At 43.2% G+C, this 72,089-nt stretch overlaps 1 pseudogene and 2 gene segments (V, D, J or C); all 3 read left to right on the forward strand.

Moving 5' to 3' along the window:
- The first annotated feature begins 4,683 nt into the window (after window positions 1-4,683).
- On the forward strand, window positions 4,684-5,344 carry LOC125753695 (immunoglobulin lambda variable 1-40-like). The segment is given in 2 exon segments: window positions 4,684-4,831; window positions 4,944-5,344. Coding segments are annotated over 2 exon segments (444 nt in total).
- A 20,838-nt stretch (window positions 5,345-26,182) lies between these two features.
- Window positions 26,183-26,701, forward strand: LOC125753775 (immunoglobulin lambda variable 8-61-like; annotated as a pseudogene).
- Window positions 26,702-43,608: 16,907 nt separating this feature from the next.
- LOC125753776 (immunoglobulin lambda variable 1-40-like) lies at window positions 43,609-49,113 on the forward strand. The segment is given in 5 exon segments: window positions 43,609-43,761; window positions 43,874-44,208; window positions 48,792-48,876; window positions 48,938-48,984; window positions 49,039-49,113. Coding segments are annotated over 5 exon segments (600 nt in total).
- Window positions 49,114-72,089: the final 22,976 nt, after the last annotated feature.

A 72,089-nucleotide genomic window follows, 5' to 3' on the forward strand; every position in this document is an offset into this window, starting at 1 on the left:
GGATCCCTGCGTGGAGCCTGCTTCTCCCTCTGTCTGTGTCTCTGCCTCTGTGTGTGTGTGTCTCTCATGAATAAATAAATAGAATCAGAAAGAAAGAAAGAAAGAAAGAAAGAAAGAAAGAAAGAAAGAAAGAAAGAAAGAAAGAGAGAAAGAAAGAAAGAAAGAAAAAGGAAGGAAGGAAGGAAGGAAGGAAGGAAGGAAGGAAGGAAGGAAGGAAGGAAGAAAGAAAGAAAGAAAGAAAGAAAGAAAGAAAGAAAGAAAGAAAGAAAGAAAGAAAGAAAGAGAAAGATCTTGGAAACTAGCCGTTTATCTGATACGTCATTTGCAAATATCTTCTCCCATTCTGTAGGTTGTCTTTTAGTTTTGTTGACTGTATCCTTTGCTGTGCAAAAGCTTCTTATCTTGATGAAGTCCCAATAGTGCATTTTTGCTTTTGTTTCTTTTGCCTTCCTGGATGTATCTTGCAAGAAGTTACTGTGGCCAAGTTCAAAAAGGGTGTTGCCTGTGTTCTCCTCTAGGATTTTGATGGAATCTTGTCTCACATTTAGATCTTTCATCCATTTTGAGTTTATCTTTGTGTATGGTGCAAGAGAGTGGTCTAGTTTCATTCTTCTGCAGGTGGATGTCCAATTTTCCCAGCACCATTTATTGAATAGGCTGTCTTTCTTCCAGTGGATAGTCTTTCCTCCTTTATGGAATATTAGTTGACCATAAAGTTGAGGGTTCACTTCTGTGTTCTCTATTCTGTTCCATTCATCTATGTGTCTGTTTTTGTGCCAGTACCACACTGCCTTGATGACCACAGCTTTGTAGTACAACCTGGAATCTGGCATTGTGATGCCCCCAGCTATCTGCATCACTTGCCATCAGGGAAATACAAATCAAAACCACAATGAGATACCACCTCACACCAGTGAGAATGGGGAACATTAACAAGGCAGGAAACAACAAATGTTGGAGAGGATGCGGAGAAAAGGGAACCCTCTTACACTGTTGGTGGGAATGTGAACTGGTGCAGCCACTCTGGAAAACTGTGTGGAGGTTCCTCAAACAGTTAAAAATAGACCTACCCTACGACCCAGCAATTGGGGATTTACCCCAAAGAAACAGATGCAATGAAACGCCGGGACACCTGCACCCCAATGTTTCTAGCAGCAATGTCCACAATAGCCAAACTGTGGAAGGAGCCTCGGTGTCCATAGAAAGATGAATGGATAAAGATGTGGTTTATGTATACAATGGAATATTACTCAGCCATTAGAAATGACAAATACCTACCATTTGCTTCAACGTGGATGGAACTGGAGGGTATTATGCTGAGTGAAATGAGTCAATCAGAGAAGGACAAACATTGTATGTTCTCATTCATTTGGGAAATATAAATAATAGTGAAAGGGAATAGAAGGGAAGGGAGAAGAAATGGGTAGGAAATATCAGACAGGGAGACAGAACATAAAGACTCCTAACTCTGGGAAACGAACTAAGGGTGGTGGAAGGGGAGGAGGGCGGGAGGTGGGGGTGAATGGGTGACAGGCACTGAGGGGGAGACTTGACAGGATGAGCACTGAGTGTTATTCTGTATGTTGGCAAATTGAACACCAATAAAAAATAAATGTATTATTATAAAAAAATAAAAAGTAAATTTATTATAAAGAAAGAAAGAGAAAGAAAGAAAGAAAGAAAGAAAGAAAGAAAGAAAGAAAGAAAGAAAGAAAGAAAGAAAGAAAGAAAGAAAGAATTATTTGTGGAAAAAGAAAGAAACAAAATTGGTGGACAGAACACAGGAGGAATTCTGCATTGCCAGTTGCTGGGTATATCATAAAAAGTTGTAATCACAAACTGATCCAGAAGCTGGACCCAGGCACTCTGAGGTTATTAACCTCTGTCCTTTGTAGATGATGGGTTCTGCTTGACTTAGCTTCTTCCAGAGTGTGCTCCAAGAATGTATCCTTGAGATAGCAATGTGGTGTTGATGTGGTGTGTTTATGCCACAACCCTGTGAAGGCCTCTTCATAAATATAAGACTTAGTGGATGTGTGTGAGGATCTATTTTTCTTGCTGCTGACCAACACAAGCCTTGTATGCAGAACTCCTTTGCTTATTAGTCATCTACTGACCTGGAGTAGCCTTCCTCTTTCGCTTGTTTCCATTCCCTGTGAGGACAGGAGCCCATTTCCACTCACACCTGGGAGGCTCCCTAGAGTGTTGGAAACCAACACCAGGTGAGCAGGGCTGGACACCTACACTCAGGCACTTGGATGGAGCAGGGAGGTGTGACGGCCTAGGGCAGGCTCCAGAGAGAGCATGGAGGAAGACATTGTTGATGTTCTATATGAGGTGAGGGGTTCTCAGAAGTCAATGAGCTCCAGATACCCAGAATGATCAATGGTCAGGTAGTACCAGCCACATAGAGACATTTCTCTGACTGTCTTTGCTGTGTGTCCCACACTTGAATTTTTTTCCTTTTGTGTATATGTGTTATTACTGTATCCACAAAGCTCAAAACCTAGCCTGACACGAAGGACAAATTCAACACCAGTTTCTTGAATGAATGTGTGACTTAACCTTAATAGGATTCCCATGAAGAGGAATAGATCACTAGATGGGATGAGAGCGGGGTGTTATAAGTTGGCAAATTGAAATTCAATAAAAAAGAGGAAAATATCTAAGGCAAAAACGATAATTGCTGCTTGTGGAACATTTTACATTTGGAGGGCTGAATTGATCAGATAGGAGTTGAGAACTAAGCACTTGATATTAGGACAGAACAAGAGAAAAACACAGACTTCAATCTTGGTGAAGGTGACAGTCCCATGGACTGGATTCAATGGGTTCCTGCAGAGAACAAGAAAGGACATGATTAGCCTCCAGCTGCTGATTGAAGAAACCAGAGAGAGCAGCTGGATCATAGAGCATATTCTGAGCACAGAAGACAATGTCCTTGAGCAAATGAACTACAACATACAGGTCAGGTGTATGAACATCTGCTGACAATTCACCAAACCAAGTACCAGGAAAATTGTCATTTGCATACATAAGCATGGACTTGGTAAAAATACACCATATAATCAAGAAATTGTAATATTTACTTCCTCATCCAAAATTCTTTGGAAAGCCCCCATGGTGGCAAATCTATCGAACAATGTTGGTGCAGGAGTTCAGTGTTCAGAGAAAAGAAGTTTCTTCACATGAGGGAGGCAAAGATAGAAGCCCAGAAATAAATGTCTGAGAATTGGCTCCTCCACTTCTCTCTATTTTTTGACAGTGTGGCATGCTGTAAACATAGAATCTGCAAAATGACATACATCATGCTTCTGTCATGGTAGCTATTAGAGCAGTCTTTCTTTAAGCTTTCATTTATCTATTCATGAGAGACACAGTGAGAGGGACAGAGACATAGGGAGAGAGAGAAGCAGGCTCCCTGTGGGGAGGCCCATGTTGGACTCGATCCCAGGACCCCAGGATTACCCCCTGAGCCAAAAACAGACGCTCAACTGCTGAACTACCCAGGCGTTCCAGGCAATCTTTCTCTTATGACAACATGAAGTAGTGCAACACAACACAATTTATGGCACAGTAGGTAAAAACTCTTATCTGGAAACAAAACTGATGGAAAACTAACAATGAATGTTTAACCAAAATCAAAGACCAATGAAGTGGTTCAAAGAGTGCAGGGTCTTCTCTGGGGTGAAAATAGCTGCCATTGATGTACATTCCTGAAACTCCTGAGAATGAAACACCTCTCGAGAGTGAGATACAAAAGAATCAGGTACAATATACTGGAATCGCCCGTCTCTAGAAATCAGATGAGAGATGTGAGAATAGACAGGGACCTGGCAAGTTGCAGAAACCAGCTGGACTCAGGTCTTCAGGCCAGGGTGAGTGTGTGCTCTGCAACCAGCAGGGGGCGCGGTGGGACTGCCCTGTGGTCCCTACTCCACTGCTTACTGAGGATCATTGACACTAAGGAGCCTGTTCTTGGGGGCTGGGCCCTGTGCTCCCTGCTGGGGACTCAGGCCTGGCAGAGATTTCTGAGGTATGTCCAGTGTATAATCCTCTACAATGCACACGACAGCTTCTACCCACAGCCTGGAAAGAGTGCTCCCTGGTCCTCAGTGCTGAGGGAACTTCTGGGAGAAGAGGACTCTCCAAACAGAGAGGAATCAGGTAAGAGGAAAGATATCAGCCTCCTGCACAGAACTGGCCATGTGTCAATGTGGACTCATCACTGCTCTGGACGTGATCCTCATCTATGTAATTCTACAAAAGACATCACCTCAGTCTGTCCCATGAATAGCCCAGGGATCTGTGGACAGACTCACTATGTGGAGCATGAATAGGGTAAAAATGTGTCCTGTAGGGATGGGAGGCCACATAAGGGGACACCAGGCCTGGCCCTAAGGAACTTGACAGTGGACAGTATGGTGAGGAGGCAGGAGTTATCCCTAATGGACTCATGTCACCATGTTGTACAATGCTGTGTCTAGGTCTGGACCCAGGGAGCACCCTTCACATGTTTCTGAGGGACAAGGGTTGATCAGAGCAGAAAACCTGCCACCTGATACTGCCTGTGTCAGGGCTCATAGCTGGGACCTCTGCACCCCTGTCCCATGCAGCCCCTCCCAGCCTTACCCCCTTGTGTCCTCAGACAGAGGGACTAGGGTCTTATTTGCATGGATGGCCCCTCCCTCTCTCAGAGGATGAATAGGGGAAGGGAGAGATTAGAGGAGGTCTGCTCAGCTGTGGATCCCCAGAAGGCAGGATCAATCAGTGATGTCCTCCGACATGGCCTGGTCCCCTCTCCTCTTCACACTCCTCGCTCACTGCACAGGTGACTGGATATGGGGAAAGGGGAAGGGATCCTGGGAGGGCACATGGGCTCTGATTTTTCCCCTTTTCTGTAGAAGAGAGCATCACCCTCTCTGTGTCTCTCCCCCTTGCAGGGTCCTGGGCCCAGTCTGTGCTGAATCAGCCGGCCTCAGTGTCTGGGGCCCTGGGCCAGAAGGTCACCATCTCCTGCTCTGGAAGCACAAATGACTTTGGTAGATTTGGTGCGAGCTGGTACCAACAGCTCCCAGGAAAGGCCCCTAAACTCCTCGTGGACAGTGATGGGGATCGACCCTCAGGGGTCCCTGACAGATTTTCTGGCTCCAGCTCTGGCAACTCAGGCACCCTGACCATCACTGGGCTCCAGGCTGAGGACGAGGCTGATTATTACTGTCAGTCTGTTGATCCCACGCTTGGTGCTCACACAGTGCTCCGGGCCTGGGGGGAAGTGAGACACAAACCTGCCATCCCCACTGTGATGGGGCTGCCAGTGCAGTCCTGAAAGTTTGGCCAAGTCAGTGCTTCTTTGTTTGTTTGATATAAATGGACGTCTGAGACCCCCCCTAAAGGAATTTGTCTATAATTCTTTCCACATTCTCTTAAACTTCTCCTTGAAGCCTGTCCTTGGGAGCAAGATGCTGTATGATTTTCTTAAATTGAGCACATATTCCTGGGTGCCAGGGTCAGCTGCCCTGAGACAGAGTCCATGACAGGTCAGGGCAGAAACAGGGTCCCTGCATCCAGCTCTGAGTCAGGACACATCAGGCATGTGTCCAATATGTGACCTGTTACCAACCGCTCCATGAATGGGCAGTCAAATCCTCATCTATTATGATGTCAGGTCTTCTGTGGACCCTGATCCATTCTCTGGTTCCATATCTGGCAGCTCGTTCTCTCTGATCATCATTGGACTGATCCTGGATGGTGAGGTCACTCTTCACTGTCCCTCCTGTGACAGCATTTCAAGGCTCACACAGAATCCCAGGTCTTTGAGAACTGGGACCAGAACCCCTTTGTCATCTGCTGGGAGCACGAGGCCCCAGCAGCTGCTCAGGCTCAGCCGGTGGCTCCTCCATCTGCTGTTCCTTTTGCCAACACAGGTCCAGGTCCATGTAAAGCATAGAGCCACCACCTGGGGTCTCAATGCTATTCCTTCCCTTGTGTCCTCAAAGACACTCCTGCACCACCTTCCTAGAGAAAAGGTCTCAAAGGACACAGAAAGGTCATCTCCCCCATCAGGTTCTGACACAGGGTTTCTTTGTACTGAAGTATATGGACTGGGGGTGGCAGATCCAGAGTGCTCACCTCCCATCTGACCTCTGAGGAATCCAGGATCTCCATCCTTGGTCATTTACCTATTTCTAGATGTTTCCAGACCCATGTAATCCCCTTATTTGTCTTCATTAGGAATACCTGTTCTTTTTGCTCATTGGGTGATTTCTTCTGTCACTGAAGCACCAAACTCAGAGTATCCATGTCTGAATCATATATTTAGATCTTCTGACATAACTCCCTTTCAATTTCCATCAATGCTGAGGTTTAACCAGGTATTTTTTCTTGTTCACTCACATCATCTAATACTTGAAAAAAGCTGTTGAGTTTAATGGTGTTTACATCATATTTGCACATTCCTGAAATTGTAGAAATGTCTTCCCCCCACCATCCCATTAGCTATATTTCTGGATGTGAGACTGTGTTCTATGTCTGTGTGAGAGAGCATGTCATCATTGTATAAGTGTCTCTGTTTCTGTTTATTTGACTTTTATTAAGACATTGCTTTCACAATAGCCAAAAGTTTTTCCAAGATCTAATGAGATCCTTAATTTCTCTTTCTTCAGTCTCATTGTTAGTGTCTAGAAATGCCACTGACTTCTGGGCATTTATTGTGTATCCTGCCACACTGCCAAATTGCTGTATGAATTCTAGCAATCTTGGGGTGGAGTCTTTTGGGTTTTCTATGTAGAGTATCATGTCATCGGCGAAGAGGGAGAGTTTGACTTCTTTGCCAGTTTGAATGCCTTTTATTTCTTTTTGTTGTCTGATTGCTGATGCTAGGACTTCTAGTACTATGTTGAATAACAGTGGTGAGAGTGGGCATTCCTGTCTTGTTCCTGATCTTAGGGGAAAGGCTCCCAGTGTTTCCCCATTGAGAATGATATTTGCTGTGGGCTTTCCGTGGATGGCTTTTCAGATGTTGAGGAATGTTCCCTCTATCCCTACACTCTGAAGAGTTTTGATCAGGAATGGATGCTGTATTTTGTCAAATGCTTTCTCTGAATCTATTGAGAGGATCATATGGTTCTTGCTTTCTCTTATTGATGTGATGTATCAGGTTGATTGATTTACGAGTGTTGAACCAGCCTTGCAAACCAGGGATAAATCCCACTTGGTCATGATGAATAATCTTCTTAATGTACTTGTTGAGAATTTTTGCATCTCTGTTCATCAGGGATATTGGACTATAATTCGCCTTTTTGGTGGGGTTTTTGTCTGTTTTTGTAATTAGGGTGATGCCGGCCTCATAGAACAAGTTTGGAAGTACACCATCTCTTTCTATTTTTCCAAACAGCTTTAGTAGAATAGGTATGGTTTATTCTTTAAACGTTTGATAGAATTCCCCTGGGAAGCCATCTGGCCCTGGACTTCTATGTCTTAGGAGGTTTTTGATGGCTGCTTCAATTTCCTCCCTGGTTATTGGCCTGTTCAGGTTTTCTATTTCTTATTGTTCCAATTTTGGTAGTTTCTGGTTTTCTAGAAATGTGTCCATTCCTTCTAGATGGCCTAATTTATTGGCATATAGCTGCTCATAAAAATTTTTTAAAATCTTTTGTATTTCTTTGGTATTGGTGGTGATCTCTCCTTTTGCATTCGTGATTTTACTAATTTGAGTCTTTTTCTCTATTCTTTTTATTAAGGCTGGCTAATGGTTTATCTATCTTATTAATTCTTTCAAATAACCAACTCCTGGTTTTCTTGATCTGTTCCACAGTTCTTCTGGTCTCTATTTCATTGAGTTCTGGAACTTTATTAACTCTCTTCTTCTGCTGGGTGTAGGTTTTATTTGCTGTAATTTCTCCAGTTCCTTTAGGTGCAAAGTTAGCTTTTGTATTTGAAATTTTTCCAGTTTCTTGATGGCTGCTTGTATTGTGATGTATTTCCCCCTCAGGACTGCTTTTGCTGCATCCCAAAGATTTTGAATGGTTGTATCTTAATTTTCATTAGTTTCCATGAATCTTTTTAATTCTTCTCTAATTTCCTGGTTGACCCTTTCATCTTTTAGCAGGATGGTCTTTAAGCTCCATGTGTTTGAAATACTTCCAAACTTCTTGTGGTTTAGTTTTAGTTTCAAAGAATTATGGTCTGAAAATATGCAGGGGACGATCCCAATCTTTTGCTATCAGTTAAGACCTGATTTGTGACCCAGTATGTGGTCTATTCTGGAGAAAGTTCCATGTGCACTTGAAAGTAATGTGTATTTGGTTGCCTTTGGATGTAAAGTTCTATAAATATCTGTGAAATTAATCTGGCCCAGTGTATCATTTAAAGCTCCTGTTTCTTTGGACATGTTGTGTTAGAAAATCTGTCGTTTGTAGAGAATGCCATTTAAAGTCTCCCAATATAGAGGATCCCTGGGTGGCTCAGTGCTTTGGCGCCTGCCTTTGGCCCAGGATGTAATCCTGGGGTACCGGGATTGAGTCCTGCCTTAGAATCCCTCCATGGAGCCTGCTTCTCCCTCTGCCTTGTGTCTGCCTCTCTCTCTCTCTCTCTCTCTCCCTCTCTCTCTCTTTCTCTCTTTGTGTGTGTTTCCCATGGATAAATGAATAGAGTCTTTTAAAAAAAAGTCTCTGATATAAGGATGGCTACCCCTGCTTTCTTTTGAGGACCATTTGAATGGTGAATGGCTCTCCAGCCTTTCATTTTCAGGCTGTAGGTGTCCTTCTGTCTAAAATGAGTCTCTTGTAGACAGCAAGTAGATGGATCCTGCTTTTTTATCCAGTCTGAAACCCTGCGCCTTTTGATGGGGTCATTAAGCCTGTTCATGTTCAGAGTTACTATTGACAGATATGAGTTTAGTGTCATCGCGATATCTATTCAGTCCTTGTTTTTGTGGATTGTTCCACTGGACTTCTTCTTAAAGGGGAATTTTAAGAGTCCCCCTTAAAATTTCTTGCAGAGCTGGTTTGGAGGTCACATATTCTTTCAGTTCCTGCTTGTCTTGGAAGCTCTTTATCTCTCCTTCCATTCTGAATGAGAGCCTTGCTGGATAAAATATTCTTGGTTGCATGTTCTTCTCATTTAGGACCCTGAATATATCCTGCCAGCCCTTTCTGGCCTGCCAGGTCTCTGTGGAGAGGTCTTCTGTTTATCTAATATTTCTATCCATATAAGTTAGGGATCTCTTGTCTCTTGCTGCATTAAGTATTTTCTCTTTATCTTTGGAATTTGTAAGTTCACTATTAAATGTCAGGGTGTTGAACGGTGTTTATTGATTTTAGGGGTGGGATCTATCTCCTGGATCTGAATGCCTGTTTCCCTCCCCAAAATAGGGCAGTTCTCAGCTATGATTTGTTCAAATACACGTTCTGGTCCTCTGTCCCTTTTGGCATCCTCTGGAACCCCAATTAAATGTAGATATTTTCCTTCTGAGGCTGCCATTTATTTCTCTTAACATTTCCTCATGATCTTCTAATTGTTTTTCTCTTTTTTCCCTAGCTTCATTTCTTGCCATCAACTTGTCTTCTATGTCACTCATTTGTTCTTCTACTCGTTAACCTTCGTCTTTAGGTCCTCCAGTTTAGATTGCATCTCATTTAATTGATTTTTTAACTTCGGCCTGATAGATCTAAATTTTGCCGTCATGAAGTCCCTTGAATCCTTTTACTTTTTTCCAGAACCACCAGTAGCTTTATAATTGTGCTTCTGAATTGGGTTTCTGGCATTGAATTGTAATCCAAATTCTGTAACTCTGTGGCAGAAAGTACTGTTTCTGAGTCTTTCTTTTATGGTGAGTTCTTCTTTGTAGTCATTTTGCTCAGTGCAAAGTCGCTTAAAAGAAGTAGTACTGGAAAAAAGAAGAAGCAAAAGAAAAAAAAAAGGACAAAAGAAAAAACAAAACAAAAACAAAAACAAGGGGGAGTATCCTCCGGTTCTATATACTGTAAATCCCTTGACTTCCCCTGGAGCTTTCCAGCACTGTTTGGTCAAGAACTTGCTCTTCTCCTGTTTTTCCAGCTGGTCTTCTGGGGGAGAGGTCTGCTGTGCTGATTCTCAGGTGTGTGCACCTGGGGGAGCTGCCCAGGTCCCTGCCAGGTGCATGGCTCAGGGGGGCCTGTTTATCCTGTGAGGCCCCTGCTCAGTCCTAGGTACAAGATGACACCAGGAGGAACAACCACAGTGGCGGCGGCCAGCTCTCCAGCCCTGGAGTCAGCTCCCGCAGTTACTACTGCAGTACCCAGTCTGTACTGGCCTGGATGCTCTCTTGGCCGGCAGAGAGCGGGGAGGGGGGTGCTGATTTACACAGCTCAGGGCCGCCGGGTGGCAGAGCTTTCTCGCTGTCCTGTGCCCTCCCCGCCTCTGCCTGTCTTGAGTAGAGTACAGGATCCTGGGCTGTGTCCCCTGGCATCCTGTGATCCAGGGCCTGCGCAGCTGGAATTGTGTTCCTGGGGCACCCAGCCCCCTTCACCTGGAGCCACCACCTGAGCTTCTCCTGAGTCCCTGCTGGACATGCACTCCAGCCCTTACCGCTCATGGCCTGTGGTCTGTGGTGCACTCTCCACTGGGTGTACTTCCTCTGTTAGTGACCTCGGGAACCTGGGCACTCCACTGCCCCTCCTAGGATCCTGCCAGAGTTCCCTGCAAGCACCTTTCCCTCCGGGAAGAATCTGGTGTTGATTTTTTAAAGTTCCTCCTTCTCCAGGACTGGGATTTCCTGTCCTGGAGGCTTTCACCACAGCCCTTAGCCAGGCTCCTCATGGGGGCCCCTCCCCTATTTGATTCTTATTTATTTTTTTCCTACCTGCCTACCTTGTTAGAAGTGCAAACTCCTCTCTGTGACATTCAAGCTATTCTCTTTTTTTTAAATATTTTTATTTATTTATGATAGTCACACAGAGAGAGAGCGAGAGAGGCAGAGACACAGGCAGAGGGAGAAGCAGGCTCCATGCACCAGGAGCCCGATGTGGGACTCGATCCCGGGTCTCCAGGATCACGCCCTGGGCCAGAGGCAGGCGCCAAACTGCTGTACCACCCAGGGATCCCCTATTCTCTCTTTAAATATCAGGCCAAATTCTTTGGTTTTCAGGATGATTTGAAACTTATCTCTGTAAGTTGGTGAGGACAGGTGACTTGGGGACCCTACTCTTCCTCCATCTTACCCTGCCTCCTTAGTTTTTTTTTTTTTGAAGTTCACTGTATTTTATGCCTTTTTGAGGAATAGTTCCTAATAATATTGTTAATTTTTTTTAGGAAATTCCTCTATTTAAGCATTTTTTGACCATTTTTTCTTATTAATAAATTGTACCTGTTATTTATTATTAATCCAATTTTTTTTATTATTTCTTTTGTCCACATTTAATTAGTTAATTCCATATTTGTGTATAATACATTTTCATTTAAAAGTTTTCAAGGGGTTTATCTTATTCTGTCATTGAAATACTTGACTTTGAAGCACCATTTTGCTTTTTTTTTTTTTTTTTTGAAAGATTTAGAACCAAATTTTAATCTGGCTACTCATAGGTCCCAAGATCAGTTTTTTTTTTAATTTATTTTTTATTGGTGTTCAATTTTGCTTTAATACGGGTCACAATTTTGGGACAACAGGGTGGGCTCCTGGCAACTGACAAGAATGAAGGACTGATGTCATCATTCTTCACATGTGAGAGGGGCCTGAGCTTGCTCCAGTGGGACTTGGAGCAACGACTCCACCCATTTGAGGCTCTCCTCTGCTGTGACTCTATAACCCCCTGGTGAAACTGGATGGTGGCTTTCCCTCAACCCATATCTAAATATATATCATCTCTTCCTTTTTCCTGTGACAAAAGCCATCACCAGTCCAGAATGATGTAGGGAACACTCATGGGGAATGAGATCCCATATGTCATGAGTAGCCATTCACAAGAGCAAAAGGAAAGAAGGAGGGAAACTGTCCCAAGATACCATGGTGGTGCCCAAGAGGCTGTGCTGTCATATTTCCTTCATCGTTCAATGCCCAAATGCCACCTAAAATGCACATGAGAACACCACCTGCTACCCAAGTTTATCTCAGAGAGAATATCCTGCCCTCCCTTACAGGACGTGGTGCCCACCACGCGACCCCCAACCCACAATGTGGGATTCCACAATGCCCACCTGTTTGTACTCTGCACACATGAATACTAAGAATACAAAGTAAGCATGATTCAGGTCACTGTTCAGGTGACCAAATGTCAGAGAGGGTAACTGAGGACAGGACACTTGGGAGGAAGAACTGGGAGGTGTCCTGAGAGGAGTGAGTAGAAATCCCTCAAACTGGAAGACTAAGGTGAGAGGCAGATGACAAGTTGTTAAATTCACAGGGGCTTCTCTTACCTGACAGTAGCCTGAGCTTTGAAAAGACCAGTCTTCTCCCAGGTTCTCTGTATCCATTCAGCTTCCTCATGCCCTCATCCATTCACTCCAGCACATTCTGAAGGTTCCTCAGACAGCTCTCCTGTGGAGGGGCAGGGGCTCTGTGCCAGGTAACTTGCAATGGTCCAGGCAGAGGAGTTCCATTCCCTTTGCCTTTGATGGTCCTCCCTCACCCTGCACTTTTTGCTTAACCTTCTCTTCTCTCTTGGGCATCTTCAAACTTTTGAGCCCCTATCCCTCTGTATTGACTTGGTTCCCCAAACACTAATCACCTCCATTCTCAGAGGACATGGTGGACATCTCACTTTCATCTGGGATTCCATGAAGAACATGTCTCTCATTCCTCAACAGGCTCATATAGAGCCTTTCCCTGCACCACGTTTTTCTATGACAGAATTTCATAATTCTGTCTCCAACTTCTCCTTTTTATACTTGCCTTTGAGACCAGAAGCAGAGACAAGCAGACATGTGGAATATATGTATTGGAATAGGCCACTACCTCATATGGAGAAGATGCATCTTTGCAAGGGAATCTTAGTTGTGTTGAAGGTCCATATATCATCCCAAGAATCTTCATTCAGAGCCTTCCTCACTTGGAGAATTCAGAGTTGGGGCAGACCCATACATCTCAGGGGAGGACTGCTGGTCTTTGACAACCTCCTCCCCTAAGGACTCACTGAGATCATCCCCATCCTCCTCAACATGAATTACTCTTTTTTTTTTTTTTTTTTAATTTTTTTATTTATTTATGATAGTCACAGAGAGAGAGAGAGAGAGAGACAGAGACACAGGCAGAGGGAGAAGCAGGCTCCATGCACCGGGAGCCCGATGTGGGATTCGATCCCGGGTCCCCAGGATCACGCCCTGGGCCAAAGGCAGGCGCCAAACCGCTGCGCCACCCAGGGATCCCATGAATTACTCTTATTTTCACAATCTGACATTTTGTTACTCATGTATCATATCTCACCTATACCTATGTGTTTTAGATTTTATATACATTTCAGATACTACCATGTATTTGAAAATTATATACTTTATGAATATCTGGTTCTTACTCTAGACACTCAATACTGAATAATTTCTATAACTTCTTAATTTGAATCTGAAAAGTCTCAGTATTGGAACATATGAATCAATTAAGTAAGGTATAATTATCTGGGAAATAATTTATAACCAAAAACTTATAGGTTACTAACTGCATGATTCCAGCGTAATTAGAAAAAAGATACTTATTTGGAGTGAAATATACTTTTTTTCTCCACCTTCAAATAATCCAACAGTCCTTGGTGTGTGACAAATCTTGAGGGGTATTCCCTAGATATCATTGATCTCAGAAAAGGGGAATCGTGGTCCAGTGAGGAGATGGAGGAGATGTTAGAGCCTGGAGGAGGGAGTGGGAGCTGGAGAACCAGCAGAGAAAGGATGCTTGTAGAGAGGTCAGTGTCCTCTCCCAGGGGCCACATCCTGAGGAACTAAAGATCTGGAAGCATATTTCTCCTCTCCGTTCTGCCAAAATCACTGAGTCAGGAACAAAGAGGGAAGCTCCTTCCTCACCCAACCTATTACTCCTTCTTCTGCATCAATCAGAGAATTCTTGGTCCTTGTGAAATACATGTTTCACAAATGATTACATAGGTTTAGGAAAACATAAATTAGGTGTTTCTCAAACTGGAAAAGAAGAAAAGCTTTGGGGTTTTCTATTTTCCCCATAAGAGGTGGAGGCAACACCCATTCTATTTAGTCATCTACTTTCTCCTGTGCATACAATCATGTGAGATTGCTTATTTTAAGATCACAGATGCAGAGGTTCCTACTCATATGCTTTCCTGTTCCGTTACTTGTCCCTACTCTTCCAACCCTCAATGGGAATCTATCTAGTGTCTCCTACAGGAGTTCAAGTGGTTATGCCCTATAACAATCAGCTAGTTTTGTCTATATCAAAAATGAAGAAGCCCAAGAAAGATACTAATAAACAATTCCATTTAGGATATCATCAAAAAGAATAAAACATTTGGGAGGGAATATAACCAGTAGGAAAAAAAAAAAACATTGTAAACTTAAAACTACAAAGATTACCAAGAATTAAACAGATTTAAATAAGTGAGAGGACATGGTGGCAATGGATTGGATGACTTAATATAGTGAAGCTACAACCACCACCATCCAAATACATCTCCACATTCAGTGCCATCCTGCCATTTGGGCACTGCCTCCAGTTTAATCCCTCAATGTCTACTGCTCATCCCCTCTGGTTCCCTGTTAGGCAAGATGTTGGACAATAGCTGTTCATTGGACTCAGATCTTAGACACACAACCCCAGTGAATTCCATGGAAATCTGAACAAAACATCTAGGCTAGGATCCAATGTACGTAGATTGCGGGACCACGAGGGTTTGAGTGCAGGGGAGGTTGAAGAACACCTCAGAAGTGAGGAGAGGTCTATTTATAGTAATGTTCTCTTGATAGGAATCATCGTGCTGAGTAAGTAACAGAATGAGCCTAAAAATACTAAGTATATCAGAAGGACAAACAAATTAGAATTTCTGACTAACATTCAAGGGAAATTTTTATCTCAGACAAGTAAGGAGGAGTGGAAGACACATTTCCCCTGATGGCATTATATTGTCATAGCAAATATATGCTGCAAAGACTTAACACTGAGACCTGTGCCCTGACAGGAGAATATATAGGCAATAAAAAATGAAAACAACTTTCAAACAAAAGAAGAATTCACATAGAATTATTACAAGGTTTGAACCACCTTGGTACCCTGAGAACCTTATGACCTTTACTTGTTTCAAGATGACAATAGACTGGTAATGACCTCCAGCACCTGGAAGAAGCAAACTCAATGTCAGATAATTCTGTAATATCTGGTAATATGAGCTTCATGCAATACATCATTTATTTAATGTCTGGAGGCCATTAGTGATTTGAAAATAAGTGTCAGGACCAAAGGCGACAGGGGGCAACTCTTCATTCTCCTGTCCTGGGCAGTGATATTAAAATGATCCAGCTGCACAGTCTGGACACCATTCCAGGAGTATTGGGTCATGTCAGAGGGAATGGTGGGGTAAGCATGTTAGCGCAGCAGGGGGAGCTGTTGTATGGGTCCTGTGAGAACAGACTTCTGGGCCAGATGTCTAAGAAAATACACAAATTCTTTCAAACTGGGCAGGCAGTGTCCTCAGCTTAGTGTGATTGTGCTGCACAGGAGTCCCTGGAGTCTCAATGAGTTCTCAGTTCTGACTGACTTTCTCCAGTCACATTTCATCCTCAATCCTCATGGAGTCATTTTCAGAGCTGATGTTCAGGCAGGGGGAGATAATCCCATACCTGGTCAAATTTGCATGTTGAAAAACACACCAATACTGCTACCTGGATCGAGACTGAGAGACCTTTGAGGAGAGGGAGATGGGAATGCCAACAATGAGTCCTCCGGGAGCTGAGTTCTGGGGCTTCTCTGCCCTATCCTGATTCTTCCCTTTCCTTCCTCCTTCATCAACAAGGAGCTCCATTCAGTGATGAGGGAAAAGATGCAGAGGGGGGTCATTTGTATTCCCTTGCTCCCATTATTTACAGGATGGTCAGGATGACAGGATAGTCATCACCCCAGTCTTCCTTTTGCCTTACAGACTCAAACTCTTCTGGCATAAACTGGTATATGCTATTATTTCATCCGTGGTACTGATTTTCTCTTAGAGAAAAAAATATACATATTTGCATCTACTTTGTAATCAATATATAAATATTATATATTTGAGATTATATCTCAAAAATACATAAGCATTAAACACATATGCTTTTTTAAATATTTTACTTATTTATTCATGAGAGACACAAAGAGATAGAAAGAGACAGGCAGAGACACAGGCAGAAGGAGAAGCAGGCTCCATGCAGGGAGCCCAACATGAGACTGGATCCCAGATCTCCAGGATCACACCCTGGCCTGAAGTCGGCGCTAAACTACTGAGCCACCAGGGCTGCCCTAAACACATATGTTAAGGGATGCCTGGATGGCTCACCAGTTAAGCATTGCCTTTGGCCAAGGGTGAGATGCAGGAGTCCCCAAATCGAGTGCCACATCGGGCTCCCTGCATGGACCTGCATCTCTCTCTGCATATGTTTCTGCCTCCCTCTCTCTCTGTGTCTCGCATGAATAAATGAATAAAATCTTTAAAGAAATAAATACGTATGTTAAATATATAATAAACTATTTTATTTTATTTTTTGATTTTTGAAAATTTTTATAAGAAACTATTTTAAAATAAATAAGTAAATAAAACAACTTTGAAATCCAGATAAAGTCTGCAATTTTGCAAGATGATCAGACCACTGGTGTTTTAAATGCATCATAACAACACAAAATGTTATTACTAGAAAAAGCTGGGTGAAATGTAGAGATCTCTACATTGTATTTGCATTTTTTCTGAAATATAAAATTATTACAGAACAAAATTTCTACACTTAAACACATAAGGGAAAAAAGGAATAAAAATTTCTCCTTTCCACTCCTCTGCATTTAAGAACACAAAGACAAACATTTGTGCTACACTGGTTTCCAACCAGCCTGCAAAACTGCTCACATTGATTTCTTGGTTATGGAATGTATTTACTTTTTATTACCTTATAAAGAGTAATGTAAAAATAACAATCATGTTCTTTGTCTTTTATTATACATGTCTTTGTCTTTGTCTTATATTATTATCTTGAGAATCAAGATAAAGCACCTATATCGCAGCAGCTCAGCAGGATCCCAACCATCCTAGCAATGGAGGAAAGCATTCAGAGCAGGTACCATGAGGATCTCCAGTTCTGGACAGTAGGAAGTGCTCCCATTCATGCAGGTCCTTTCTCTTACAACTGATATGTCCTGACACACTACAACAAACAAGTATAGGAAGTCATTTGAAGGTAAAAAAAGAAGGAAAACTTCAAACAAACTGAAGAAAACACAACAGTACATACCCTGATTCCTTTTCTTGTATTAGGTCCCCCATGTGTAAAACAAGATGCTGTAGGTTTCTCCAACCAAGAATCATCCAGAGCCTGAGATCCAGAAAATCAAACCAAAAAGCACCAAAACTACAAAAGCAGCAACTCCTATGATGAGAGGATATGGAGATAAGTTGGCCTGAGTGGAGGAAATATTTGGACAAACCTGCCCACCACATGCACACACTAATGAATCCCCAAACTGTACCCTCGTGCAGGGGTCACATTATTGCTCAGCAGAGACATGGTGTCCATATCCTCCTGGCAGAAGCAGGCAGTGTCCCAACACCCACCAGCCATGGTGTAGGCTACTCAGGAGATAGCTGAGCCTCCATCCCACGGGAACATCAATAATTCTGGGCAAGGCAGGCCTACTTGGCAAGTTTGCCCTCCAGTTTTTCCCACCCATGATTTTAGCAGGTCCTGGGGAGCTCATCTGAACCCCATCGCTCAGCAGACAGAATGAATGCAGTGTACATGGCAAAACTGGTTTGTTGTCATATACCCAATGCTGGTGACTGTCTGAACCATGGGGAACTGAGTCTGGGATCTCCCTGGACATGAAAATACTGAATTTTGATGCATGAGGCAAGGGAGCTGGACATGCATTTGACCCTCTGCTCCCTGGTGTCAGTGAGGACATTGATTATTGAAACCAAAAATGGGCTCCATTCCTTCTGCAGTTCCCACCATCTTGACTGATCTGCTGAGGCTGTCACCAGGGGTCGCTGTGCACCTGCTCAGAGCTGGCAAGACCTGAAACCAACTGAAATGGTTCCACCTGCCTGGTCCCTGTGCTGGGGCTCACTGCCAGAGGGAGAGATGACAGCAGCTGTCTCCTCCCAAGGGAGAATCTCATAACTCTCACCCACCCCAGAACTCCTCCCTGGATGGAAGCTCCTAGATGGGCTGAGGATCCAGAAGTAGATGGCATTGTGGGATCCTTTATGCATAATATACCACCCAGCATGCCCTTCATCCCTGGAACTGAGGAGGAGATAAAGGAATCATCCCAAATACAAATCAAAGCAAAACTGAGATATGACCTCACACTAGTCATAACAACTAAGAGACACAACATAGGAAACAGCAGGTGTGGGCAAAGACGCAGAGAAAGGGGAACCCTCTTGCACTGATGATGGGTGTGCAAAGTTGTGTAGCTCGTTTGGAAAACAGTTTGGAGGATACTCAATATGTTAAAAATAGAAATACTCTATGATTCAGCAATACCTCCTAGTTACTTACACAAAGAATACAAAAATACTATTTAAAGGGATACATGCACCCTGAGGTTCATGGTAGCATTTCCAACAATACCCAGATTATAGTGTGAGCCCAACTTATAAATGGTTAAAGAAGTTATATATGTGTATATACACATATATATGATGGAATATTACTCAGCCATAAAAAAGAATGAAATATTATTATTTACAAAGTTGTGGATGGAGCTAAAGAGTATAATGCTAAGTGAAATAATTCAATCAGAGAAAGAAAAATATATAATTTCACTCATGTAGACTTTAAGAAATGAAACAAAGCATCATAGGGGAAAAAGAGAAGAAAACAAGAAATAAATCCTTAACTCTAGAGAACTAACTAATGCTTACCAAATGGAAGGTGGGTGGAGGGATGGGTTACAAAGGTGGTGGGGATTAAGGGGTGCACTTGTGATGAGCACTGGCTCATTTATTTAATTCTCGAATTACTAAATTGTACTCCTATTACACTTGTGTTAGATATTTGGAATATAAAAAAAAGAAACAAATAAAAAAAGACATCCCAGAGACCATGGCCAGTTTTAAGTCCAGGAAATCTGTGGAAATTCCACACTATGATCTTGAGTCCTTTCCTTCTTCTCCCCCTCCTCACACACTTCCCCTGTTCATGGAGATCTCAGAGGCATCCTTAGGAGGGATCCCTCTACTTCTCTTCTTCATTCCTAACAAGGGCCTATTTTCCTTTCAGGGACCAATTCTCAGATTGTGGTGACTCAGGAGCCTTCATGGTCGTGTCCCCAGGAGGGACAGTCACTCTCACTATGCCTCCAGCACAGAACACTATCCATACTGGATCCAGGAAAATATTGGCCAAGTCTAGAGCATTTATTTATAAAAGAAACAATAAATACTGATTTCTAGGCTCCCTTCTTGGGAATAAATCTGACTTGACAATCTGCTAGTGCGCAGCCTGAGGACGAGGCTGAGTACCCCTAGGGGTTACACTATAGTGGTGCTGGGTCCAGTGAGAGACCAAGATGAGGAAGGGACACATACACTTTGTTTCATTCAGTGTGGATACAAATATCATGTGATTACTGACGTCTCATGGCCAAACAGCTGAGCCCAGAGCACTATAAATGCTGACCCGCCAAGGAGAGATGGGGCTGGGAAGGATCTGGATGGATTTCTTTCCCTGTGTGAGTCCTAATTTCAAGTACGTGTATGAGTGACTCAGGAGGCATTAGTTCACAAAAAGCCAAGTTCACGTATTTCAGATTACAAAATGTCTGTTGCCACAAAGTGATGGAAAATATTCCATGCTCATGGATTGGCAGAATTAATATTGTGAAAATCTCAATGTTACCTAGGGCAATTTGCACGTTTAATGCAATCCATATCAAAATACCATGGACTTTCTTCAGAGAGTTAGAACAAATTATTTTAAGATTTGTGTGATCAGAAAAGACCCCGAATAGCCACGGGAATTTTAAAAAAGAAAACCATATCTGGGGGCATCACAATGCCAGATTTCAGGTTGTACTACAAAGCTGTGGTCATCAAGACAGGGTGGTACTGGCACAATAACAGACACATAGATCAATGGAACAGAATAGAGAACCCAGAAGTGGACCCTGAACTTCATGGTCAACTAATATTTGAAAGGAGGAAAGACTATCCACTGGAAGAAAGACAGTCTCTTCAATAAATGGTGCTGCGAAAATTGGACATCCACATGCAGAAGAACGAAACTAGACCACTCTCTTGCACCATACACAAAGATAAACTCAAAATGGATGAAACATCTAAATGTGAGACAAGATTCCATCAAAATCCTAGAGGAGAACACAGGCAACACCCTTTTTGAACTCGGCCACAGTAACTTCTTACAAGATACATCCACGAAGGCAAAAGAAACAAAAGCAAAAATGCACTATTGGGACTTCATCAAGATAAGAAGCTTTTGCACAGCAAAGGATACAGTCAACAAAACTAAAAGACAACCTACAGAATGGGAGAAGATATTTGCAAATGATGTATCAGATAAAGGGCTAGTTTCCAAGATCTATAAAGAACTTCTTAAACTCAACACCAAAGAAACAAACAATCCAATCATGAAATGGGCAAAAGACATGAAGAGAAATCTCACAGAGGAAGACATAGACATGGCCAACATGCACATGAGAAAATGTTCTGCATCACTTGCCATCAGGGAAATACAAATCCAAACCATGATGAGATACCACCTCACACCAGTGAGAATGGGGAAAATTAACAAGGCAGGAAACAATAAATATTGGAGAGGATTGGAGAAAAGGGAACCCTCTTACACTGTTGGTGGGAATGTGAACTGGTGCAGCCACTCTGGAAAACTGTGTGGAGGTTCCTCAAACAGTTAAAAATAGACCTACCCTACGACCCAGCAATTGTACTGTTGGGGATTTACCCCAAAGATTCAGATGCAATGAAACGCCGGGACACCTGCACCCCGATGTTTCTAGCAGCAATGTCCACAATAGCCAAACTGTGGAAGGAGCCTCGGTGTCCATCGAAAGATGAATGGATAAAGAAGATGTGGTTTATGTATACAATGGAATATTACTCAGCCATTATAAATGACAAATACCCACCATTTTCTTCGACGTGGATGGAACTGGAGGGTATTATGCTGAGTGAAGTAAGTCAATCGGAGAAGGACAAACAGTGTATGTTCTCATTCATTTGGGGAATATAAATAATAGTGAAAGGGAATATAAGGGAAGGGAGAAGAAATGTGTGGGAAATATCAGAAAGGGAGACAGAACATAAAGACTCCTAACTCTGGGAAATGAACTAGGAGCGGTCGAAGGGGAGGAGGGCGGGGGGTGGGGGTCAGTGGGTGACAGGCACTGAGGGGGACACTTGACAGGATGAGCACTGGGTGTTATTCTGTATGTTGGTAAATTGAACACCAATAAAAACTTATTTTATTAAAAAAATGCTTGTTGGATCAGAACTATAGATGGAGGCTAAATACATTTCCTCAAAAAAAAAAAGGAACATTAAAAGTCTTCTTTTACAGCTAAAAAACGAAAAATGGAAGAAATCCACACTTTGTATTTCCCTAATGTGTACTTTATTAGGTTTCATTTCAGAGCAATGGAACTGAGTTGCATATTTTAAAATATTAAGAATAATCTTTTTTTAAAAAATGACGGGACAGCCTGGGGCGCTCAGCAGTTTAGCGTTGCCTTCAGCCTGGGGCGTGATCATGGAGTCCTAGGATCAAGTCCCACGTCAGCTCCCTGCATAGAGTCTGCTTCTCCCTCTGCCTGTGTCCCTGCCACTCCATGTGTGTCTTTCATGAATGAATAAATAAAAATTTTTATTTTATTTTATTTTTTAATAAATTTATTTTTTATTGGTGTTAAATTTACCAACATACAGAATAACACCCAGTGCTCATCCCGTCAAGTGCCCCCCTCAGTGCCCGTCACCCATTCACCCCCACCCGCCGCCCTCCTCCCCTTCCACCACCGCTAGTTCATTTCCCAGAGTTAGGAATAATACTCAGCCATTAGAAACGACAAACACCCACCATTTGCTTCAATGTGCATGGAACTGGAGGGTATTATGCTGAGTGAAGTAAGTCAATCGGAGAAGGACAAACATTATATGGTCTCACTCATATGGGGAATATAAATAATAGTGAAAGGGAATATAAGGGAAGGGAGAAGAAATGTGTGGGAAATATCAGAAAGGGAGACAGAACATAAAAATTTTTAAATAAATAAATAAACAAACAAAATACTGACAATTATAATCCTTTATGGAAAGAATTCTTCTTTTCTAATATCCTGATTTTAATTGTATCCTACCAACGAATATATGTGGAAATTTTAGATCTCAGAACTTAAGAATGTGACCTTGTATGGAAAAGAGATGTTGCCGATGTAATTAGTACAGATGTGGTGATGAAGGGGGTGGGGTGACCTCCTAATTCAGTTAGTTCCTTTGCTTATATCATGACAGTCAGATGGAGATAAGGAGGGATCCGTGGGAGGGTGGAGACAGAGATTGTGGTTCTGCAGCTGCAGACAGGGAGCCCCAAAAATTGTCTTCAAATTTCTTACAGTTATGGAGAGGCAAGAAGGACCCTCTGTAGGTTCCAGACAGATCATGGCCCTCCCTACAGACTGTGAAGGTGTGTATGAGCAGTAGAAATGCATTTTTATTGCTTTGAACCACCGATTTTGTGGTGCTTTATTATGGCAGTCCTAGAAAAATAACATATCTAAAAACCAATATATAGATAGAGGAAATGTCACTAATAAGTGGATAAAAACTGAACAGTTGAATTATTTCTCAATTATAAAATTGGATGATATTAAATTTGACTTAATCCACTGAAATTGTCTGCTAAAACAGGAAATCTCATACTTTGATGATAAGAGTATAAATTGGTAAATCAATGTTGTAACATAAATTTTAAATACTTATCAAATATTAAATACATATATGATCTGCATGAGTGTTACAAATTTTTTAAATCAGTTCTAACAAAAATTATCTAACTAATACACTCCAAGATAAATATACAGGTACATCTACTTAAAACGTTATAATAACAAATATTTTTTTATTGGAGTTCAATTTGCCAACATATAGAATAACACCCAGTGCTCATCCCGCCAAGTCCCCCCCTCAGTGCCCATCACCCAGTCACCCCAACCACCTGTCCACCTCCCTTTCCACCACCCCTTGTTCGTTTCCCACAGTTAGGAGTCTCTCATCTTCTGTCTCCCTCTATGATATTTCCCACTATTTTTCTCCCCTTTCCCGTTTATTCCCTTTCACTATTTTTTATATTCCCCAAATGAATGAGACCATACAATGTTTGTCCTTCTCCAATTGTCTTATTTCACTCAGCATAATACCCTCTGGTTCCATCCACGTCGAAGCAAATGGTGGGTATTTGTCGTTTCTAATGGTTGAGGAATATTCCATTGTATACATAAATCACATCTTCTTTATCAATTCATCTTTCGATGGACACTAAGGCTCCTTCCACAGTTTGGCTTATAATAACAAATAATTGAAACCAACACGAATATTTTTCTGTAGAAAAGTTGAGAAATTATGGTAAATTATCCTATGAATTAATGATAACTATGAATCAAAATGAGACACCTCCTAATGCTTGTCAAAAATCAGTAATTATGTTTTATAAGGAGAAATGTAACTACAGAAAAAAACAAGATTATGTTATGTAATATATATATGTGTTGTGTATGTGTGTATATGTGTGGGAGTGTGTTTATATAAATTACTAGATGGGATCCCTGATGGCTCAGCAGTTTAATGCCTGACCTCGGCCCAGGGTGATCCCAGGGCCTTGATGCTGGGCCCAGGATAGGGTCCCACATCGAGCTCCCTGCATGGAGCCTGCTTCTCCCTCAGCCTGTGTCTCTGCGCTCTCCTCTCTCTCTCACATGAATAAATAAATAAGATCTTTAAAATAAATAAATAAATAAATAAATAAATAAATAAATAATAAATTACTAGAGCACATCCTCGAGAGTGTTATCAGTTATCCCTTGAGGAAGTATGTGACAGTGGAACTGAGGATGCGTTGGTAAAATATTAACTTTTGTAAAGGATTTTATTTCTTTATTTGAAATAATGAGTGAGTGAGAATGCATCAGCGGGGAGAGGATCAGAGGAAGAGGAAGAAGCAGACTCCCTACTGAGCAAAGAGCCCAATGCAGGGCTCTATCCCAGATTTCTGGGATCATGATCTGAGACGAAGGCAGACACTGAACCAACTGAGCCACCCAGCCTCCACATAACAATTTTTTAGATCATTTAGAGCAATGTTGTTTATTTATTATTTATTTATTTATTTATTTATTTATTTATTATTTTTTAATAAATTTATTTTTTATTGGTGTTCAATTTACCAACATACAGAATAACACCCAGTGTAGAGCAATGTCATTTAATATCAACCTTTGTACTGAGCAAAAATTTTAAAAGTCGAACAAAAATATCTTAAACGTATCAACAAGCCATTACAAAATAATTCATGTAAGGGTCATATCCAAGAATAAATAAAAATCCACAGAAGTAACCAAGGACCAAGGACACGTCATCCCTGAAAGCATGATATTCTCGATGCAAAGACAGATAAAAGCCAAGACATGCACATGGGGGATAGTGAACCTAACAGAACACCCTGACAACAGTAACAAAAACCAAGTAATTCAGCCTATAAGGGTAACCCAAGTAGACTTATCAAGGTTGAACCAATGTGTTTCTCTAGAGACTTTATATCTTGAGCTTACTAGAGACTTTATATCTTGAGCTTACTTCAAGCGCATTATGTCCCAGTAATGAAACCAGGGACAAGGGAGATGGAAACTCCAGTGTCAGAAAATCCTGATACCTACTGTGACATAAATATTCCAGTTAGCTGTCTAAATGACAGCATTGATGCCCTGGAAAAATGAATGGCTCAACCCCATAGAGCTGACCTCCTCATTCTACTGTCCTGGGTGGTGACATCAGAGGTCCACCTGCAAAGGTCAGAGGCCTTTCTGGGAAGGATAGCCCACATTGAGCTCCCTGCATGGAGCCTGAAGCCTGAAGGTTGATATGGACTGCAGGACATGGTGTCTGAGGTCAGCAAGGTGTGTGAGTGGGCTGCTCCAGGGAGTCAGGGTCTGGGTCAGGAAGACCAGAAAAATCTATCACTGGCCCCTGCACACTAGAGCAAGCAGGGTCCTCACTGTGGGTGATAAACCTGCATCTACAGCCCTGGAGCCAAAAGATATCTCAGCTCTGAATCACACAGGCCTCATAATTCATCCTCTACTACATCATGGAGTAACCTGTCCAGACATGATTTTCATAGAAATATAGATGGACAGAAGAATCATACAATACAATCAGCAGCAGAACACAAAGAGAAATGGCATTCAAAATGCTCCAAAAGCATCAATTGTTCACACAATGTCATGTTCATTTCTGATAAAGAGACATCCCTGTTCAACTCCCCGGGAATTACTGCAGACCAGGTCCATGATTAACTGAAAGGAGACCACTGTCCCTACCTCTGTCACAGGGGCTCTGAGATTCCCAGTGTCCTCACTGCTGGAAGAGGCACCACTAAGACCCTTCAAGGACAAAAGAGGGAATGTCACTGGGGAGGGAAGAAAATGTTGGAGGGATGGGTTAGCTTTGAGGTGAATTAGATGTGGGGCCAGGAGGTGAGAACACATCCAACTCCTCATTCAGCTCTCAGGCTTTCCAGAGAAGAACCCTGGGACAGAGGTCACTAGAGACAGTATGGCGGTAATTTGCTGACAGATGTCCTCCTGACACCTAGTGTCTCAGGTCACCCTGCAGTCAATTGTGTGTGTGAAGTCCCAGAATCTGGTCATTTCAAGGTCTCCCAGGGGACATGCTGGTAACTCTAGGGCAGGGAGAGAGAGGAAGCTGATTTGCATGAAGTGCTTTCTTAACCTCATAGGACAGGAGACATGAAAAAGTCCAGGGACACTTCATTCAAGCTGAGACTGAGGAGCCTGCAGTCTGTGAGGGTCCCCACCATGGCCTGGACGGTGCTACTTCTTGGGCTCCTTGCCTATGGCTCAGGTCAGGGAAAAGACTTTGCATCTGTGGGGAGCACATAAAACAGGGACTCATGTGACCCTTGTCTCCCATAACAACACCTTTCTCTCCTCTTGATTTTAGGAACAGATTCTCAGACTGTGGTAACCCAGGAACCATCACTCTCAGTGTCTCCATGAGGGACAGTCACACTCACATGTGGCCTCAGCTCTGGGTCAGTCTCTACAAGTAACTACCCCAACTGGTACCAGCAGACCCAAGGCCGGGCTCCTCACAGGGTTATCTACAACACAAACAACCGCCCCTCTGGGGTCCCTGATCGCTTCTCTGGATCCATCTCTGGGAACAAAGCCGCCCTCACCATCACAGCTGCCCAGCCTGAGGACGAGGCTGACTATTACTGTTCATTGTATATGGGTAGTAACATTTACACAGTGATTTAAATCTATGAGGAAGTGCAGCCAAAACCTCCTCATGGGCTCAGAAATGCTCAGCTTTCAAGAGAGGAGAGAAAGTAAGATGGGGAAAGAGTCAACACCACCATGGGAAGTGCAGCTCCCTGGTCACATTCTCCTGGTCAGTGGTTCATTGCAATGAACCTCATTTATCGCTCCCAAGGTGTATCTATCTCTCCAATATGACCTTCCAAGACTGTGCTTCCTTGTTCCCTCTCTGTCTAAAATGTTGAGGAGTGGGGCTTCCCTTCCATTATATGTAAACCAATACAGAGACCCAATCTACTGTTTCAATATGGTCTATTAAACATACAGCCTTGGTAGATCTCATTTTGTTCACTAATTTGATGATGAGTACCAAATTAATTTATACGTCATTGGAACTTGATAAACTGTAATCCTCCATGTTATGCTTCCAAATCTGAAACCAGTGTCGGTGTTCATAGATGAATATTTAACAAGCATTCCCGAGTTTGTATGGAAGATAGTGTTTAAGAAGCATCTATGGAAGAGGGGCAATATGGCTGAAGAGTAGGGTCCCCAAATCACCTGTCCCCACCAAATTACCTAAATAACCTTCAAATCATCCTGAAAATCTACGAATTCAGCCTGAGATTTAAAGAGATTTAAAGATTTTCAGTGGCCTGAAACGCTACAGTGAGAAGCGTTCATGCTTCTATCAAGGTAGGAAGGCTGGAAAAAAGAAATAAAGATACAAAAGGCCTCCAAGGGGGAGGGGCCCAAAGAGGAGCCGGGCTAAGTCCCGGGCAAGTGTCCCCAGGACAGGAGAGCCCCGTCCTGGAGAAGCAGGAGCTGCACCAATCTTCCTGGGCGGAAAGGCGCCTGCAGGGAGTTAGAGCAGGAGAGCGGGGATGCCCTCAGGCTCCCAGGGACTGTAACAGACACCTGCGTGCCCAGGAGAGTGCACCGAGCTCCCTAAGGGTTGCAGCGCCCACGGCTGGACCCAGAGCAGCTCGGAGGGGCTCCATCGGCTCCGCAGAGGGGCCTACCCAGCCAGGAGCGTGAATCCAACAACTCAGGTCCCGGAGCACAGGGCGCTGGGACACAGCCCAAGATCCGGCCTCCCCCCTGGACAGGCAGAGGCCGGGAGGGCCCAGGACAGCAATGACGCTCCTGCCCTGAGCTGAGCATATCAGCGTCCCCGCCCCAGAGCATCCAGGCCCTGCAGACAGAGAGCTCCGGAGTGAATGTGGGGCCTGAATCCAGGTTTCCAGAGCTGGCCCCGCCACAGCAGTTGTTCCTCCCGGGGCCTCACTGGGTAAAACCCCCCCACTGAGCCCTGCACCAGGCAGCGGGCAGAGCAGCTCCCCCAAGTGCTAACACCTGAAAATCAGCACAAAAGGCCCCTCCCCCAGAAGACCAGCTAGACGGACAAGTTCCAGGGGAAGTCAAGAGACTTAAAGTATACAGAATCAAAAGATACTCCCCCGTGATTTTTTTTCTCTTTGATTTCTGATTGCTTCCTCCACCCTTTTTTCCCCATTCTTTCTCTTTCTTTCTCTTTTTCTTCTCTTTTTTCCTCTTTTTCTTCCATTTTTGCTTCTTTTTCTCTTTTCTTTCCTTCTTTCTCTCTCTTTTTCTCCTTTTCCCAATAAAACTTATTTTTGGCCACTCTGCACTGAGCAAATGACAGGAAGGAAAACCTCACCCCAAAAGAAAGAATCAGAAACAGTCCTCTCTCCCACAGAGTTACAAAATCTGGATTACAATTCAATGTCAGAGAGCCAGTTCAGAAGCACTATTATACAGCTACTGGTGGCTCTAGAAAAAAGCATAAGGGACTCAAGAGACTTCATGACTGCAGAATTTAGATCCAATCAGGGAGAAATTAAAAATCAATTGAGACATGCAATCCAAACTAGAAGTCTTAACGACGAGGGTTAACGAGGTGGAAGAACGAGTGAGCGACATAGACACAAGTTGATGGAAAAGAGGGAAACTGAGGAAAAAAAGAGAGACAATTAAAAACTATGAAGACAGATTAAGTGAAATAAACGACAGCCTGAGGAAGAAAAACCTACATTTAATTGGGGTTCCCGAGGGCGCCAAAAGGGCCAGAGAGCCAGAATATGTATTTGAACAAATCCTAGCTGAAAACATTCCCAATCTGGGAAGGGAAACAGGCATTCAGATCCAGGAAAGAGAGAGATCCCCTCCTAAAATCAATAAAAACCATTAAACACCTTGACATTTAATAGTGAAGCTTGCAAATTCCAAAGATAAAGAGAAGATCCTTAAAGCAGCAAGAGACAAGAAATCACTCACTTTTATGGAGAGGAATATTAGGGTAACAGCAGACCTCTCCACAGAGACCTGGCAGGCCAGAAAGGGCTGGCAGGATATATTCAGGGTCCTAAATGAGAAGAACATGCAACCATGAATACTTTATCCAGCAAAGCTCTCATTCAAAATGGAAGGAGAGATAAAGATCTTCCAAGACAGGCAGGAACTGAAAGAATATGTGACCTCCAAACCAGCTCTGCAAGAAATTTTAAGGGGGACTCTTAAAATTCCCCTTTAAGAAGAAGGTCAGTGGAACAATCCACAAAAACAAGGACTGAATAGATATCATGATGACAGTAACCTCATATCTCTCAATAGTAACTCTGAACGTGAACGGGCTTAATGACCCCATCAAAAGGCGCAGGGTTTCAGACTGGATAAAAAAGCAGGACCAATCTACTTGCTGTCTACAAGAGACTCATTTTAGACAGAAGGAACCTACAACCTGAAAATAAAAGGTTGGAGAACCATTTACCATTCGAATGGTCCTCAAAAGAAAGCAGGGGTAGCCATCCTTCTCCAGATAAACTAAAATTTACCCCGAAGTCTGTAGTGAGAGATGAAGAGGGACACTATCTCATACTTAAAGGATCTATCCAACAAGAGGACTTAACAATCCTCAATATATATGCCCTGAATGTGGGAGCTGCCAAATATTTAAACCACTTAATAACCAAAGTGAAGAAATACTTAGATAATAATACACTTATACTTGGTGACTTCAATCTAGCTCTTTCTATACTTGATAGGTCTTCTAAACACAACATCTCCAAAGAAACGAGAGCTTTAAATGATACACTGGACCAGATGGATTTCACAGATATCTACAGAACTTTACATCCAAACTCAACTGAATACACATTCTTCTCAAGTGCACATGGAACTTTCTCCAGAATAGACCACATACTGGGTCACAAATTGGGCCTGAACTGATACCAAATGATTGGGATCGTCCCCTGTATATTCTCAGACCATAATGCCTTGAAATTAGAACTAAATCACAACAAGAAGTTTCGAAGGACCACAAACAAGTGGAGGTTAAGGACCATCCTGCTAAAAGATGAAAGGGTCAACCAGGAAATTAAGGAAGAATTAAAAAGATTCATGGAAACGAATGAGAATGAAGATACAACTGTTCAAAATCGTTGGGATGCAGCAAAAGCAGTCCTAAGGGGGAAATACATCGCAATACAAGCATCCATTCAAAAACTGGAAAGAACTCAAATACAAAAGCTAACCTTACACATAAATGAGCTAGAGAAAAAAAAGCAGATGGACCCTATGCCCAGCAGAAGAAGAGATTTAATTAAAATTCGAGCAGAACTCAATGAAATCTAGACCAGAAGAACTGTGGAACAGATCAACAGAACCAGGAGTTGGTTCTTTGAAAGAATTAAAAAGATAGAGAAACCATTAGCCAACCTTATTAAAAAGAAGAGAGAGAACACTCAAATTAATAAAATCATGAATGAGAAAGGAGAGATCACTACCAACACCAAGGAAATACACACGATTTTAAAAACAGATTATGGACAGCTATACGCCAATAAATTAGGCAATCTAGAAGAAATGGACGCATTCCTGGAAAGCCACAAACTACCAGAACTGGAACAGGAAGAAATAGAAAACATGAACAGGCCAATAACCAGGGAGGAAATTGAAGCAGTCATCAAAAACCTCCCAAGACACAAGAGTCCAGGGCCAGATGGCTTCCCAGAGGAATTCTATCAAACGTTTAAAGAAGAAATCATACCTATTCTACAAAAGCTGTTTGGAAGATAGAAAGAGATGGAGTGCTTCCAAATTCGTTCTATGAGGCCAGCATCACCTTAATTCCAAAACCAGACAAAGACCCCACCAAAAAGGAGAATTACAGACCAATATCCCTGATGAACATGGATGCAAAAATTCTCAACAAGATACTGGCCAATAGGATCCAACAGCATATTAAGAAAATTATTCACCACGACCAAGTAGAATTTACCCCGGGACACAAGGCTGGTTCAACACTCGTAAAACAATCAATGTGATTCATCATATCAGCAAGAGAAAAACCAAGAACCATATGATCCTCTCATTAGATGCTGAGAAAGCATTTGAAAAATACAGCATCCATTCCTGATCAAACTCTTCAGAGTGTAGGGATAGAGGGAACATTCCTTGACATGTTAAATGTCATCTACAAAAAGCCCACAGCAAATATCATTCTCAATGGGGAAGCACTGGGAGCCTTTCCCCTAAGATCAGGAACAATACAGGGGTATCCACTCTCACCACTGCTATTCAATATAGTACTGGAAGTCCTACCCTCAGCAATCAGACAACAAAAAGACATTAAAAGCATTCAAATGGCAAAGAAGAAGTGAAACTCTCCCTCTTGTCGATGACATGGTACTCTACATGGAAAACACAAAAGCCTCCACCCCAACATTGATAGAACTCATACAGCAATTTGGTAGCGTGGCAGGATACAAAATCAATGCCCAGAAATCAATGGCATTTCTAGACACTAACAATGAGACTGAAGAAAGAGAAATTAAGGAGTCAATCCCATTTACAATTGCACCCAAAAGCATAAGATACCTAGGAATAAACCTAACCAAAGAGGTAAAGGATCTATACCCTAAAAACTATAGAACACTTCTGAAGGAAATTGAGGAAGACATAAAGAGATGGAAAAATATTTCATGCTCATGGATTGGCAGAATTAATATTGTGAAAATGTCAATGTTACCTAGGGCAATTTACACGTTTAATGCAATCCATATCAAAACACCATGGACTTTCTTCAGAGAGTTAGAACAAATTATTTTAAGATTTGTGTGGAATCAGAAAAGACCCCAAATAGCCAGGGGAATTTTAAAAAAAGAAAACCATATCTGGGGACATCACAATGTCAGATTTCAGGTTGTACTACAAAGCTGTGGTCATCAAGACAGTGTGGTACTGGCACAATAACAGACACATAGATCAATGGAACAGAATAGAGAACCCAGAAGTGTGCCTTGAACTTTATGGTCAACTAATATTCGATAAAGGAGCAAAGACTATCTATTGGAAGAAAGACAGTCTCTTCAATAAATGGTCCTGGGAAAATTGGACATCCACATGCAGAAGAACGAAACTAGACCACTCTCTTGCACCATACACAAAGATAAACTCAAAATGGATGAAACATCTAAATGTGAGACAAGATTCCATCAAAATCCTAGAGGAGAACACAGGCAACACCCTTTTTGAACTCGGCCATAGTAACTTCTTGCAAGATACATCCACGAAGGCAAAAGAAACAAAAGCAAAAATGCACTATTGGGACTTCATCAAGATAAGAAGCTTTTGCACAGCAAAGGATACAGTCAACAAAACTAAAAGACAACCTACAAAATGGGAGAAGATATTGGCAAATGACGTATCAGATAAAGGGCTAGTTTCCAAGATCTATAAAGAACTTCTTAAACTCAACACCAAAGAAACAAACAATCCAATGATGAAATGGGCAAAAGACATGAAGAGAAATCTCACAGAGGAAGACATAGACATGGCCAACATGCACCTGAGAAAATGCTCTGCATCATTTGCCATCAGGGAAATACAAATGCAAACCACGATGAGATACCTCCTCACACCAGTGAGAATGGGGAAAATTAACAAAGCAGGAAACCACAAATGTTGGAGAGGATGCAGAGAAAAGGGAACCCTCTTACACTGTTGGTGGGAATGTGAACTGGTGCAGCCACTCTGGAAAACTGTGTGGTGGTTCCTCAAAGTGTTAAAAATAGACCTACCCTAAGACCCAGCAATTGTACTGTTGGGGATTTACCCCAAAGATTCAGATGCAATGAAATGCCGGGACATCTGCACCCCAATATTTCTAGCAGCAATGTCCACAATAGCCAAACTGTGGAAGGAGCCTTGGTGTCCATCGAAAGATGAATGGATAAAGATGTGGTTTATGTATACAATGGAATATTAGCCTTTAGAAACGACAAATACCCACCATTTGCTTCAACATGGATGGAACTGGAGGGTATTATGCTGAGTGAAGTAAGTCAGTCGGAGAAGGACAAACATTATATGTTCTCATTCATTTGGGGAATATAAATAATAGTGAAAGTGAATATGAGGGAAGGGAGAAGAAATGTGTGGGAAATATCAGAAAGGGAGACAGAACATGAAGACTCCTAACTCTGGGAAATGAACTAGGGGTGGTGGAAGGGGAGGAGGGTGGGGGGTTGGCATGAGTGGGTGACAGACACTGAGGGGGACACTTGACGGAATGAGCACTGGGTGTTATTCTGTATGTTGGTAAATTGAACTCCAATAAAAATTATTTCATTAAAAAATAAAATAATTAAAAAGAAATGACTAATACCCACCATTTGCTTCAACGTGGATGGAACTGGAGGGTATTATGCTGAGTGAAGTAAGTCAATCGGAGATGGACAAACAGTGTATGTTCTCATTTTTGGGGAATATAAATAATAATGAAAGGGAATATGAGGGAAGGGAGAAGAAATGTGTGGGAAATATCAGAAAGGGAGACAGAAGGTAAAGACTCCTAACTCTGGGAAATGAACTAGGGGTGGTCATAGGGGAGCAGGGCGGGGGGTCGGGGAGAATAGGTGACGGGCATTGAGGGGGGCACTTGATGGGATGAGCACTGGGTGTTATTCTGTATGTTGGTAAATTGAACACTAATAAAAATTAATTTATTAAAAAAGAAGCATCTATGATTGTATTAATATGAAATTAGTTCTGAAAATATCCCCTTCAAAGTAAATAGAGTAACATCTTCTAACATAATCATTCCCACATCCCATTAACCATCCAAGAACACTGAGAAACAGATTCAGAATTGCAATCCACTTGTGGTCACAACAGCCTCCTTTGGAGAAGTGCAGGCTGTGACATGAAGAGGTGAGGGACAATATGTGATTTGTAGATATCAATGTGTAATTCAGCCTGGAGACCGTACGATTTGAGCATCATGGTTCCTGACTACCATGGGCTCTCAGGGAAATATCAAGAGACATAAGATAGCATAATTATTACCTGTTTGGTGGCTCCTTCTAAATAATGTTGTGCAACACTTGACATTATACTTGGATGGTTTCTATTTATTTTTAAATGCATATATTTATTAAATATTAGTAAAATAATCTCAATTTTAATAAAATTAATATTTGAGTTCTTTTTACATCAACAATGATTAAGGGCACCTGGGTGGTTCAGTTGGTTAAGCATCTGTCTTCAGCTCAGATCATGATCTTGGTGTCCTGGGATTGAGCTCCTCATTTGTGCACTGTAGATTATGTTTAAGGAATGAGGAATCACTTTAACTCATGCTTGCCAGCACTACTCCAAATTATTTGTTCGTATCTGACATCCTTGCCACAAAGATAACTCCAGGTTCAAAGGCTTCTCTAGGGAACTCCTTCAAAAATTTAAGGAGAAAATAATGAGAATACTACAGAGAAGCAGGGAGGAATGAACAATTGTGAGTATAGATTATAAAGCTTATTTTCATTTATTATATACCCAGACCGAATTTTCGAAATAAAGAAATTAAAAATCCATAAGTTTCATGAAGATAGGAACTGAAATATAATGAAATATTTGCAAATACAATCTAACAGATTATCAAGAGTGGTCACCTTAGACATTTAATTTGTGTTACATTTAAAATCAATCAACTTGTCAGGCATCCTGCTCAGCAGAGAGCCTGCATCACCCTGCAGCCCCCACGCTCATCTCTCTCTCTCTCTCTCTCTCTCTCTCTCTCTCCCAATTCTTTCTCTCTAATAAACAAACAAATCTTTTAAGGATAAAAAAGAAAATCAGTTGATTTAATACATTCTATAAGAGAATAAATAAAAATATGGCCATCTAAATAAATGCACCAAGACTCATCTGAAACATTCATCCTAATGTTGTCTGAGGGAAGTGGGTGCTCATGGTCATAGATCTTTTACTTCAGGTCCCTATGAGTCTAGAGATTTGGTGACTATTTGCACATATACCAAATTAGTTTGGGGCCCAATGAGAACATGATTTCTGCACCCCCATCCCAGCATGTGGAAACAATGATAAAACATCACACTCATCTTCCAAATGAAGGAAAGCAAAGGGTAAGAAACTACAAGTGAAAATAATTGGGTACAATATAAACTGTGTGAAGTAACAAAGTATCCTGAGAGGAATTGGAAAACACAAATGCACAGAAACCATGCACTTAGGAGATATGTCTCACTTCCAAACCTAAAGAGCTATGTCTAATATTCACCAGTAAATGTTCCACTGGGCAAAGCTTTTTACTTTTCACAAATCACTCAGTCATATCTGATCCCAAACAAATTGTAACAGCACCGCTTGAACTTTGAAATCATTGCTGATCTAGTGTCTTCGAAATAAGCCATGGGTCTTACTTCCTGGATTGTATCCAACTCCAGCAATCCCTCAAAATCCCCTACAAGCCCCTCAAACCAGCCCCACTGTCCTCTATTCAGTATTGCTTGACAGGATATATACTTAACTTTCACCTTGTGGTAACTTCTCTGGTGACACATTAGTTGGCTATTTCTGTACATGTTTGTCCTTTCCATAGAGAAGCATCACTTCAGAGAATGAGGAAGCGGAGTAATCGTGTGCAGTGTATACGAATCATGGTATCTAGAGATCAGACATGGGAGTGTGAATAGACAGGGGCCTGGTGAGCTGTGAAAGCCCTTGGGCTCCCAGGGCTTTGGTCCCAGATGGGATGGGTGCCTCTGACCAGCAGGGGGAGGTGTGGGCCCCTGTGCCCTACATAATTGCTCAGTGAGGACCCTTCACTCAAGGGAGCTGGGACATGTGTGCTGGGCCCTCTGCTCACTGATGGGGACTCAGCAGCTGTGTCCTCTCAGGCCTGGAGGAGTCCCCTGAGCAGGGACTGCGTGTGGTCTCAGCAGGTGTTTCCTCCAGGGCTCTCCCCAGGAGGGAAGCCAACTCCCAAACTCCACAGTGTGGTGTGAGCTGAGCTACAGCACCAGGGCTCAGGGAGGGGCTGGGAAATCACTAGATGGACTTCATTTGCATGGACATCTTCTAGTAGAAAATAATGGGGGATAAAAGGAGGCTTCTCAGGAAGCCCACCTGATGTGAGGACAGTCACCACGGCCTGGAATCCTGTCTCCTGATGTACTTCTCTCAGCGCACAGGTAGAGACAGGCCTCACATACCAGGTCCCAGTACCTAGGCTCCGTCAGTCCCTCTGGCTCATATACTGGGAAGATTTCTCTGGTTGCTGCTCCATTACCCATCAATGTCTGTGTTTGCAGGTCCCTGTCCCAGCCTGTGCTGACCAAGTGCCCTCTCTTTCTGCATCTCCTGGAACAACAGTCAGACTCACTTGCACCTGGAGCAGTGGCTCCAGCACTGGCAGCTACTATATACACTGGTTCCAGAGCCACAGAGCCAGAGCCACAGAACTCTCCCTGGTATCTCCTGTACTACTACTCAGACTCAGATAAGCACCAGGGCTCTGGGGTTCTCAGCTCCGTCTCCTGATCCAAGGATGCCTCAGTTATTGGAGGGCTCTCTCATCTCTGGGCTGCAGCCTGAGGACTAGACTGACCTTCACTGTCTAATCAGAAACAATAATGCTTCTCACAGTGACACTGGCAGATGGAGACATGGGACAAAATCCTTCACCTGTTCAGATTCTTCTTCCATGAAAATACATAACGTGTAAAATAAGTTATATATTTAATAAGTAAAATATATATATAATGTGCACTTACAATAACACCCGGTTCATAATGAGCCTATTCTCAATTATCTCTTCATGTTCTATATGTCCTCAGAAATAACAAAACAAGCAAAACATTCCAATGTCATAACACTCATGTTACCTGGGTTTCCAAATGTCATAAAACCAGAGTCTATGCTGCTAAGTTTTTTCTCCTGAAATGAGGATAATGGGACTTTATTTGATTTTATTACCCTCAGAGGTCCAGGACCATATCAGCAGGGGGGCAGTCTTCCCCAGCAGGGATTCAGCACCTCCAGAACTCAGAGAAGAGCCCTCCCTTCCCTCCCAGGCTCCAGTGCTCAGGAGTGGCCAAGGTTCACTGTGTCTTAGGCCTGAACACTAGGATGTGGGATATTGTGTGAGGACACAGGTCCTGGGCAATTCCATTCTCAGAGCTGGCCAGCATCCCTCTCTCAGCACCTGAGGTTTGGGTTGTACAGTTGAGGAGAAGGGGTCAGCCAAAGTCAGAATTTTGGCCTCTGGCCATGAACCTTTTATGGGCTATGAGATTTGCGGGATGTTGCGTCTTTATTAGGAAAATGCTCAGCCTGCATCAGTGAATTTGGGTGATGTGGGTGAGTGAATGAGCCTCTGCTATACCTGCCACCAGGTTGATGGGGACTCCTGTGAGTGGGTGTCCTGAGCCCACAGGTACTGACTCTGTCACCTTCTTCCCTTATTCCCCATTGGAGATTTTCCATAATCCTGTGGCTGTAGGCACTGTGGACTCTTCCATGTGCACAAGTGTCACTCACCTAGGGAAACTCTTGATGACCCCAGAACCAAGGTCACCTTCTCTTGCACAAGAGCAGTAGAAACACACGGGTTACCATGGCAATGTTGCCACAGCTCCCAGGCAGAGATCCTATATTGTGACCCAGAACAGCATTGAGAGACCAGCCAGGGATTCAGGCCTAAATTCCAGAACCAGGTGTGTTGACAATAATGTCTTCAACCACCTTCGGCTGCCACCTGGGGAGAGATTGATCATCATTGTTGTAGAGCTGCATACAATCAATATCACACAGAGAACTTCTGTTTCCCGGGAACATGTGATAACTTCTACTCTTCACGTCTTTTTTTTTCATTTTATTTATTTATTCACAAGAGACACACAGAGAGAGAGGCAGAGACACAGGCAGAGAGGGAAGCAGGCTCCATGCAGAGAGACAAATGGGGGACTGGATCCCGGGTCTCCAGGATCATGCCCTAGGCTGAAGGCAGCGCTGAACCGCTGAGCCACCCGGGCTGCTGACTCTTCACCTCTTTTTCTTTTTTATAAATTTGTTTTTTAAAGGTGTTCAATTTGCCAACATATGGAATAACACCCAGTGCTCCTCCCGTCAAGTGCCCACCTCAGTACCTGTCACCCAGTCACCCCACCCCCAGCCCTCCTCCCCTTCCACCACCACTAGTTCATTTCCAAGAGTTAAGAGTCTCTCATGGTCTGTCTCCCTTTCTGATATTTCCGACTCATTTTTTCTCCTTTCCCCTTTATTCCCTTTCACTATTTTTTATATTCCCCAAATGAAGAAGACCATAGAATGATTGTCCTTCTCCAATTGACTTATTTTTTTTATTTTTTTAAATTTATTTATGATAGTTACAGAGAGAGAGAGAGGGAGGCAGAGACACAGGCAGAGGGAGAAGCAGGCTCCATGCACCAGGAGCCCGATGTGGGATTCGATCCCGGGTCTCCAGGATCGCGCCCTAGGCCAAAGGCAGGCGCCAAACCGCTGCGCCACCCAGGGATCCCCAATTGACTTATTTCACTCAGTATAAGAACCTCCAGTTCCATCCACCTTGAAGCAAATGGTGGGTATTTGTCCTTTCTAATGGCTGAGGAATATTCCATTGTATACATAGACCACAGCTTCTTTATCCATTCATCTTCTTCACCTCTTATTCCATCACTCCCCTGTCCCTGCCTATAAGCAACACAGGCTCAGAATCTAGTTTTAAATGCTTTGTATTGCACTAGAAACATAATGGTTTACGTTTAAATTCCAGACTTGCTTAAATATAAAAGATCAGTGAAAATACCTCCTTTTGAAGATATTCGTTTCCCAAAGAAAAAAGTTACATGGATTTCAGAAGTGATATGACCCTCACTGTTGCTGGGTTGTAATGAGAAGGGCAGTTGTGCAAGATGTGTGACCAAGGAGAACCTGGTGGCCCTCTGCCCAGCCCCTGCCTGTCCCTTGGTACCATCCTAGGGATTTAGCAAGAGTTCCCTGAGTTCTGGTATCTTGGTGATACTGATTTTCTCTCTTTCTTTTCAGATTGGGGTTTTGGGAGCTCCTGAATTCCTGGGTACTGAGTCGTCATCACAGTGAGCAGATCTGAACAGACCCCTTACCAAAAATGTACACAGAGAACTATTGCACCTGTGTAAAGATTTCCCACATGATACGTCCCTGGGGGATTACACACTGAAACAGTGAGGTAGCACCAGACTCCCAACAGCATGGCTAAAATTCAATACCATGTCAGCATCAGATGGTTCCCAGGATGTGGGTCAGCAGGAACTCTCCTTCACTGCTGGGGAGAAAGCCAAATGTCTCAGCCACTTGGGAACATACCTGGGTAGTTTCTTGCAGAGCTAAGCAAAACCTTAATGATACAATACAAAATTCATGCTCCTAGGTATTTCTATAAATGAATATCTTGTGTCCATCCAAAATATGCACCTAAATGTTTATTCATTTTATTGATGATTGCCAAGCCGTGAAAACAACAAATATGTCCTGCAAATGGTGAATGCGTAAAGAAATTCTAGTATGTCCATACATGGAATGTGATTCAACAATTCAAAGACATAAATTTTCAGGGCAGAGGAAGAAATGGAGTAAGCTTCCATGTATATTTCTAAGTAAAATAAGCCAATCTGGTATTTCATTGTGGTTTTGATTTGTATTTCCCTGATGGCAAGTGATGCAGAGCATTTCCTCATGTGCTTGTTAGCCATGTCTGTCTTCCTCTGTGAGATTTTTGTTCATGTCTTTGGCCCATTTCATGATTGGATTGTTTGTTTCTTTGCTGTTGAGTTTAATAAGTTCTTTATAGATCTTGGAAACTAGCCCTTTATCTGATAAGTCATTTGCAAATATCTTCTCCCATTCTGTAGGTTGTCTTTTAGTTTTGTTGACGGTTCTTTTGCTGTGCAAAGCTTCTTATCTTGATGAAGTCCCAATAGTTCATTTTTGTTTTGTTTTTTCTCTTGCCTTCATGGATGAATCTTGCAAGAAGTTACTGTGGCCAAGTTCAAAAACGGTGTTGCCTGTGTTTTCCTCTAGGATTTTGACGCAATCTTGTCTCACATTAAGGTCTTTCATCCATTTTGAGTTTATCTTTGTGTATGGTGCAAGAGAGTGGTCTAGTTTCATTCTTCTGCAAGTGGATGTCCAATTTTCCCAGCAGGAAACCACAAATGTTGGAGAGGGTGTGGAGAAAGGGTAACCCTCCTGCACTGTTGGTGGGAATGTGAACTGGTGCAGGCACTCTGGAAAACTGTGTGGAGGTTCCTCAAAGAGTTAAAAATAGACCTGCCCTATGACCCAACAATAGCACTGCTGGGGATTTACCCAAAAGATACAGATGCAATGAAACGCCAGGACACCTGCACCCCAATGTTTCTAGCAGCAATGTCCACAGTAGCCAAACTGTGGAAGGAGCCTCGGTGTCCACCAAAAGATGAATGGATAAAGAAGACGGGGTCTATGTATACAGTGGAATATTTCTCAGCCGTTAGAAATGACAAATACCCACCATTTGCTTCGACGTGGATGGAACTGAGTGAAATAAGTCAATCGGAGAAAGACAAACATTATATGGTCTCATTCATTTGGGGAATATAAAAAATAGTGAAACGGAATAAAGGGGAAAGGAGAAAAATTAATGGGAAATATCAGAAAGGGAGGCAGAACACGAGAGACTCTTAATTCTGGGAAACGAACCAGCGGTGGTGGAAGGGGAGGTGGGCGGGGGGTGGGGGTGACTCGGTGGCAGGCACTGGGTGGGTGTTTGACGGGATGAGCACTGGGTGTTATTCTATATGTTGGCAAATTGAACACCAATAAAAATAAATTTATAAAAAAGAAAAGGCAATCTGAAGAGATTAGAACAGTGAGCATTGAGGAATGGGGGCAGGAGCCCTGCGCACCAGCTCAGCCCAAGGTCCACATGTCTCTGCAACCACCAGACAGCAGCGGTGCTCCCTTGTACATCCCCTGGGAGTGTCTGACTCTTGGCCTTTTGCAGGTGCTCCTGTGTCACTCCTGGGTGAAGCACTACTCCCAACTACTATATTCTCTTTTGCTCAGCTGGAGCCCTGGCTTAAGCCAAAGGAGGAACTCGCATAACCTTAGGAAAGAGGAAAGTTTGCATGAGAAACCTCCCCCAAAACAAGACTATCAGGGGAGCACAGAAAATGGGTTACTGACTCAGACTTGAATGTGGGGCTCAGGATCCAGAGTCTGAGTTGTTTCTGCCCTCTTTCTCACCCCTCCCTCACTGCATAAGTAATTTCTGGATATTCTGGGTGACAAAATAATATCACCTGGAGATCTCCTGGGTCGAATAACAAAGTCTCCATTACTAGGATTTTGATCTAAGTCCTTATGGCATTCACTGGATTGAGGACAGATGAGATAAATGGACAGATTTATGTCACCCAACAAAACCTGGACTTTGGATTGTTGCAAGATCTCCTCTCATGTGAGTCCTCACTGCCAGAACCAAATCCACCTCCAGGAAACGATCTTTCAGACACATGCCTTTTATTTCTAGAATCTACTCCATGGAGAACCCTCCATCAGAAGTCACAAGTAGAAAAGGGGGCAAAGTGGCCTCTTCTCTCTCTTCTCTGTACAATATCCTTGACTCTGCAGTTTCTGGATTTCTCTGTACCTCCAGAAATCAGAGGATGTGAGCCTGTGCTCACCCACCATCTTCAGGGTCACAATATCTGGGAAGCAGAATCCCATCAGAGGAAACACCAGCAACATCCTCTATGACTGAGGTCCTGTCAGCAGGGCAGCCAGTACGTGCCCTGAACACCTGCTCTCTTGGGACAAGGCTGATTCTCAGGAATCCCAAAGGCATCCCTGTTCCTATGGGCAGATCATCCCCTGACCATCCCTGGGCTCAGTCAGCACCAGAGGCTGATCAGTATATTGATTCTGGGACCCCAGTGTCAGTACTATTGTATGGTTCTCAAAGGCCTTGGTGACGTGGAACACACCTTCCCTGTACTCTCAGGGCTGGACTGTCACTCCCTGAGTCACCCTCACCTCCAAAGAGGCTGGACTTCAGTGGAGAAGCCTTCTTTCCCAACTCAGGACCACATGGTCCCCCTTATCTCCATGTCTCTACCACTCACATGTGGAACCTTTGACAGAAACTTTGGGGTTCATCTGGCCTTGGGTATTAGAAATCCCTTCTTGTAGTCATGGGTGGCTGAAGGAGCAATAGATCTGTCCTGAACATGCTGGGTAGCAGCCAGAGGGACTACAGCTGTGTCTAAGCCAGAGTCAAGTCTGACCTCAGATTGCTCTGCCCTGGAAGTTCTGTGTGTGTTTGGTGACTCCATGGCTGACACAGCTCTGACCTTTGTAGCCATAGGCTCTCCTTGAGTTTCCTTAGCCATCACTTTGGACTTCTCTGCTTGTAGAAAAAAACACATGATATTAAGCTTATGACCAAAAATCAGAAAGATGATTTTATAAAAATGTTGCAGACTCCTTTTTAACCAAGAACAGAAGTCCTTCCTTTATAGTTGTTGTTGCATCCAAGTTCTTAGCCAGAGTTTCCATCCATATTCTCTCTGCACTAAGCACAAATCTGGGACAGGTGTATAGTGATTCCACCTGCAGCCTCACAATGACTTTGTCACTGAGTTTAAATCAATCTTCCTGAGAGGAACATTGTGTAAAAGAGTCCACAAGAACCTTCAGCAAGTTTGCCTCTTGTGCTCTGATGTCAGTGGCACACACAGCCTCAGCTGGCAGGGCTCCTGCAGTCTTGTGACCATGTGCTGGGAAGAGAGCCCTTAGGAGGGAATCCCTGCTCATGGTGTGTGGGGAACTATTGTGACAACCAAGTATAAGTAGGGACAGGTGACAATATTCTCAGTGTATTATTTACTAGGAATGAACTCAAGGGCTTCTACCCACCTGGAAAGAATTCTCGCTGTCTCCTCATTGATATACAAACCTCAGTTGAAGGAATCCTCTAGAACTCAGGAGAAATCACATAATGAAGAAAACATGGCATCTTTCACAGAAGGTTCCAAATGTCCATAGAGACCCATCACTACTCTGGATTTGATGATGATACAAGAGGAGTTGGCATAGAGACACCACCTCAGTCCTGACTCAAGAACACCCACAAGGCTGTGGATACATTTACCCCTGAGGAGTCTAAATAAAGCAGAAAATTTGTCCTCAGGTTATAGGAGGTTACATAAGGGGACTCCTGACCTGGCCCTAAAGCAGTGGACAGAGCAGTGGGGAGGCACACTTTGTTTTAGATGGGCTCCGATCACCAAGTGACACAATAATGTATCTGGGATTGGACACCAGGGGGTGATGGGGTCCATTTCTGAAGAGTCAGGGTGATTATACCTGGGACCTGCCACCAGGCACTGCCTGTGTCCTCTGCTCAGGACTCACAGCTGGGACCTCCCTACCTCAGGTTTCTACACAGCCCCTCCCCTCCCCTGCCCACACCCTTCACATCCCCAGGAAGTGGGACTTGACCCAGGGCCACTGAGGGATCAGACAACTGGGGTCTCATTTGCATGGAAAGGCCCCTCCCTTTCTCAGAGAATGAAGAGGGGAAGGGAGAGATGAGGGGAGGCTCTGCTCAGCTGTGGGACCACTGAAGGCAGGATCAGTGATGACCTCCACCATGGCCTGGTCCCCTCTCCTACTCACCCTCCTTGCTCATTTCACAGGTGACTGGATTTGGGGACAGTGAAGGGGCCCTGGGAGGACTTGTGGGGTCCTGAATCCTTCTCTTGTCTCCAGACCCCAGCATCACTCTGTCTGTGTCTCTCCCCCTTGCAGGGTCCTGGGCCCAGTCTGTGCTGACTCAGCCAGCCTCCGTGTCTGGGTCCCTGGGCCAGAGGGTCACCATTTCCTGCACTGGAAGCAGCTCCAACGTTGGTTATAGCAGTAATGTGGGCTGGTACCAGCAGTTCCCAGGAACAGGCCCCAGAACCATCATCTATTATGATAGTAGCCGACCCTCGGGGGTCCCCGATCGATTCTCTGGCTCCAAGTCTGGCAGCACAGCCACCCTGACCATCTCTGGGCTCCAGGCTGAGGATGAGGCTGATTATTACTGCTCATCTTGGGACAACAGTCTCAAAGCTCCCACGGCGCTCCAGGCCTATGGGGAAGTGAGACAAAAACCTACTTGCCATCTGCAATGTGAGTGAGCGCCCCAGAAGCTACCTGCTTGGGCTCCCCCTGGGTTTCTCCTTATTCTTTGCCTGATGCCCTGGGCCCAGTTCCGTCCTCAGAACCCACCTGAGAATGGAGACTACTTCATCATCTCTGACATCAGAGTCACTCAGAGTAGCCCCATTTGTACAGAGAGAGTCTCAAAGGATACAGAAAGTTTTGTCCTCATGAGCTGGGACAGGTTTTTCTAGACTAGTGAACATTCACTTATCATCTTCTGATTTTTCAGTAAATGAAACACTCATAAGTCATGAAGCTGTCATGGTCCCCATCCCGCTCTGCTGATGCACATGTCAGCACTCTTTGCAGCTGGGATCATTATTCCCTTAACTTCAACCAGATGATCAGTTCTCATTATTTGATGTTTACATGGAACACATAAATCAATGCCACACAAAATTATAAAAGGTAAAAAAATAGCTTTAGAGAAAAAAACCAATGTGCTTGCTTATTGAAACTTACTTGATATTCACAGCTGAAAGCAATAAAAAATCTGCACCCTGATTTTTATACCAGCTTTTTATAAAATGACCAGACTTGAGGTAAGAAAAATGTCCTTAAAAGTTATGTTAGTAAATTGAACACCAATAAAAAATAAATTAAAAAATAAATAAATAAATAAAGGCCACAAACCGAGGCAAATAGATCTGAAATATATAAAACAGGTATAAAAAAAAGTTATGTATATTCATAGAGGGTGATATTAGTCAATATTTAAAGGAAACAAGTTGTGAAATTCAAAAATATGCATGAATACATATTCTGGCCCTCTGTCCCTTTCGGTGCCTTCGGGAACACCAATTAAACGTAGGTTTTTCTTTCTCAGGCTGTCGTTTATTTCCCTTAATCTGTCTTCATGGTCTTTTAACTGTCTGTCTCTTTTTTCCTCAGTTTCCCTCTTTGCCATCAACTTATCTTCTATGTCACTCACTCGTTCTTCCACCTCGTTAACCCTCATCGTTAGGACTTCTAGCTTGGATTGCATCTCATTCAATTGATTTTTAATTTCTGCCTGATTAGCTCTAATTTCTGCAGTCATGAAGTCTCTTGAGTCCTTTATGCTTTTTTCTAGAGCCACCAATAGCTGTATAATAGTGCTTCTGAATTGGCTTTCTGACATTGAATTGCAATCCAGATTTTGTAACTCTGTGGGAGAGGACTGTTTCTGATTCTTTCTTTTGATGTGAGGTTTTCCTTCTAGTCATTCTGCTCAGTGCAGAGTGGCCAAAAGCAAGTTGTATTGGGAAAATGAGAAAAAGAGAGGAGAGAAAGAAGGAAAGAAAAGAGAAAGAGAAAAAAAAGGAATAAAAAAAAGAAAAAAGAAAAAGAGATAGAAAAAGAAAGAAAGGGAAAAAAGGGTGGGGGAAGGAAACAAATCAAAAAGCAAAAAAAAAAAAAATTAAAAAAAAGAACCATGGGGGAGTATCTTCTGATTGTGTATACTTTAAGTCTCTTGACTTCCCCTGGAACTTGTCTGTCTAGCTGGTCTTCTGGGGAAGGGGCCTGTTGTGCTGATTTTCAGGTGTTAGCACTTGGGGGAGCTGCTCTGCCTCCTGCCTGGTGCAGGGCTCAGTGGGGGTTGTTTACCCCGTGAGGCCCCAGGAGGAACAACCCCAGTGTCAGCGGCAGCTGGGAAGATTGGACAGCCACATGCAGAAGAATGAAACTAGACCACTCTCTTGCACCATACACAAAGATGAACTCAAAATGGATGAAAGATCTAAATATGAGACAAGATTCCATCAAAATCCTAGAGAAGAACACAGGCAACACCCTTTTTGAACTTGGCCACAGTAACTTCTTGCAAGATACATCCACGAAGGCAAAAGAAACAAAAGCAAAAATGAACTATTGGGACTTCATCAAGACAAGAAGCTTTTGCACAGCAAAGGATACAGTCAACAAAACTAAAAGACAACCTACAGAATGGGAGAAGATATTTGCAAATGACGTATCAGATAAAGGGCTAGTTTCCAAGATCTATAAAGAACTTCTTAAACTCAACACCAAAGAAACAAACAATCCAATCATGAAATTGGCAAAAGACATGAAGAGAAATCTCACAGAGGAAGACATAGACATGGCCAACATGCACATGAGAAACTGCTCTGCATCATTTGCCATCAGGGAAATACAAATCCAAACCACAATGAGATACCACCTCACACCAGTGAGAATGGGGAAAATTAACAAAGCAGGAAACCACAAATGTTGGAGAGGATGTGGAGAAAAGGGAACCCTCTTACACTGTTGGTGGGAATGTGAACTGGTGCAGCCACTCTGGAAAACTGTGTGGAGGTTCCTCAAACAGTTAAAAATAGACCTGCCCTACAACCCAGCAATTGCACTGTTGGGGATTTACCCCAAAGATTCAGATGCAATGAAACGTCAGGACACCTGCACCCCGATGTTTCTAGCAGCATTGTCCACAATAGCCAAACTGTGGAAGGAGCCTCGGTGTCCATCGAAAGATGAATGGATAAAGAAGATGTGGTTTATGTATACAATGGAATATTACTCAGCTATTAGAAATGACAAATACCCACCATTTGCTTCAACGTGGATGGAAATGGAGGGTATTATGCTGAGTGAAGTAAGTCAGTCGGAGAAGGACAAACATTATATGTTCTCATTCATTTGGGGAATATAAATAATAGTGAAAGGGAATATAAGGGAAGGGAGAAGAAATATGTGGGAAATATCAGAAAGGTGACAGAACGTAAAGACTCCTAACTCTGGGAAATGAACTAGGGGTGGTAGAAGGGGAGGAGGGCAGGGGGTGGGAGTGAATGGGTGACGGGCACTGGTGGTTATTCTGTATGTTGGTAAATTGAACACCAATAAAAAATATATATGCATGAGTATTCACTGCACATTTCTTAGGGAAGAAGAATATACGACAGGGCTACATTCAACATCACTGGAATTTCATTGTATTTTGGAAAAGGCGGGAATCTAGAGGTGGTAAGGAGGCCAGGGATTGACAGCAGGTGGAGGAAGGAGGAGGGTGAGTGTGTGAGGTGACTGTATTCGTGGTGTTGTCACTCTCCTACACGGCACTGTGATGGTGGCCACACCACACTGCTGTGTTGTCACAAATCAGTAAACTGTACCCCAGAGCCACAGCACCTTCGTGCAGGCAGAGAATGTCATCTAGGAGTCTGGGATCCATGATGGGGTACAGGTGACATCATCCCATCCACTGCTCCAAGGAGGTGTGACCCCGTGTCCTTGAAAGGGCTAGGACAGGAAGGAAGGGACCTGAGGGAATTTTAACAGACAGTTTGAAAAGGAAGCAAAGAAACTTCACATGAGCCCCTTAGTCCAGATGACAGAGTGTGTCCCCAGGGCTGAGGGGTCAGTCATTGTGATGTGTTGGAGCCTTTCCTGGAATTGAACCACAACGTCCAAGGGCACAGGTGGTGAGAGTCAGTGTTGTCCCTTCAGGAACAGAAGGTCCTGTGAGGGTCTCGGCCTCTCCATAACCAATATCAAGGTCTGACCTGCCGTTGTGATTCTGGTGACGACTGCAGGAGGTCCTTCAACTACAACTCAGGAAACTTTGAAAAGTAAGGCTTGATCATCTATAAACCTGTAATTATAGCACACACCTGGGGCCACAGACAAGGAGATCGTAGAGACAGAGCCATCCTGTGGCCTCCTCACCAGGAGTTTGGACAGAGGCACATCTGACAGAGGAAAGGGCTGGGGTGAGAGACAGATACAGAGAGAGACCAGGCTTCGGGGACCCACACTGGAGTCCATGGCGGCAGCATCACTGATGTCTTTGTCCATGTGCTCCCTGCCCTGGGGATGGTCCTGACCCTGAGCCTCACTCTGTTCCTGGAGAAGCAGTGGAGCAGTGGGGACAGTTGGAGACAGTCCCCAGGGAGGACCCACAGGAGGGGACTCTGAGCCATTTGGGGTCATGAGGTGCAGCCTCAGGAAGGCTGGGTGTGACCTGGGTGTGGCCTGTCCTCCATGCACAATGGGTCGGGACCCACAGCACTGGAGTCAGGATGTCTCTGTTCCGGGCTCCTGTCCCCTCATCAGTCAGGGGGCCCAGGGCTGGGGCAGCAGGGGACTGGGGCCTGCCCCTGGGTCCATGGGATCCTTGCAGTTGAGAAGGCAGCCCCTGCATGTGTTTATGTCCAGGGCCCACCTGCTGTCAGCTCCAGGCCCCCACAGCTCAGGGGGAATCCTTCCAGGCCCCTCCCATGACTGAAATCTGGGAGAAGAATTTGGGATCAGAGTGTATACCAGGATATATTCTCCTCCTCCCAGGGGCTGAAGGGATGAGTGAGAGCCCCCAGCTCTGTCTTCCTGTGGCTGGGGTCCTGGGGATGTGCAGGTGGGTGCAGAGGTTGGGGTTCATCTCCATCCCCACTTCATGACACCCACTGTCCAGAGCACGGCATCCTGACCTTGGACATTCAGCTCATGCTCCTCCTTGACTCCTCCTACCCCTGGATTGTGAAGGTCTGCAAACATCCCCCTAACACATGCTCACTCTCCTCAGCCTTGCCTGAACATTCCCGTGGGGACCGAGGAACGCTACCTCCAGGACTCCTGTCCCCCTGCTGCACCCAAGGAGGGGACTCTGGGTCTGTCCCAGGCTCCTGTACCCCCTGCCCGGCCACATCCACCCTGGGGCCTGCTCACCAGGCCTGCACACCAGCCTCGGGCCACGGGCACTGCTCCTGCTGCTCAAGGTCTGGGGCCCCCATTTCTGAGCTAGGAAATCAGTGTTTGTGCTCCTTCCCCAGATCTTCTACTCCTTCATGCACAGAGAAGCCTCTCCCTACCTGAGGCTCCCCTGCAGTGACAGCAGCACCCTCTGAAGGGCCTGTCATAGCAGAGACCCCAGTTCACACAGTCCTTTTCCCCCTTCTCTCCCCGCCTTCCTCCTGCTGCACAGGCCTGAGTGGCTCCTGGGAGCACAGCTGCTTGCATCCCCACCTGCTGTGTTCCTGCCTCAGTTGCTCTGCCCTGACAACTTGGTATCTTCAGTCCTGCCCTGTTCTCTCTGCCCTCCCATCCCATGGCCACCTTGTCACCAGGTACTTGTGTTTCTGTGAAATCACTGCCCCCCATCCTGGTTTGAGGATCTTTATGCCCTGTTTTGATTTTCTCTTCTATTACTCTTGGTGCAGGACATGGTTACTCCTCTCTTGAGATGAACTTGATAGGCCCTCTGAGCAGCTCCCTAAATGTCCCAGGAGGTGGGATAGGCTCAATCATTTGCATGACTTATATTTTGTAGACATTCACACACTCACAGGAGTGATTATAGCTGGATGACTGGTCCCTCCATGTGGGAAGCTCTCAACCACAGACAGTGTATCCATGTTCCTTGCATCAGACCCCACAGGCTGCTTCACACAGTCTTTCAGGTCATTGCTGAGAGCTGGTGACACAGCTCTGAATGTTAACCTCAGGACACTGAGGACCCGGAGAGGGACATGTAACCAGCAGGTGGCACAGTGCATCTCCTGGGCCCTGCAGGAGGACCCTCCCAGCTGGGGGAGCCCCCGGACCCCAGGGCTGGGCAGAGGCTGAGACCCCAACAGTCTGGTGCCCTCAGGGCCTGGCAGAGGCTCCTGGGCAGGGTCTTGTGGGGGTTCCCACAGCTGCTCCCTCCACCCATCCCTGTTTCCCACTCTGAGCAGAGCCTGTTCTCAGCCTTCTTGTCCTCAGGTCCTACCTCTGCTCCTGAATCACTAATCAAGTGGAGTCTGAGAGTCAGGCCGAAGGTGCAAATTTGCATAAAAAGCACTTTCATTTCTCTGGGTCAGCAGTGAGATATGACACTCCTGGGACAGGCCAGTCCCACCGTGGTGGCGGGGTCTCTGGTGACATGGCCTGGATACCCGTCCTCCTCCTGTTCCTGTCTCTTTGTTCACGTAGGGACAAAATCTGACTTCTGGGGGAGCTTCAAAGATGTTATCAGCCCCTACGACTGAGAACCATCTGGCAAAAATGCCCTATCATTCATACATGTCCGTGTTTGTAGGTACCCTATCCCAGCCTCTGCTACCCAGCCACCCCCTTCTCTGCGTCTCCAGGTACTACAGCCAGACCCACCTGCACCCTGAGCAGTGGCAACAGTGTTGGCAGCTGTTCCTTATAACGGCTCCCACAAAGACAGAGGGCCCTCCCTGGTATCTGCTGAGGTTCCCCTCTAATAGACACCATGTCTCTGGATCCACACATACCTTGGCCAATGCAGGGCTCCTGCTCATCACTGTGCTGCTGCCTGAGGACTAGTCTATCAGTGGGGGTGGAGGACTAGGACTATTACTGGGATGCTCTGCTTTGGATGCCAAATGGAGAACATCTTTTTAAGGAGGAAGCAACTGTCTTTTTTAAATGCTGTGGATACAGCTCATGGCATCATTACTTATATTTTCTCAGGTAGTGAGGATGTGAGACAACTACTCCTGGGCCCACAGGCCTTTGTGTGAGCCTCTTTTATTAAGAAGCTTCTGTGAATGTCCTTTCAGGAAGAGCACTGTGTTGGGAGGAGTGATACACAGATTCTGCTATTGACTGAGACACTACAGGTGTCCCAGGTGCACACGCAGATGAAGGAATAGAGCTCAGCTGCAAATACGCCATCTTGCCCCCTCCCCCTTAATGGTTCATTTTCTAATGTAAAACCTTGTCATGTACTTACTTGCAATCAGTATATCTCCCTTGCTGATATGTCCTCAGTTTAAAAAAAAAGTCTATATTTTATGTTCTCATTTTTGAAATTCTAGAATTTGTTATATATATTCTGTGCACATCTTGAGATTAAATGAAAAGACAGAATAATGACAGGAATAGTCCTTCTATCTGCAAGGCCAACTGCTCAGGGTGATATGAGAGACAAGAACCAAACCTGACAAACTGGAAGTCGATGCAAAGGCTCCCTTGTTGTGATGTTTTTTAATGGAAGGGTCATTAAAACTTGGATTCAAGGAAAGAAAGGATCATCAGGAAGTTACCATACTCTAGGGGTAGAGATCTAGACATGAAAGTGGAGAAAGAAATTCTTTTTAAAAATAGGGAGATATGCAAGAGGACAAGCAATATCCAGTTCTTGCAGGAGAAAGAAGGAAGGAAGGAAGGAAGGAAGGAAGGAAGGAAGGAAGGAAGGAAGGAAGGAAGGAAGGAAGGAAAAAAGAAGGAAAGAAGGAAGGAAAGGAGGAAGAGTTCCCTAATCAATGACTGATACAAACTGAATCTTCCTCCCGGATCCATTCTAAGGTCACTTTCCTGACCTGGAGCTCCCTCTCCAGGGACCCCACGTGCTCTTTTCCCAAGACTCCCTTGAAGTCCCTGCTTCTGTTCCCCAGGACCCCTGCGCTGACTTTGGCTGCCAGTGACTTGCCTTCAAGCTTGGGGAGAGGAAGGGAAGGGAAGAAGCTGAGGGTTGGAGACTCTGGGTCTCAGCTCCTGGATCCACAGGACTGGAAAGCATGAATGAAGCCTTATTTGGTAACAGAGAGCTTCTCTGAATGGTTCCCCAAGTGCCCTGGGTGACCTCTCCTTGTCTTCCCTCCCTTTATCCACAGGATCTGACCGCAGGGGTCTCAGGCACACACAGGCTCTCCTGAGAGATTTGTGGGTGCAAGCTCTTCACTCCTTAGGGCAATACAGGGGATGAGCATGTATGACAGCCTTCCTGCTTGGGAGGAGCTGGACCCTTACCAGTGACCAAAGGGATTCCACTGCCATGATGACACCTGCCCAATATCCTCGACACATATGGCATTAACTATCACCTCCACCTGCTGGTTCTGTTGTCCTCTCCTCACTCAGTGTAGCCTCTTTCATCTCCCAATGTGAGCTGAAATTTGTATTTTATTCCCTCTGTCCCTCTGCTCACAGATACAGGAGGACATTGTTCCTATGGAAACTTGTCCTCAGCATGTCTGACACATTCTTCATTTATTTTCCCATTTATTTTACTGCCATGGATTCCTTTTTTTTAGATGTTATTTTTTTTAATAAATAAATTTATTTTTTATTGGTGTTCAATTTGCCAACATACAGAATAACACCCAGTGCTCATCCCGTCAGGTGCCCCCCTCAGTGCCCATCACCCATTCACCCCCACCCTCTGCCCTCCTCCTCTTCCACCTCCCCTAGTTTGTTTCCCAGAGTTAGGAGTCTTTATGTTCTGCCTGCACACACTCTACTTGTCTGATGTGATTCTAGTGTAGCAACAGGATATCTGGCTCAAGGGACCCGGTCTGCTGTCTGTCACTTCCTGTGCCAGGTCTCCACATCCACAAGGAGGATGATTTGCACATGGGTCTACCCCACAGCCTTCTGCACCCAGCTCACCCCTGGGTTACTGACACACGTCAGTGAGATGGGCCAATTTCAAAGGAAAATTTGAGGCTCAAGGCCAGGGACTCTAGGGGACTTAAGAGAATGGAAAGCCCCAGGGATGCTCATGAAATGTTGAGCCTGAACCAACAAATTTGGGTTATAGGCCCATGGATGAGCTTCTGCTACAGCTGAAACCAGGTCCATGGGGAATCCTGTAAGTAGTTTCCTGAGCCCACAGTTATTGACTCTGTCCTCTGTCCCCTCAGAATCGATTGAGTCTTTTACACAATCCCAGGAGTTAGGGCTGTGGAAGGTCCAGGGAGAAATCCTCCACAGGTGCATGTCTCACTCCCCAAGGAGGAATCTCCTGGTGAGCCCAGGTCCCAGGTCACCTCCTCCTTCACATGAGCAGTAGAAACACAGGGGCAGTATGGCAGTGGTACCACAGCTTCCACAGCTTCCACACAGAGCCCCCATATAATGACACAGGACAGTAGTAGGGAAGCATTCAGGTGTTCAAGCTTGATTCTCCAGATCCAGATGTGATGAGAGAGACTCTGATGAGAGTATGATCATCATTGCTGCAGAGCATTATACAACCAAATGTCACACATGGCTCCTGTTCCACAAGGACGTAGGACAATTTTCAGCCTCCACATCTGTCCTGGTCTTATCCACCTCTCTCCTGCCACTGCCTGGGCTCAGCACCTGCTCAGAATATGGTTTCTAATGTTAGACATCCACTAAAACAAAAGGGCTCCTGTCCCTGACCTGTTTAAGTTTTCAAGGTCAATGGAAACATCTGCCTTTGGAGTACTGGTCTCCCAAGGCAAAAATAGTCACTTTGTTTCCAGAAACAAAATTACCCTCACATGTACTGGGTTGGAATGACAAGAAGGGCAATAGTGTGGGATGCAGCACAAGGCACACCACGTGGCCCTCTGCCCAGCCCTCTACATGTCTCCAGGTGCCATTCTGGGCTTTATTGAGAATTCCTTGACCTCTGAAATCTTAGCAATATGTACCTTCTCTTCTTCTCCTGAGATTAGAGCTTTGCTCAACTCCTGAATATCCAGAGTCTGGGTGGGGAACAGATATGAACAATCACTTACCACAGACGGTACAAAAATGGCATAATAGGTCATTGTGATAGAAATAAAAATAGTTAGGTACCACTAGATTTCTATTAACATGGATAAAATTAGATATGATGACAGTATGAGATGCAGCTATGGATGTTGGTCAGCAGAATACTCCATTACTGGTGGTAACACCAAATGTCCCTGCCAATTTGGAGATGCCTTGGCAGTTTCTTACAAAGTTAAAATTATGCATGATACAATAGAGAAAACACATTCCCATGTATTTCCTGAAATGAGTTACTTTCATCCACGCAAGAATATACACATATATGTTTATTGCTCATTTATTTGATGGTCAAGACCTGAAAGCAACCATCAGGTCCTTCCATAGGGGAATGGATCAACAAGCTCTAGTACATCCATACTCTGAATATGATTCAGTGATGAAAAGACTTGTGTTATCAGAAAAAAAAAAAAGATTTGTGTTATCGGGATGCCTGGATGGCTCAGAGGGTGAGGGTCTGCCTTTGTCTCAGGCCATGATCCTGGAGTCTTGGGATCATGTCCTGCATAGTGCTCTCTGCATGGAGCCTGCTTCTCCCTCTGCCTGTGTGTCTGCCTTTCTCTCTCTGTGTCTCTCAGGAATAAATAAATAAAATCTTAAAAAACGAAAAGGTTTGAGTTATCAAGTGAAATAACATAGGTAGGAAACTTCCATGCATATTTCTAAGTGAAAGAAGCCAACCTGAAGAGGCTGAACAGTGAGCAGTGGGGGATGGGGACAAGAGCCTTGAGCACCATATGGAGCCCAAGGTTGACATGTCTCCCATTCCACCGGAGAGCGTTGGATCTCATCTGTTCCTCAGCTGGGAGCTCTTCTTGTCTCCTTGCCTCTTGCAGGTGCTCCTGCCTCAATCCTGGATGATGCACTCTCCACTCCTGCACTCTTCTTTGCTCATCTGCAGATCAGTCATAGCTCCCAATACAGGCTTGCATGGCCTCAGGACAGGGAATGATTTGCATAGAAGACCCCACCCTGAGAATCAGGGGACAGGTAAAAGGATAAAATTCCTCAGGCCTGGCGGTGGGGCTCAAGAAGCAGAGATTGGGGCATCTGTTCCAGGCTTTGGTCCCTGTTCTCCTCATCCCACTCTTCACTCAAATGGAGAAGACTGAAATGCAGATTTGAAATGGAAGTCATCAAAGTATACCAAATGGATATTATAGAATGGAAAAAGATAACAGATGATACTGAAAAAAGGAAGCTGTAGAAGGACTCAAGAGTAGATGACACTTATTGTTTCTTTGCTTGCTTGTTTGAGGAAACCAAAAATGGGCTACATTCTTTTTATTCAAGTCCCATCCTCATGAATGATCTCCTGAGGCTGTCAGCAGGGGGCGCTGTGCACCTGCTCAGAGCTGGCCAGGCCTGAAACCCACTGAAATGGATCCACCTGCCTGGGCCCTGCACTCGTGCTCACTGCCAGAGGGAGAGATGACAGCAGCTGTCTCCTCCCAGGGGACAAACTCATAGCTCTCACCCATCCCAGAACTCCTCCCTGGATGGAAGCTCCTAGCTGGACTGAGGATCCAGAATCAGATGGCATGGTGGGCTCCTATTTGGACAATATACCAGCAAGCATGCCCTTCATCCCTGGAGCTGAGGAGGAGATAAACAAAACATCCAAAATACAAATAAAAACAAAACCGAGATATGACATCACACCAGTCATAACAGCTAACAGACACAACATAGGAAACAACAGGTGTGGGCAAAGATGCAGATAACGGGGAACCCTCTTGAACTATTGATGGATGTGCAAACTTGTTTGGCGACTCTGGAAAACAATATGGATAATATTCAACAAGTTAAAATTGAACTATCGTATTATACAGCAGTTTCCCTACTAGGTATTTACCCAAATAAAATAATACTAATTCAAAGAGATACATGCTTCCCTAGCTTCATAGTATCATTTTCAACAATACCCAAATTACAGAAAAAGCCAGGTGTTTGTATATAAAGATACATAGAGATATTGGTATAGATATATATGCAATATTACTCAGCCATGAAAAAGAATGAAATATCGTCATTTGCAACAATGTGCATGGAGCTGGAGAGTATAATACTGAGTGAAATAAGCCAATTATAGAATGACAAATATCATATGATTTTAGTCATGTGGAATTTAAGAAACAAAACAAACTACTATAGGGAAAAGAGAGAGAAAAGCCTAGAAAGAGACCCTTAACTATAAAGAACTAACTAATCCTACACATCTATTTGCTGTCTACAAGAGACTCATTTTCGACACAAGGACATCTACAGTCTGAAAATAAAAGGTTGGAGAACCATTTACCATTCAAATGGTCCTCAAAAGAAAGCAGGGGTAGCCATCCTTATATCAGATAAACTAAAATGTACCCCGAAGACTATAGTGAGAGGTGAAGAGGGACACTATCGCATACTTAAAGGATCTATCCAACAAGAGGACTTAACAATCCTCAATATATGCCCGGAATGTAGGAACTGCCAAATATTTAAACCATTTAATAACCAAAGTGAAGAAATACGTAGATAATAATACACTTATACTTGGTGACTTCAATCTAGCTCTTTCTACCCTCGATAGCTCTTCTAAGCACAACATCTCCAAAGAAACGAGAGCTTTAAATGATACCCTGGACCAGATGGATTTCACAGATATCTACAGAACTTTACATCCAAACTCAACTGAATACACATTCTTCTCAAGTGCACATGGAACTTTCTCCAGAATAGACCACATACTGGGTCACAAATTGGGCCTGAACCGATACCAAAAGATTGGGATTGTCCCCTGCATATTCCCCAGACCATAATGCCTTGAAATTAGAACTAAATCACAACAAGAAGTATGGGAGGACCTCAAACCCGTGGAGGTGAAGGACCATTTTGCTAAAAGATGAAAGGGTCAACCAGGAAATTAAGGAAGAATTAAAAAGATTCATGGAAACTAATGAGAATTAAGATACAACTGTTCAAAATCTTTGGGATGCAGCAAAAGCAGTCCTAAGGGGGAAATACATCGCAATACAAGCATCCATTCAAAAACTGGAAAGAACTCAAATACAAAAGCTAACCTTACACATAAAGGAGCTAGAGAAAAAACAGCAGATGGACCACACGCCCAGCAGAAGAAGAGATTTAATTAAAATTCGAGCAGAACTCAATGAAATCGAGACCAGAAGAACTGTGGACCAATTCAACAGAACCAGGAGTTGGTTCTTTGAAAGAATTAAAAAGATAGGGGATCCCTGGGTGGCTCAGCGGTTTGGCACCTGCCTTTGGCCCAGGGCGCGGTCCTGAAGTCCTGGGATCGAGTCCCGTGTCGGGCTCCCTGCATGGAGCCTGCCTCTCCCTCTCCCTCTGCCTGTGTCTCTGCCTCTCTCTCTCTCTATCATGAATAAATAAATAAATCTTTAAAAAAAAGAATTAAAAAGATAGATAAACCATTAGCCAACGTTATTAAAAAGAAGAGAGAGAACACTCAATAAAATCATGAAAGAGAAAGGAGAGATCACTACCAACACCAAGGAAATACAAACGATTTTAAAAACCTATTATAAACAGCTATACGCCAATAAATTAGGCAATCTAGAAGAAATGGACGCATTCCTGGAAGGCCACAGACTACCAAAACTGGAACAGGCAGAAATAGAAAACCTGAACAGGCCAATAACCAGGGAGGAAATTGAAGCATTCATCAAAAACCTCCCAAGACACAAGAGACCAGGGCCAGATGGCTTCCCAGGGGAATTCTATCAAACGTTTAAAGAAGAAATCATACCTATTCTCCTAAAGCTGTTTGGAAAGATAGAAAGAGATGGAGTACTTCCAAATTCATTCTATGAGGCCAGCATCACCTTAATTCCAAAACCAGACAAAGACCCCACCAAAAAGGAGAATTACAGACCAATATCCCTGATGAACATGGATGCAAAAATTCTCAACAAGATACGAGCCAATAGGATCCAACAGCACATAAAGAAAATTATTCACCACGACCAAGTAGAATTTACCCCAGGACACAAGGCTGGTTCAACACTCGTAAAACAATCAATGTGATTCATCATATCAGCAAGAGAAAAACCAAGAACCATATGATCCTCTCATTAGATGCAGAGAAAGCATTTGACAAAATACAGTATGCATTCCTGATCAAAACTCTTCAGAGTGTAGGGAACACTCTGAGGGAACATTCCTCGACATCTTAAAAGACATCAATGAAAAGCCCACAGCAAATATCATTCTCAGTGGGGAAGCACTGGGAGCCTTTCCCCTAATATCAGGAACAAGACAGGGATGTCCACTCTCACCACTGCTATTCAACATAGTACTGGAAGTCCTAGCCTCAGCAATCAGACAACAAAAAGACATTAAAGGCATTCAAATTGGCAAAGAAGAAGTCAAACTCTCCCTCTTCGCCAATGACATGATACTCTACATAGAAAACCCAAAAGCCTCCACCCCAAGATTGCTAGAACTCATACAGCAATTTGGTAGCATGGCAGGATACAAAATCAATGCCCAGAAATCAGTGGCATTTTGATACACTAACAATGAGACTGAAGAAAGAGAAATTAAGGAGTCAATCCCATTTACAAAAGCACCCAAAAGCATAAGATACCTAGGAATAAACCTAACCAAATAGATAAAGGATTTATACCCTATAAACTATAGCACACTTCTGAAAGAAATTGAGGAAGACAGAAAGAGATGGAAAAATATTCCATGCTCATGGATTGGCAGAATTAATATTGTGAAAATGTCAATGTTACCCAGGGCAACTTACACGTTTAATGCAATCCCTATCAAAATACCATGGACTTGCTTCAGAGAGTTAGAACAAATTATTTTAAGATTTGTGTGGAATCAGAAAAGACCCCGAATAGCCAGGGGAATTTTTAAAAAGAAAACCATATCTGGGGGCATCACAATGTCAGATGTCAGGTTGTACTACAAAGCTGTGGTCATGAAGACAGTGTGGTACTGGCACAAAAACAGACACATAGATCAATGGAACAGAATAGAGAACCCTGAAGTGGACCCTGAACTTTATGGTCAACTAATATTCGATAAAGGAGGAAAGACTATCATTGGAAGAAAGACAGTCTCTTCAATAAATGGTGCTGGGAAAATTGGAGATCCACATGCAGAAGAATGAAACTAGACCACTCTTACACCATACACAAAGATAAACTCAAAATGGATGAAAGATCTAAATATGAGACAAGATTCCATCAAAATCCTAGAGGAGAACACAGGCAACACCCTTTTTGAACTTGGCCACAGTAACTTCTTGCAAGATACATCCACGAAGGCAAAAGAAACAAAAGCAAAAATGAACTATTGGGACTTCATCAAGATAAGAAGCTTTTGCACAGCAAAGGATACAGTCAACAAAACTCAAAGACAACCTACAGAATGGGAGAAGATATTTGCAAATGACGTATCAGATAAAGGGCTAGTTTCCAAGATCTATAAAGAACTTCTTAAACTCAACACCAAAGAAACAAACAATCCAATCATCATGAAATGGGCAAAAGACATGAAGAGAAATCTCACAGAGGAAGACATAGACATGGCCAACGTGCACATGAGAAAATGCTCTGCATCACTTGCCATCAGGGAAATACAAATCAAAACCATGATGAGATACCACCTCACACCAGTGAGAATGGGGAAAATTAACAAGGCAGGAAACAACAAATTTGGAGAGGATGTGGAGAAAAGGGAACACTCTTACGCTGCTGGTGGGAATGTGTACTGGTGCAGCCACTCTGGAAAACTATGTGGAGGTTCCTCAAAGAGTTAAAAATAGACCTACCCTATGACCCAGCAATTGCACTGTTGGGGATTTACCCCAAAGATTCAGATGCAATGAAATGCTCGCACACCTGCACCCCGATGTTTCAAGCAGCAATGTCCACGATAGCCAAACTGTGGAAGGAGCCTGGGTGTCCATCGAAAGATGAATGGATAAAGAAGATGTGGTTTATGTATACAATGGAATATTACTCAGCCATTAGAAACGACAAATACGCACCATTTGCTTCAATGTGGATGGAACTGGAGGGTATTATGCTGAGTGAAGTAAGTCAGTCGGAGAAGGACTAACAGTGTATGTTCTCATTCATTTGGGGAATATAAATAACAATGAAAGGGAATATAAGCGAAGGGAGAAGAAAAAGACTCCTAACTCGGGGAAAAGAACTAGGGGTGGTGGAAGGGGAGGAGGGTGGGGGGTGAGGTGGGTGGAGGGATGGTTTAAAAAGGTGACAGAAATTAAGAAGTACACTTGGAATGAGCACCAGGTATTTTATTTACGCTTGCATTACTAAGTTTTACTCTATTACACTGTGTGTTAGCTAAGTGAAATATAAATAAAAACTTAAAGAAAAAAGAAACATCCCAGAGACCAGACCCAGATGTAAGGCCAGGGGAACTTTGAAAAGACCACACCATGATCTAAACTCCTCTCCTCCTTTCTCCCCTCACCTGATGTGGTCACGAATGGACACTGTCCCTACTGATTCCAGTAGACGCTGGCCAAGTCCAGGGTATTTAAAGAAAATAATACTCATAAACCTCCACCCGATTCTCAGCTCCCTTATGACTTGACCATCTCCTTGGACCCAGACTGAGAAAGAGGCTGAGTACTCCTGGGGCTACACTATAGTGGTGCTGAGCCTAGTGAGAGACCCAGATGAGAAACAGAGACAAACCTTTTTTCATCAAGTGTAGATACCAATATCATGTGATATTGTCCTCTCACGGCCAGATACCTGAGCTCAGAGCACTATAAATGCTGACCGGCCATGGAGAGATGGGCATGGGAAGGGTCTGAATTGATTTTCATCCCTATATGAGTCCTAATGTGGAGTAAGTGTATGAATGACTTCGGAGGCATTAGTTCACAAAAAGACAAATTCAGGTATTTTGTATTACAAAATTTCTGTTGCTTCTGAATTATAGATTGAGGATAAATACATTTCCTCTAGAAAAAAGAAAATTACCAATCTTCAAAGACAGCTAAAAATAAATGGAAGAAATCCTCATTTTGTATTGTCTTTTTTTTAGTGTTAAATAATTGCTTTTTTAAATAATAAATTTATTTTTTATTGGTGTTCAATTTGCCAACATACAGAACAATACCCAGTGCTCATCCCGTCAAGTGCCCCCCTCAGTGCCCGTCACCCATTCACCCCCACCCCCCGCCCTCCTCCCCTTCCACCACCCCTAGTTCATTTCCCAGAGTTAGGAGTCTTTATTGTCTTAATGTTTACTTTGTTAGGTTTCATTTTAGTGCAAAGCAACTATGTTGAATATTAAAAAATATTAACAATTACAAACATCTTGGAAAGGATCCTTCTTCTCCTATGTCCTAGATTAAATTGTATCTTCCAAAAGAAAACACCTTATAGTTGTAGAACTCAGAACTTAAGAAAGTTACCTTATTTGGGAATGGAGTGCTAAGATGTAATTAATTAGTAAAGATAAGATGATGACAGTGTGGGGTGGCCTCCTAATTCAATTGACTAGTGTGTTTGTAATAAGACAGTCAGATGGAGACATGGAGGGCTTCGTGAGAGGGTGGAGGCAGAGATGGTGGTTCTGCAGCTGCAACCAGGGAACCTCAAATTTTGTCCTCAAATTTCTCACAGTTACGGAGAAGCAATGATTCCTCTGAAGGTTCCAGACAGAATGTGGCAAGGCCCTAGAAATGTTGGAAATGTGTATGAACAGGAGAAATTCATTTCTATTGTTTTAAGCCACCTAATTTGTGGTGCTTTGTATGGCAGCCCTAGAAAAATAACATATCCAAATATCAATAAATAGATTCAGGAAAAGTCACTAATAAGTGGAATGTGGCTGAACAATGAAATTATTTTTCAATTATAAAATTGGCAGATATGAAGTTTGATTTTACCCACTGTACTATGTCTCCTGAAAGAGGAAATCTCCTACATTGCTGGTGAGAATATAAATTGTTAAACCAATTTTGGAACATCAATTTTAAACTCTATCAAATCATATATATATATATATGACTTGCATCAGCATTACAAATTTTTGAAATCAGTTCTACTGAAAATTATCTAGCTAATACACCCCAAGAAAAACACACAAGTGCATCTAGTTAACACATGTTACATAACAAATAATTGAATGCAACAAGAATATTTCTCTGTGAAAAAGTGGTGAAATTATGGTAAATGTTCCTGTAGAATAATGAATAATGATGACATTATATATATATATATATATATATAGAGAGAGAGAGAGAGAGAGAGAGAGAGGATGTGTGTATATAAATTACATATATATATATATATATATATATATATATATATATATATATATGGAGGATGTGTGTATATAAATTACTAAAGCACATCCTCAAGAGTGTTATCAGTTATTCCTTCAGAAAGTAAGTGGCAGTGAAACAGAGGGTGGATGGGTATCATGTTAATTTTTCTAAAAGATTTAAGTTCTGTATTTGAGATAATGAGTGAGTGAGAGAGCATGAGCAGGGAGGGGATCAGATGGAGAGGGGTCACAAACCACCTACTGAGCGAAGAGCCCAGTGCAGGGCTCTGTTTCAGAACTCGGGGATCATGACTGCTGAAGGCAGCCATTACACTTACTGAGCCAACCAGTTTCCCCATATCAATTTTATAGACCACTTTTATCAGTGTTATTTAATATCAATCTTGGTACTGAGCAAACTTACACAAGTAGACCCAAAATATCTTTTTTTTTTACCCAAAATATCTTAAATGTATCAGAGATTCAGTATAAAATAATTGTTGTAAGGGTAATATCCAAGAATAAATGAGAACCCACACTAGTTATCAATTAGCTGTCATCCCTGACAGCATGATACTCTCCTTACAAAAGACAGAGATTAAAATCCAAGACATGCACCATGGGGGTAGTGAACCAAACAGGAGACCCTGAACAACAACAACAACCAAATAAGTCAGCCTATAAGGGTAACCCAAGTAGAATTATTATCAAGTTTAAACCAATGGGCTTCTCTAGAGACTCTGAATCTTGAGCTTGTTGCAAGAGCATCATGTCCCAGTAATGAAACCAGGGACAAGGCAGATGCAGATTCCACTGTCAGGGAATCCTGAAACACACTGTGACATAAATATTTCAGTTAGCTGTCTAAATGAGGGCATTGATGCCCTGGAAAAATGAAAGGCTCAACCTCACAGAGCTGACCTGCTCATTCTACTGTCCTGGATGTAATATCAGAAAGGTCAGAGGATCTTCTAGGAGAGCTAGGGAGTGTGACATGGGCTGAGGGGCCTGGTGTCTGAATCCAGCAGGGGACGGTGCTGGGCTGTTCCTGAGAGCTCAGGATCTGGGTGAGGAAGACCAGGAACATCTATCACTGGCCCCTGCACACTAGAGCAAGCAGGGTCCTCACTGTGGGTGACACTATCCTGCAGCTGCAGCCCTGGAGCCACAAGAGCTCTCAGCTCTGAATCAAACAGCTCTCATATTTCATCGAACTCCACTGCATCATGGAGTAACAGGTCCAGGCATGATTTTCATGGAAGGATAGATGGACAGGACAATCATTCAATAAAAGTACATTTGCTTCATGAATTCAAACTGCAGTGTTCCTTGGGGGAAAGAATAGGACTCACCTGGGAAGGGACCATGTCCATGCCAACAATCAGAGCACAGCAGGCAGAGCTCAGGGTCTTCTCTACCATGACCTGGATCCTCTCTTCAACTCCTCACTGATTGAATAAAGTTTCCTTTAGGGGAAGGAGAAAGGGTGGGGACAGGAAGGGAACAGGCTCTGCTTCTTGCTCCTGTCATTGGGGTAGAGGTGGTGGTCATGAATTCTTTCTGCCAACATCTGACCTACCTTCCAGGGTCCTGGGTCCAAATGGGCTGATTTTGCCACTGACAGTGTTTAAGTCTTTGTTGAAAAAAGGGTTTAAAATATATACTAAAACAAAAGGCATGTAGTCTAAATGAATTTTCTCATTTTAGCAAATCACTGGAGCAAGTAAAACCTAGCAGAAGAGTATCAGATTTAAATTTCAGGAAGATATCATTTATGAGCATAGCTAAGAATTGCAAAAATGACTCAAAATATGAAGTACTAGAAACCATGTGATCCCTTGGGTAAAAATTGGCCTTGATCACCTGGGAGGATCAGAGCTGAGAATAGTTGTGTGTAGTCTCTCAGTGATGAGGCACATGGAATGAGGGGAACAGATGTGAAGAGGCACTGAGCCATGCATCAGATGCCCCAACCCGGGTAGAGCCCCTGAGCTCCCAGTGCTGGTTCCCTGACATCCTGTGGGAGAGAACAGTGATGTGATAGGACACACCACAGGGGACACAGTGATCTCTAGAGCACCCTGGTCAGCCTGCATCAGTATGTCCTCTCAGAGGTACAAGACTGCCCAGAGGAAGTTCCTGCCTGACTCATGTAGGATCACTCAGGACCCACGGGGGGCACTGCTCTATCACCTTCCTGCCTGAGAGGACTTCTGGGGACTTGGGTGATTCTGACTCCTGTCTATGAATCCCTGCATTCTGCTCTGGCACCCAGATCTGCCCCACAGGGAAGTCAATAGGAAGCTGGTGTCTGGGGAAGGTCTGGGGCAATGTGTCCAGGTGGCCACCCTCAGGGTTCCTTGCTCTAAGTATGACTTCCAATTGTGCTCATGATCAAATAAAGGTGAGTCCTTTATTTGCCATCATTTCAGTTGTTATTTCTTCCTGGACTTTCTCGTTTATGTCACTACTTTATAGTTATCTATGGAAATAGATACTGTTTGTGTTTTCAGCTTTCCCCATTCTTTCTTTTTTCTTTGTATGAATATCAATCCTCATGTCAAAACTTGATAGATGTGAAATTACCTATTGTTTTCTAAAGTGTCAGGGATCTGTTACTTTAATGGGAAGACCATGAGTATGAGTATTTTTCTCAGACATGAGTTCAGGCTATCAAACATGAAGAGAAAGGGAAAATTTGCATGACTTATCAAACCAACATTTTACAAGTAGTTGCAAAATGAATGGCAGTCATTTTGGTATCTCACACTGGGGCAAACACGAGGCCTGAGCCTCATCTTCCCCTACTCCTGGAGACTCCTTATGCTCCTGCCAGTACTCCTTCACCAGGTTCCTTCTGCAGCCTTCCAGGACCATCTGATCCTCAGAAGAACACAAAGGGAAATGGAGTTAAAAATGGTCCATGAGGCTCACTTGTTCACACAGTGTTGTGTTCATTTCTAATAAAGAGACATCCTTGGTCAGCTCGCCCTGGACTACTGCAGACATGGTCCCTGATTAACAGAGAGGAGACCACCATCCCTGTATCTGTCACATGAACTCTGAGATTCCCAGTGTCCTCACTGCTGGAGGAGTGACTGCTAAGATCCTCCAAAGAAACAAGGAGAAATGTACCTGGGGAGGGAAGAAAATGTCCCAGAGAGAGTTTAGAGTTGAGGTGATTTAGAGGCAGGGCCAGGAGTTGGAGATCATATCCATCCTCTCATACAGCTCTCAGGATTCTCAGAGCAGAACTTTGGGATGGAGGTCACCGGGGTCATAGAAAGGTGATTTGATGAAAGATGTCTTCCTGCCAGTCTGTGTCCCAGGTCACCCTGCAGTATTTGTGTGTGTGATGTCCCAGCATCTGCCCCTTTCAAGATCTCCCAGGTGACTTGCGGGTGCCCATGGGGCAGGGAGAGAGAGGAAGCTGATTTGCATAAAGCACTTGTTTATTCTCATAGGTCTGGAGTCATGAAAGGTCCAGGGACACCCTACTCCAGACGAAGAACCTGTGGAGACCACCTCCGGTGAGGGTCCCCACCATGGCCTGGACGGTGCTTCTTCTTGGGCTCCTTGCTTATGGCTCAGGTCAGGGAAATGGACTCTGCATTTGTTGGGGGCAAGGAGAAGCGGGGATTTATGTGGTCCTTGTCTCCCATAACAACACCTTTCTCTCTTCTTGGTTTTAGGTGATTCTCAGATTGTGGTGACCCAGGAGCCATCACTCTAAGTTTCTCCAGGAGGGACAGTCACACTCACATGTGGCCTCAGCTCTGGGTCAGTCCCTACAAGTAACTACCCCATCTGGTTTCAGCAGACCCCAGGCCGGGCTCCTAGAACAGTTATCTACAACACAAACAGCTGCCCCTCTGGGGTCCCTAATCGCTTCACTGGATCCATCTCTGGCAACAAAGCCGCCCTCACCATCACAAGAGCCCAGCCTGAGGATGAGGCTGACTCCTGCTGTGCTGAATATCAAAGCAGTGGGAGCAGCTACACTTACCCACAGCATCTCAGATAAGGAGGAAGTGACACAAAAAACCCTGGGCCCTTGTCTCTGGTCCTCGTCATTGAGAAGCTTCTGTGGCGCTTACAGCAAGGTGCATGACAGTGATATTAAGCGCAGTGACAGAGACCGATGAGGGGGTGGGCCACCCCTGGGGCCATAGCTCCCAAGCAAGGATACATGTACTAAGGTAGTGAATCCCTCTACTGGTGACATCAGGAGAACATAGTCCCCGGGGATGCTGGCATGAAATGGTGCCTCCCTGTAATATATATATAAATTTATTTTTTATTGGTGTTCAATTTGCCAGCATATAGAATAACACCCAGTGCTCATCCCAACAAGTGCCCACCTCAGTGCCTGTCACGCAGTCACCCCCACCCCCTCCCACCTCACCTTCCACCACCCCTTGTTCGTTTCCCAGAGTTAGGAGTCTTTCATGTTCTGTCTCCCTTTCTGATATTTAATTGGATTGTTTGTTTCTTTGCTGTTGAGTTTAATAAGTTTTTCATAGAACTTGGATACTAGCCCTTTATCTGACATGTCATTTGGAAATATCTTCTCCCATTTTGTAGGATGTCTTTTAGTTTTGTTGACAGTTTCTTTTGCTGCACAGAAGAGTTTTATGCTGATTAAGTGCCAATAGTTCATTTTTGCTTTTGTTTCCCTTGTCTCCTTAGAGGTATCTTGGAAGAAGTTGCTGTGGCCAAGTTCAGAAAGGGTGTTGCCTATGTTCTCCTCTAGGATTTTGATGGAATCTTGTCTCACATTAAGATCTTTCATCCAATTTGAGTTTATCTTTGTGTATGGTGCAAGAGAGTGGTCTAGTTTCATTCTTCTGCATGTGGATGTCCAATTTTCCCAGCACCATTTACTGAAGAGACTGTTCTTGTCCAGTGCATAGTCTTTCCTGCTTTGTCGAAAATTAGTTGAACATAGAGTTGCGTGCCCATTGTTAGGACCTCTATACTGTTCTATTGATCTATGTGTCTGTTTTTGTTCCAGTACCACACTGTCTTGATGACCACAGCTTTGTAGTACAACCTGAAATTTGCATTGTGATGCCCTGGCTCTGGTTTTCTTTTTCAATATTCCCTTGGCTATGCAGTCTTTTCTGATTCCACACAAATCTTAAGATGATTTATTCCAACTCTCTGAAGAAAGTCCATGGTATTTTGATAGGGATTGCAGTGAATGTGTAAAATACCCTGTGTAGCATTAAATTTTTCACAAAATTAATTCTTCCAATTCATGAGCATGGTTTATTTTTCCATCTCTTTGTGTCTTCCTCAATTTCTTTCAGAAGTGTTCTGTAGTTTTTAGGGTGTAGATCCTTTACCTCTCTGGTTAGGTTTACTCCTAGGTATCTTATGCGTTGGGTGCAATTGTAAATGCGATTGACTCCTTAATTTCTTTCTTCTGACTCATTGTTAGTGTATAGAAATGCCACTGATTCTTGAAAATTGATTTTGTATCCTGCCACACTGCCAAATCGCTGTATGAGTTTTGCCAATCTTGCGGTGGAGTCATTTGGGTTTGCTATGTACTGTATCATGTCACCTGGGAAGAGGGAGAGTGACTTTTTCTTTGCCAATTTGAGTGCTTTTTATTTCTTTTTGTTGCCTGATTGCTTATGCTAGGACTTCTAGTACTATGATGAATAGCAGTGGTGAGAGTGGACATTCCTGTCGTGTTCCTGATCTTAGGGGAAAGGCTCCCAGTGCTTCCCCATTGAGAATGATATTTTCTGTGGGCATTTCATAGATGGCTTCTAAGATGTTGAGGAAAGTTCCCTGTATTCCTACACTCTGAAGAGTTTTGATCAGGAATGGATGCTGTATTTTGTCAAATGCTTTCTCTGCATCTAATGAGAGGATCATATAATGCTTGTCTTTTCTTTTGTTGATGTGATATATCACGTTGATTGTTTTACAAGTGTTGAATCAACCTTGAATCCCCAGGTTAAATCCCACTCAGTCACGGTGAATAATCTTCTTAATGTACTGTTGGATCCTATTGGCTAGTATCTTGTTGAGAATTTTTGCATCCATGTTCATCAGGGATATTGGTCTATAATTCTCCTTTTTGGTGGGGTCTTTGTCTGGTTTTGGAATTAAGGTGATGCTGGCCTCATAAAACGAATTTGAAAGTATCCTGTCCCTTTTTATCCTTTGAAACAGTTTTAGTTTAAAAAAAGGCATTATTTATTCTTTAAATGTTTGATAGAATTCCCCAGGGAAACCATCTGGCCCTGGACTATTGTGTCTTGGGAGGTTTTTGATGACTGCTTCAATTTCCTCCCTGGTTATTGGCCTGTTCAGGTTTTATATTTCTTCCTGTTACCGTTTTGGCAATTAGTGGTTTTCTAGAAAGGCATCCATTTCTTCTAGATTGCCTAATTTTTTGACATATAGCTGCTCATAATACATTTTCAAACTCGTTTGTGTTACCCTGGGATTGGTTGTGATCTCTCCTTTTCCATTCGTGCTTTTGTTAATTTGAGTCATTCCTCTTCTTTTAAATAAGGGTGGCTAATGGTTTACCTATCTTATTAATTCTTTCAAAGAACCAACTCCTGGTTTCGTTGATCCATTCTACAGTTCCTCTGGCCTCTATATCATTGAGTTCTGCTTTCTTCTTCTGCTTGGTATGGGTTTTATTTGTTATTCCTCTCCAGTTCCTTTAGGTGAGAGGTTGTGTTGTGTATTTGGGTTTTTTCTACATTTTGAGGGATGCTTGTATTGCTATATATTTCCCTCTTATGACTGCTTTTGCTGTATCCTAAAGATTTTGAATGGTTGTAACTTCATTCCCATTAGTATCTCTTTTGAAGTTCCCTGTATCTTATGCATTTTTGAGGAACAATTTATAATAATATTATGCATTTTTACTAAGGATATTGGTCTCTTTAAGTATTTTTGGACTTTTTTTCTTCTTAATAAAGTGTCCCTGTTATTTATTATTAACCCCAATTTTTCATTATGTATTTTTGTCCACATTTCATTACTTCTTTCCATATTTGCGCATCATATATTTTCATTTAAAAGTTTTCAAGAAAACCTGTACAGGCCAATAACCAGGGAGCAAATTAAAGCAGTCATCAAAAACCTACCAAGACACAAAAGTCCAGGGACAGATGGCTTCCCAGGAGAATTCTATCAAACGTTTAATCAAGAAACCATACCTATTCCACTAAAGCTGTTCAGAAAGATAGGAAGAGATGGAATACTTTGAAACTCATTCTATGAGGCCAGCATCACCTTAATTCCAAAACAAGACAAAGACCCCACCAAAAGGAGAATTATAGACCAATATCCCTGATGAACATGGATGCAAAAATTCTCAACAAGATACTAGACAATAGGATACAACTATACATTGAGAATATTATTCACCATGACCAAGTGGGATTTACCCCCAGGATGCAAGGCTGGTTCAACACTCATAAAGCAATCAAAGTGATTGATCAAATCAAAAAGAGAAAAAACAAGAACACGAATATCCTCTCAATAGAAGCAGAGAAAGCATTTGACAAAATACAGCATCCATTCCTGATCAAAACTCTTCAGAGTGTAGGGACAGAGGGAACCTTCCTCAGCATCTTAAAAGCCATCTAAAAAAGCCCACGGAAAATATAATTCTCAATGGGGAAGCACTGGGAGCCTTTCTTCTAAGATCAGGAACAAGACAGGGATGTCCACTCTCACCACTGCTATTCAACATGCTACTGGAAATCCTAGCCACAGCAATCAGACAACAAAAAGACATTAAAGGCATTCAAATTGGCAAAGAAGAAGTCAAACTCTCCCTCTTCGCCGATGACATGATACTCTCCATAGAAAACCAAAAAGCCTCCATCCCAAGATTGCTAGAATCATACAGCAATTTGGTAGCATAGCAGGATACAAAATCAATGCCCAGAAATCAATGGCATTTCTATACACTAACAATGAGACTGAAGAAAGAGAAATTAAGGAGTCAATCCCATTTACAATTGCACCCAAAAGTATAAGATACCTAGGAATAAACCTAACCAAAGAGGTAAAGGATCTCTACCCTAAAAACAATAGAACACTTCTGAAAGAAATTGGGGAAGACAGAAAGAGATGGAAAAATATTCCATGCTCATGGATTGGCAGAATTAATACTGTGAAAATGTCAATATTACTCAGGGCAATACACACGTTTAATGCAATCCCTATCAAAATACCATGGACTTTCTTCGGAGAGTTAGAACAAATTATTTTAAGATTTGTGTGGAACCAGAAAAGACCCCGAATAGCCAGGGGAATTTTAAAAAAGAAAACCATATCTGGGGCCATCACAATGCCAGATTTCATGTTGTACTACAAAGCTGTGGTCATCAAGACAGTGTGGTACTGGCACAATAACAGACACATAGATCAATGGAACAGAATAGAGAACCTAGAAGTGGACCCTGAACTTTATGGGCAACTAATATTTGATAAAGGGAGAAAGACTATCCATTGGAAGAAAGACAGTCTCTTCAATAAATGGTGCTGGGAAAATTGGATATCCCCATGCAGAAGAATGAAACTAAACCACTCTCTTTCACATACACAAAGGTAAACTCAAAATGGATGAAAGATCTAAATGTGAGACAAGATTCCATCAGAATCCTAGAGGGGAGCACAGGCAACACCCTTTTTGAACTCGGCCACAGTAACTTCCTGCAAGATACATCCATGAAGGCAAAAGAAACAAAAGCAAAAATGAACTATTGGGACTTCATCAAGATAAGAAGCTTTTGCAGAGAAAAGGATACAGTCAACAAAACTAAAAGACAACCTACAGAATGGGAGAAGATATTTGCAAATGACATATCAGATAAAGGGCTAGTTTCCAAGATATATAAAGAACTTATTAAATTCAACACCAAAGAAACAAATAATCCAATCATGAAATGGGCAAAAGACATGAAGAGAAATCTCACAGAGGAAGACATAGACATGGCCAACAGTACATGAGAAAATGCTCCGCTGGGTGTTATTCTGTATGTTGGCAAATTGAACACCAATAAAATATAAATTTATTATTTAAAAAAAGAGAAAATGCTCCGCATCACTTGCCATCAGAGAAATACAAATCAAAACCACAATGAGATACCACCTCACACAAGTGACAATCTGGAAAATTAACAAGACAGGAAACAACAAATGTTGGAGAGGATGTGGAGAAAGGGGAACCCTCCTGCACTGTTGGGAATATGAACTGGTGCAGCCACTCTGGAAAACTGTGTGGTGGTACCTCAAAGAGTTAAAAATAGATCTGACCTACACCCAGCAATTGCACTGCGGGGGATTTACCCCAAAGATACAGATGCAATGAAACGCCGGGACACCTGCACCCCGATGTTTATAGCCACAATGTCCACAGTAGCCAAACTGTGGAAGGAGCCTCAGTGTCCATCAAAAGATGAATGGATAAAGAAGATGTGGTTTATGTATACAATTGAATATTACTCAGCCATTAGAAGCGACAAATACCCACCATTTGCTTCGATGTGGATGGAACTGGAGGGTATTATGCTGAATGAAATAAGTCAATTGGAGAAGGACAAACATTGGATGGTCTCATTCATTTGGGAAATATAAAAAATAGTGAAAGGGTATAAAGGGGAAAGGAGAAAAATGAGTGGGAAATATCAGAAAGGGAGACAGAACATGAGAGACTCCTAACTCTGGGAAACGAGCAAGGGATGGTGGAAAGGGAGATGGGCAGGGAGTGGGGGTGCCTGGGTTATGGGCACTGAGGGGGACAATTGATAGGAGGAGCACTGGATGTTATTCTATATGTTGGCAAATTGAACACCAATAAAAAATAAATTTATCAGTGGAACAGAATAGAGAATCCAGAAGTGGACCCTGAACTTTATGGGCAACTAATATTCGATAAAGGAGGAAAGACTATCCATTGGAAGAAAGACAGTCTCTTCAATAAATGGTGCTGGGAAAATTGGACATCCACATGCAGAAGAATGAAACTAGACCACTCTCTTTCACCATACACAAAGATAAACTCAAAATG

Source organism: Canis lupus, chromosome 26 (assembly GCF_003254725.2).
Source record: "Canis lupus dingo isolate Sandy chromosome 26, ASM325472v2, whole genome shotgun sequence".
In the NCBI taxonomy this organism is placed as follows: Eukaryota; Metazoa; Chordata; class Mammalia; order Carnivora; family Canidae; genus Canis; species Canis lupus.